The following is a 66,423-nucleotide window of genomic DNA, read 5'->3' on the forward strand; positions in this document are numbered from 1 at the left end:
ATGATTTTCTAGACAGATACCAGATACCAAAGTTAAATCAGGACAGAAAAAGCATCTGAACAGTCTCATAACCCCAAAGGGAATAGAAGCAGTCATTAAAAGTCTCCCAACCAAAAAATCTCCAGGACCAGATGATTTTAGTGAAGAATTCCATCAGACCTTCCAAAAAGACCTAATACCAACATTTCTCAAACTATTTCATAAAATAGAAACAGAAGGAACACTATCCAATACATTCTATGAAGCCCAGTTACACTTATACCTAAACCACACAAATACCCAACAAAGAAAGAGAACTTCAGACCAATTTCCTCATGAGTATTGATGTAAAAATACTCAATAAAATTCTTGCAAACTGAATCGAAATGGTCATTCACCATGATCAAGTAGGGTTCATCTAAATGGTGCAGGAATGATTCAATATACGGAACCCCATCAATGTAATCCACTATATAAACAAACTCAAAGGGAAAAACCACATGATCATCTCATTAGATGCTGAAAATATCTTTGACAAAATGCAACAATCCTTCATGCTAAAAGTATTGGAGAGATCAGGAATTCAAGGTCCATACATAAATATAATAAAAGCAATATACAGCGAGCCAATAGCCCACATCAAACTAAATGGAGAGAAACTTCAATACTACTAAAATTGGGGACATGGCTGTCCATTCTATGGTATCTTCTATGCCTAAGATTCTCTCTTCTGTCTCTTGTATTCTGTTGGTGATGCTTGTGTCCATTACTCCTGATCTCTTTCCTATGTTTTCTATCTCCAGGGTTGTCTCCCTTTGTGATTTTCTTATTGTTTCAATTTCCAGCTTTAGATTCTGGATGGTTTTTGATCAATTCCTTCACCCATTTGGTTGTCTTTTCCTGTAATTCTTTAAGGGATTTTTGTGTCTCCTCTTTAAGGGCTTCTACTTGTTTACCTGTGTTCTCCTGTATTTCTTTAAGAGACTTATGTATGATCTTTTATTTTCTTGTCTCAAGTTTATTTGTAAAAACAGCATAGGACACTGGTCATCTGCAAATAGTGTGTAAATAGGTGTGTCACAGCAGTCCATCTGTCTTCACACTAGCAGGAGCCTTTTCTATAGGGTCTTCACAGGGGCCTGGGCACCTTTGGGAGCCTAGGCTGGAGCTGAAGCCTAGGCCTTAGCTTGAACTTTGGGCTTTGGTTGGCAGAGCCTCGACCCTTGGCCATGTGGCTTTGAATCTTCTTTCCAAGCTTGGGGTGATTGATGAAAGCCAGATGGCTGAGTTTGCAGCTGGGACCCTTTGGCATCTTGGCCTTGACGGCCTGAGGCTTCACAAGGGCCTTGATGGCCTCTGCTCATGCTTTTGCGTTGTTGGCCTGTGAATTCTTCAGGTCTTCCTTGTTGTGCTTCTTGGCAAAGCGTATGTTCCTCAGAAATTTGGGGTCATTCTCCTTAAGAGATTCGTATTTTTGTGACCAGGGTTACTTGATACCATTTCTGTGCCATTTGTGGGACTGGTTGTGTGTGGTGTTGTTCTTGTACTTGGCTATGTCTGTATGGTAATCCGCGGCTCCCACAGCACCTGGGACCAGAAGAGAAAGAGTGATTTATGATCTTCTTAAAGTCCTCTATCATCATCATGAGATGAAGTTTTTAAATCCACATCTTGCTTTTCTGGTGTGTTGGGATACCCAGTATTTGCTCTGGTAAGAGAACTGGATTCTGATGACACCAAGTTGTCTTGGTTTCTGTCACGTATGTTCTTGTACTTGCCTCTCACCATCTGGTTATCTGGTGTTAGCTGCAGGCATCTCTGGAGGCCACACCTATTTAAACCACCACAAGAGGCCTGGAATTCAGATATCCATTAGGTGACACATGGGAAATGAAAATGTGATATGTATCTACAGAAGCTGATACATTACTCAGTTGAAAATAAAAATAGAAGCGTGACCTCTGGATGTATAAGTAGGTAACTAGAATTTATGGTGAGTTCTGAATCCTGATTCCCAACAGTCAAACAGCATGTTTTCTCTTATATGTGGGTCTTAGCTTCAAAGTTTGTGTTTATTCAGGTAAGATTGCATGTAGAAGACTGCATGGTAGAAACAGACCAGTAGAAGGGAGATGTAGAAAGCAAGAATAGTGAATTATGGGTGATATGAAATTATAAAGTGGAGATATTGGGGGAAGAATGGTTCAAATATGTAGTAGTGGGGAGGAGAGGAGCTCTTGAAAGGTCAACACAAATGAGATGCCTATAGTGAACCTGTCTCTTGATTAGATTTGAAGCCTATCCATAGAGTAAAGTTCATACCATGGCTAAAAACTAAGGCTAGGGTAGTGTAGGTCCAAGGACAGAACTTATTGAAAGGTTGTTAGTGATCACACTGTTAGTTTGCCACCTAAATATTCATGTCCAGTTTCTACAACTCTCCATCTTGGTGAAAGAAGCCTCCTCTTACAGCAGGCAGTGGATAATACAGAGACTTACAACTGTTCAGGTTCTAAGAACAAGCAACCCTGTAAGATTTGGGCGATTACCAGTTCATAATGTTTGATGAGGGTCCCTGAGTCACTTTTACCTCTTTGACAGTGAACTGGCTGTTAATGGCAGTTATATGACTTTAATTTACAACATTTGTTAATACTTCCAAATTTTTCTTTAGTCATGTAAAATGAATTTGTGTGCCTTCAGAGATTTTTCTTGAGACAGCTGATCTTGAACTCAGATATCCATTTGCTTATGCCTGCAGGGTGCTGGGAGTAAAGGCCTGCACCATCAGGCCCAGAACCCATGCTAATTTGGGACTTGTGTATAAGCATGCCCATGATGTTGCGTGCACAGCTTATATATCTCTTTATAGTTTCTTACCTTGCTGTTTGTAAGGTTTGACTCTAGTATAAAGATTTTGAAGATGAATGAAAAGATGAGACTTTATTTGAGTTGTGTGTGTGTGTGTTTGTGTATGTGTGTATGTGTGCTTTCTGTATGATGAATTTCATGTCAGCAATTTCAGCACTAGGTAAAGCTTTGTCAAATTCAATGCATTCTGGGGGATGTAATTCCCAATGAAGAGCAAGACATGGACACTACATATAGTATAGCTTTATACGGTTTCTCAGAAAGATGAACTTGGTGATATACAGCACAATTAGAGGTCTTTGTCACATTTTTAATGTTATTACATTTTGTCATTATTATATTTTGAGACAGGATTTATGTAGTTCTGCCTGTCCTTGAATTATCAGGACACCCTTGAATTCACAGATATCTTCTTGCTTTTGTTAACTGAGTGCTGGGACTAAATGGTGTGCACAAACTTGCATGGAATTAAAATCTCATTATGAATCTTTTTGGATTATGAACAAGATGTTTTAATTGTGACTCTTCCTAAGGAGTAGAGAGATAGCTTAGTAGTTAAAAGCAAAGGCTTCTCTTTTAGAGGATTGGGGATCAATTCCCAGTAGACACATAGACACAACTGTCTATAACTCCAGCTTCAGGGGATTTCTTGCCAGCTTCTGGCCTCCATGGGCACTATGAATACATGTAGTGCAGTGATACAAGCACAAAAGAAACTATACCCTCACATACAAACTCACACAGAGGAAGAGGGAGGGGGAGGGGGAACTTTTCACACAACATTTGCAAAATTTTAACTAAAACTCTCATCCTTTCTAAGATTTAAAACTTCATTAAAAACATTCACAAGTTTCTCATCCTCATGTATAAAGTATAATGTTAGGATTTGTAAGCTGAGAAAATATTGGATAAATGCTATGTCACATTATCAATTGATTTACATTGGTATGTTTCTCTGCAGTATGAACTTTCTGATGTCTTCTAAGATTTGAAAGGTGGATAAAGGATTTGTCACAGTCTTTACATTTGTAAGGTTTGTCTCCAGTATGAATTTTCTGATGTGCTCTAAGGTAGGAGCACCTAGTAAAAGATTTGTCACAGTCTTTGCATTTGTAGGGTTTCTCTCCAGTATGAACTCTCTGATGTGCTCTAAGGTTTGAGTTCTGAGTAAAGGACTTGTCACATTCCATACATTTGTAAGGTTTTTCACCAGTATGAAGTTTCTGATGTCTTTTGAGATTTGAAATCTGGTTAAATGATATGTCACAGTCTTTGCATTTGTAAGGTTTCTCTCCAGTATGAATTTCCTGATGTATTCTAAGACTAGAAATCCGGAGAAAGGATATGTCACAGTCTTTGCATTTGTAAGGTTTTTCTCCAGTATGAATTTTCTGATGTGCTCTAAGATATGAGCACCGAGTAAAAGATCTGTCACATTCCTTACAACTGTAAGGTCTCTCTCCAGTATGAACTCTGTGATGTGTTCTAAGATGTGAGTCCTGAGTAAATGATTTGTTACATTCCCTACATTTGTAAGGTTTCTCTCCAGTATGAATTTTCTGATGTGTCCTAAGAGTCGAGCATGTAGAAAAAGATTTGCCACATTCCTTACATACGTAAGGTCTCTCTCCAGTATGAACTCTGAGATGACTTCTGAGATATGAATGCTGGCTAAAAGATTTGTTACATTCTCCACATTTGTAAGTTTTTTCTCCAGTATGAATTTTCTGATGTTCTCTAAGAGTTGAACACTCAGTAAAAGATTTGTCACAGTCCTTACATTTGTAAGGTCTCTCTCCAGTATGAACACTCTGATGTCTTCGAAGATGTGAGTTATGAGTAAAGGATTTGTCACATTCCCTACATTTGTAAGGTTTCTCTCCAGTATGAATTTTCTGGTGAGTCTTAAGAGTTGAATTTACAGTAAAGGATTTGTCACATACCTCACATTTGTAAGGCTTTTCACCAGTATGGATTCTGTAATGCCTTTTAAGATGTGATAATTCAATGAAGGACTTACCACATTCTTTGCATTCATAATATATCTCTGGAGAATGAGTTTTCTGATGCCACCTTAATGATGCATAGTGGGTAAAGGATCTGCCACACTCATTGCACTTGTAAGGCTTCTCTCCAGTATGGAGTCTGTAATGTTTTCTAAAGTGTGAAAGCTGATGAAACTCCCTGCCACATTCTGGACAACTACAATGTTCCTCAGAAGTATGGATTTTCTGATGTGTCCTAAAACTGGAAGAATGGGCAAAGGATTTGTCACATTGCTTACATTTGTAAGGCTTCTCTCCAGTATGCATTTTCTGATGGCTTTTAAGTACAGAGGTTTGACGAAATGATTTTCCACATTCTTTGCATTTGTAAGGTTTCTCCCCAGTATGAAGTCTTTGATGTATTTTAAGATTTGCACACTGGTTATAGGATTTATCACAAATGGTACACTTGTAAGGCTTCTTTCCAGTATGAATTCTCTGGTGTTTAATGAGCCTTGAGGAGGTACTGAAGCATTTACCACATTTTCCACACTTGTGTGGTTTCTCTTCAAGGTAGATTGACTGTTGCATGAGATTATATGTACAGTTGAAATAGTCATTATATTCTTCCTCTCTGTGCTTTTTATTTGCGGTGTAGAGTCTATCATCTTGAATAATGCTGGAACACACATTTAAAGATCTCTCACAGTCTTCAGATTTGCAAGGTTCTTCTCCAGTGTGTGTGCTTTTATGTTGATCTGGCTCTGATGAGTCAACAGAGGCATCCCTGTCCTTACAGCATCTGTAGTTATTAGAGGTTTCTGCAGTCTCACCTCTTTTATAAAGTGCACAATGTGGGGAATCATGAAGCATTTCACTAAGCTCTTTACGCTGACAAGAGTCCTTTTTAGTCTTCACATGTTGATGGACAGTATCACATATGCAGTAGTTCTCTGAAAAATGAATAAAAGTCAGATTAATAGGGCTTGTTTCATGATCAAACACTTTAAAAATGACCGCCTTCCTAAAGATTCTTCCTTAAAATAAGTCAACCAGCAGATGTTTTTCTTTTACTGTAATTTTATATATACCCACAAACACAGTGTGTCAGCCTTCAAGGGTCTGTGATTTATAATAGCTATTTGATCTTTATGAAAAAGTCTAATGGCTCAAGATGGATCAAATATTCGAGGAATCAATAATTAATTTTGGGATGGAGCTCACTGGTTATATTTAGAATACATGTCTCTATTTTTAAATTCTTTATGTCAGAAATTGATGAGGAAGAGTTTAATCCAATTCCAGGTTCACAGAATTTGTGAATACATTTAGTAGAGCAATGAAAAGCTGTTATTCAGCAGACCCAAGTCTGTGTAATATGAATGGCTTACTTAAAAGCATCAAACATTATTTTTTCCTTTGGCAGGGTTTCCTCTGTGAACTGTCCCTGGCTGTCCTGGACTGACTTTGTAGACCAGGCTGACCTCAAATTCATAGAGATCCACTTGCCTCTGCCTCCCAAGTACTGGGATTAAAGTCATGTACCACCACACCCAGCAAAGGGTCTTTTTTTTTGTCTCTGAAAGACAAACTAGATTTCTCCAAAGCAACAGAAGCAAAGTAATCATTTTGACAAATATCAGAGGATCTTAGATTATTTAAAGCAGGGCAAGCAGTGAAGAGCTATTGCATATTTCTTTCCTCCATTCTCTGAGCTCCACACACTGCTGTGTTTCCTAACTTCCTTATATGGTCATTCTCAAGCCTAATCTGCACTAACTTGTAAGATCATTTTTCCTGAAGGATGTCTGTGTATCCTCCGCTGGAATGAAAATGATTCACATCACATGAAGACATACAAGCAAGCAAGGCAATTACAAAATAATCCTACTTCATAGACTCACATTAGACATATAATTTGAAAAATTATTCCAATCGCATGGTCAGCAAAGTTAAATTATACTAGTATAACTGCATTTTATACTAGTATTACCTCACCATAATTCAGGTGTAGTAAGGCACAGCATCTTCTTTTTTCATTTTAATATTTTTATTGAAATAAAAATTTAAAGGTCAACAATAATATCATTTGTTAGAACAAAGCCTGGTAATGCATACCTAGAGCCCCCGTCCTTGGGAAGCTGAATTGGGAGATTTGAGTGTTTGTGGCCAGCCTGGGACACATAAAGAAGTCAAGACCAAGTTGGGATAGAGAGGTCTTATCTCAAAGAAAGAAAACAAAGTACCACGTGGGTTGAGCAGTCACCCAGGTATAGGTCATATAAAATAGTATTAAGTAGCCTAGAGTGGTTTGTCAGAGAACCCCAGGGATCCATGTCTTCTACCAGTTACAACAGGTAGGATGCATTCTGGGGTCAGGACAATGCTAGGCTAAATGATTGGTAATGATTTCAAGTGGAATTGAATATAGCAAAGTATTTTCAGTTCTTGCTTTCCCTTTCCCTTTAATCCTTCAATCTTGCCTGCTGCCTCACTAGCTCACCCTATTTGTAGCTCATCTCTCCTCTCCACATTCCAGTGCAATCTAATTTTTTCCAGAAAGGTAACCAGGCCTACCTTACAATAGTCCAAGTGTTCTATGAATAGCCCATGACCCATGCTAGAAATTTTAAGGAAGAATACAGGCATAGTACTAGTACTAACATAGTACTCTGAGCAGTACTTGAAGAGAACACAAAGTAGAAGAATCTAGGAATGGATTCCCCTTTGCTATTTCCTGTCAGGATCTTCAGCACATTAAGGGAGAATTTTTAATTCACTTAGTTGAATTTTTTTCTCACAATTAAAACCATGTAATTACAATGATAGACACTGAGCTGTAGACATGGGTTAAATATTATATGATACTATGTTTCTGAATTCATTCTGGAAACCAAATGAAGGGTGCATGATACCTCTAGAATGAAAAATGGAATGAATAAATCATATACCATCAAAAAGTTCCCTTCTACTATTAAACTTTCCCTTGTCTCATGTTGGTTCCAAACAGCTTAACAGAGTTTAGTACCATAAAATCAATATATAGAAAGAAGAGGTGGAAGTTTTACAAGCAAAATATTCTCACCAACGGACACCAGGTTGCTGTAATTCTCCAACATCACATCAATGTACAAAGCCCTCTGAGCAGAGTCCAGGCATTCCCACTCCTCTTGAGGGAAGTCAACAGCCACATCCCCAAATGTCAACAGACACTGAAACAAAAATTCACAGGGTGATCATGTGATGCTTGGCATAGTGCTTTTCTGGAAACAAGGAGAAGGTATGTAGATGAGTGAAGACCATTTCTCAAAGAAATGATTTCTCATTCTATAGAGTGATACTCACTCTATAATGAATGCTTTACCTCTGTAAAAACAGGATAATACAATAGTCCCACAATCATGTCCATAAAACAGAACACACAGTTGAGGCCTGGACATGATTATCTATCTGTTATGGACACTTTATGTCCCTCAGGATCACAGTGTACATGTGTCAGAATGATAATTCATGATGAGGACATGTGCTTTAAAATGCTATACCTGATGATTATGCTAGACTCCTGATACTGAATTAATCCTGTCTGTACTTGGGCCTTATACAGAAGCACAGGAACTAACTAACCCCAAGTAAACTGATGAGAAGACATGTGTGTGTGTGTGTGTGTGTGTGTGTGTGTGTGTGTGTGTGTGTATGAACAGTTTCTGTCCATCAAAGGGAACAGTCAGCAGGGTACACAGACACCCACAGAAGGGGAGAAAATCTATACTAGTGACACTCATATCTGTAATTTACGAAGAATTACAGAAATTAAATACCAAAACTGCCAATCAATAATGGGCAAAGGATGTGAATAGACACCTTGAGAAGACAGAAAGCCAAATGGTCGGTCAATACATACGGCAAAAAGTGTCCAGGATTCCTAAAATGCTATCAGAGAAATACAAACTAAAAGAACTTTAAAATACTGTCTCATGACCAGCAGAATGGCTGTAATCAACTCCACTCACAAGTTAGAGAGGATGTAGAGAGAAAGGAAGCCTTTTTCACTATTAGTGTGTGAGTGTGTGTGTGTGTGTGTAAAAGAAAGAGGGGTACACATTAATGCACTGAAACAGAAATCATTTTGAAGAGTATTCAAAAAATAAAGATAAAATTAATGGCTCTGAAATTTCATTCCTGGGAATATACCTAGAGAACTCTATACTCCACTCTAGATATAGTTACACCCAATGTTTAATGGTGCTTTCTTCGCCATTGCAAAGAACTATAACCAACCTGACTGTCTATCACCACATGAATGCATAATAAAAATGTTACTCATATAAAATGGAAATCTATTCAGGTGAAGAGAAAAATGTAATAATAATTTGTAGGAAAATAACTGAACTTAGAATGTGTACTATTGAGTGAGGTCATACACTTTCCAAAAGAAGAAACCATATCTTTCCTCATATGTAGAATCTACACAGTAATATTTGCTTATGGAAACCATGTACATGTGGGCACAAAAGAACTTGGAGAAAAGAGAACAATTAAGTTTAAAAATCAGGGTTTGAGACAGGACTGAACGCAGGTAATGACCACCAGTTATGAAAAAAAGATAACACTAATGCTTTTCTAGTTCTAATTCACATATCTTTTGTAATGTCACATGGTTTTCTTTGTTTTGTTTTGTTTTTTGGTGGTGGATAAGTACATCAAAATATATCAGATATTGAAACTATTAAATCAAATGAGTCTTCAGAGTTTTTGTTCCCAGTGACTAATTTAACCATGTAAAAGTTCATTTAGTTGTACAGACATTGGGTCTGGTTGGTTTCAGTGTTGATTTTGTTTGTGTGTTTCCAAGGTGTTTTATAATAAAAAAATTATCAAAAGCAGAAAATTAAAGGCTTGCAATACCTGAAAATACGACATTTCTAGAAAAGAAGTGAACATGATCACTGACCTGGGACATGCTTACGGGAGAATCAGCCATTTCTTTCTGTTTCTCTTCTTTGGGTTTGTCTTTCAGGAGCAATGAGTAGATGACCTGCTGCCCTTTCACATCAAAGGATCAAAAAGAAAAAGCAGAAATCAATACTGAAATGTATTAAAGAATAGTGTCAAACCACATAAAAAGATTCAAACAGCAGAATACTACAAGGTGTCTTGTCAATGATCCCCAAAGTAGAACAACATGGGACCATATCTGAAGCTTGGAGCGAAAGTTACTGTCAATCATATTGTTGCATGCAGAAAAAAAGTCTCTTTTAACTGATGGCGAGATATAAGTGCATATTAAGATAATCTAAATTAACACAATTCATTTCACTAAAGCAACCCAGTACATAATAAATTACCCGAAAATATGCACAAAAGAAATAGATAAATAGCCATGAAAACATGGGAATAATAAATTTTATGTGGAAAAGAGAAAAATACAGGAAAACTAGAAAGCAATCATCCATGAGCAAGACAGAAGAATATTGATTCTCATAGAGAAAGAAAAAGAAAAGTACCAATAATCCAGACAACAATAACATAAATAACAAAAGCATTGGGAATAAAACCCATGAACAAAAAATGTAGCCACTGTGAGTATCAATATGGAGAATCTTCAGTTAAATAAACAAATCCTAAGTTAAATAAATCTAGCATGAGACATAGTACTTCTACTCCTTTGCATATGCTCAAAGGAATCAATGTCTTACTCCACAGATGACATGCTCACCCCATGGTCATTGTTGCTCTACTCATAACAGCTTCAAAAAGGGAAACAACGTAAATGGCCTTCGATGGCCAAATGGATAGTGAAAATGTGGTGCATATACACTATGGAATATTATTGAGCTGTAAAGAAAATTAAAGTCCTGCAGGTAAATAGATGGACTTATAAAAAATCATAGTGAGTGGAGTAACCCAGACCCAGAAAGACAGGCATTGTATGTTCTCTCTCATAGGAAGTTCCTAGCTCCAAAACATCTGATGTGAGTTCACAATCTGAAGTACCTGCAGTAACCAGAAAAGTAAAAACAGATCATGATGGGAATATGGAGGGAAAATTAGAGGGGAGTAATAGGGAACAAATAATCAAAAAGGGAAAATAAAATAACGGTGGAACAGATTTAACTATGGAGAAGAGACAGATAGGACTTCTGTTTTAGTTAAGGGTTTTACTGCTGTGAACAGACACCATGACCAATGCAAGTCTTAAAAGGACAACATTTAATTAGGGCTGGCTTATACATTCAGAGGTTCAGTCCATTATAATCAAGCTGAGAGTACTGTCCCAGTGTCCAGGCAGGCATGGTACAGGAGGAGCTAAGAGTTCTACTCTTCATCTGAAGGCAGCTAGGAGAGGAATGGCTTCTAGGCAGCTAGGATGAAGGTTTTAAAGCCCAAGCCCCCAGGGGCACACCTACTCCAATAAGGTCAAACCTATTCTAACAAGGCCACACTTCCAAAAAGTGCCACTCCCTGTTTCAACTACATATAAACCATCACAACCCAGAAGGACAATAAAAAAAAAAAAGTAAAGATATCTAAAAAGTCATAAAGAATCATACTATTATCCACCCACCAATAATACACGTCTGTGGACACATATATATTTAGAGTATAAATGAAAATTTATCATCTGGACTGATAATGCTCCTCATAAGGGCCATAGATTTTCTAACAAAACCAATACCATGCACGAAAAACTTGCTTTGAAGTTGTTGGTCTCTGTCCAAGAGAGTGCCAATACATTATGGACTATTGCTGTTACTCATGGATGCTTCCAAGAGGCAAAAGGTGATTCCCTATTGTTGAAGATGACATGCACTTCAGACAGAGAACCTTAAGATAGACTGAATCTTAAGGCATCCTACCTGGGGACTGGCTTTCATGGTATAAGAAAGCAACATGCAAGCTTCCAAAGGAGGGAGCAACCAAGCCTCCTATCCAGCTACGGCACCTATGAAGCACAACAATGATCTGCACTGCACAATAACTCCAAGGGTTCAAGAATGGCCCACATACCTCGGTGGCAACCAACAGCTTCTAATTGGAATTAAGACCTCAACAAGAGAGAAATCACACCAGGTACTGGAATCCTAGCCACATTTCCCAAGGCTAATTATGTCATGTCATGGATCTTGGAGGAGAACATACAAAAATGCTTTACTAAATCAGCACAATCCCAAACAGCATTCTAAATATTTATCTTACTGCACACTACTAAATGTAATCCTCACTCTCATTAAGAAAAGTTCTTTTAGCAATACATGAAGAACATTACAAAAAATTACTATCAGTCAAAATGCAGAGCTGTGATGCTCGGTCCCAATTGACACATAAAGTAACACAACTCCTGCACCAGGCTCAGGCATCACTGAGCAAGAGGGGGGATATTGTAAGAGACAGAAGAATAGAGGTTTGCTGTGACATTTTGTCTCCTTGAAATGTCAGAGAAGCTACTTGTATAAAACCATACAAATTTAGCTACCAGAACATGAACAGAACAAGGATAAAACCAAGAGACATGCTACTGTGGAAGGGATAAAGCTCACTAGACGTCAGCCTTAGTCAAGCACTAATGAATTCTGAGAGCTGGAGAAATAGTCCCCAGAGGACAGTATACCATATGGTTTTCCAAGGGTTCATTCCTGAAAATACACAAATTGAGAGTAAGTAGTAATGTTATATTTAAGACTATTAAAAAAAAAGAACAATAAAAGAAAAACTTATTAAAAATAGCAAATGCCTATGTAAAGTCAAGCTTTTTGATTATACAAACCAAAAAAATAAAATCGATCAAAATAGCTATATATCATTTTCTATAATTGCTACTCACATAAATGAAACTTAATAGGGGTCTAGGGAAATGGTTTGATGGTTCCGAGCAAATGTTACTCTTTTAGAGACCTTTAAAAAAACTAAATATTAATAATTAGTAAAAACAAATATACAAAGAATGGAAGAAGGATGAGGATGAAGAGATTAAAAGGAGGAAGAAGGAAAAGGAAAGGAAGGAGGGAGAGAGGGCGAGAGGGAAAACAAAATTTAAAATCCCTCAGTGAACTATCTAAGCTTATGAAATGTCTGTACAATGAAAACTATGATTTGCTAAAGGAACTGAAGAATCTAACAAAAACATGGAAAGATGTTTCACTCAGACAAAATGGGACATAATACTGGAAAATTTGCAGGATCTCTGGAATTGGTTTATGTGGCAGTTCAATCTTTATTATGACACTTAAACTTCCCACGATACATTTCACAGAAACAGTGAAGAAAAGCCTAGAATTTGTACTAATGCACAAATTCCTTGGGTACAGAACAACCCAAGGAAAGTGTTGCAATGCTTGAGCACAATGCAAGAGCAGCAGATCCAAGAACCTGCCAATGAATGTCACCAAATAACACAAATACTGGCTGCAGACTAGATAGCTTCTTCTTGAAACGTAAATAGATAATATTACTTAAGCTAAACATGTAAATAGGTAGCAACATTCAAAAAATGACAGCAGATTAAAAGATATATTTTCTACAAAATATTTACTTGTATCCAAAGATACAAAATACTGAGAAAGAAGGAATTTCCTTTCAATGTCATGCATCTGGAAAGCAGTAAAGATCAATGATCATAATCACACGAGTGACAAAAAAAATCAAGACAAAAGTATTAAAATACAAAATAAAGACTTTTCCCAAATGGTATAATGGTCCATTTGCTAGAAAGTCCTTGATCAACATGGGAGCTTGTCACAAAACCCAGAGTGCAGACATTTATAGCAGAATACACAAAACATGTGAAAACTAGTGCCTTGCCTCATGTGCTTCTCAAACATGAGAAGTCAACCTAGAAGGAGGTTTGTCTTCTCTAAGACTCCAAGCTATTCCTATTACATCCCATGTGTTTATTTTACTGAAAGCAATCCTGAAAGTATCAAGGAACAGCGCAGAGCTAGAAAACGCTAAGAGGATCACATCTAGAGCTGATCTCACAGTTTATTACAATCACAGCAATGGAAACCACTTGGAATTGTCAAGGCAACAGACAATAGGAGTTGTCAAAGGGAAGACAGGATAGGTCTACAAATAGAGCTTCTGATTCTTATTAAAAGTCTGTTGGCATTATTTTTAGGAATGGAGAAATTTAACAATAAAAAAAGTAGAGAATGTGTTAGAATACCAAAAACTCAAAAATTCTGAAAATAATAAATAAATAAACCTAGATGTATTAATTTTCACCACTTTATAATACATGAAAATCACTGAAATGAAAACCATTTAATATTGGTATGTAGACCTGACCAGTGATGTGCATGGAATTAGGATAGCATCATTCATATGCATAGTCAAATAAATTTTATTTGCCTCCTAGTATCAATTCTTGGGTAGAAAGAATTGTAAGACAATCCTGAGGAGATTTTTTCTCAGCGGAAGTCTCCAGAACTATTCCTAGTGAAACAGAATGTGGCAAAACTGACTTCATGTCCCACTTCCACATTCACTTGAACCCCTTGCCATCCCTTCATCAATCGGGCAACATACCTTGATCCTTAGCTACTGTCTTTGGTCTTCTAGGGAGCTGTTCTGCTCCACGGGTGGGCAGGTCTGGGTGATCAGTGAGCTCTGCACATGAGAAAGAGATTCTTCAGCAAACACATGCATTTCTAGCACAGTACTGTGCTAGGAGCAGTCTCATGTTAGATTAAAAGCAACCATACTTCAGTCTCATGTTAGATCAAAGCAACCATACTTAAGCCTGCACCTGCAGTTCTGCTTGAATTAAAAAGATAGATCTAAATCTTGTCGTTGGGTCGCTTAGCGCTGGTGGTTAGGTCACTTAGCAACCCTCCCTGTACTGTTCCTCCTGCCCACCGATTTACCCAGCCAACATCCTGGTCATTGAGCCCAGCGCATTCATTTGCGGTTATCTAACCCCACCCCACATCCTGCTTCTACCAGTATAACTTCTGCCTGAGAAAAATTAAAAATTGTCAGCTTGATCAGACCTCCTGTCTTGCTGTCCGTTCTTTGCGTCTCTTGTCCCCCATTCTCTCCTAGGTGGTCCCCAGGCCCTGTCAACTGCCCTGCGGGACCGGGCAACTGCACTGTGCTCGGGATCCCCCAATTCTCATGCAGTGTCAGAATACTGAAAATATTTAAAGGCATTTGCAGTTAATGTAACGTGCACCTCACTTTTTTTTTTTTTTCAGGTCTATGTTTTGTTGTTGTTGTTTTTGTTTTTCCTTTTTTTTTTCTTTATTAACTTGAGTATTTCTTATTTACATTTCGATCATTATTCCCTTTCCCGGTTTCCGGGCCAACATCCCCCTAACCCCTCCCCTCCCCTTCTATAGGGGTGTTCCCCTCCCCATCCTCCCTTCATTACCACCCTCCCCCCAACAATCACCTTCACTGGGGGTTCAATCTTGGCAGGACCAAGGGCTTCCCCTTCCACTGGTGCTCTTACTAGACTATTCATTGCTACCTATGAGGTTGGAGCCCAGGGTCAGTCCATGTATAGTCTTTGGGTAGGTGCACCTCACTTCTAATCACAGCTCAGTCAAGTCTTAGGGGCACAAATGGAACTGAATAATTGGGATGAGAATATTATTCATTAGTGAGATTCTGAATTTATTATGGACTATAAAAAGGATGGAAGCGTTACACTCTCAGAGAACTCACACTTGCTGAGTAACTCGCCTCTTCCTGAGGTGGACAAGGGAAGCTGGAAGCAAACTCTTTTCACCCACACAAACCAGAGTCCTGTAATTGTGGGGCATCCTGTCTCTGTACAAAGCCTTCCCACATTGCCTGTCCTTCTGGGAGATGTCCACAGTCACACCAGTGGCTGTGAACTGACCACAAAATATAAAGCAGCAGTTTGAATCGTTGTCCTGGTACACACCTTCAATCCCAAATGTGGGGATTAAAGGCGTGTGCCAATACCATCTGGTTTATAATGCCCTAACTGTGAAAATACTGTGACCTATACCCTTAAATTGCATACTGTGCATTTCGAGGCTCTAGGAACTCATCACAAAAACATGTTTCTCTTTTCTTTCTGTCTGTCCTGTTGTTGTTGTTGTTGTTGTTGTTGTTGTCGTTGTTGTTGAGACAAAAGCTCATCATGTAGCGCTAGCTATCCTCACCTCACTGTGCATACCAGGCTGGTCTCCAACTCAGTGATCTGCCTGCCTCTGCCCTCCCTCCCCCATGCTGGGTTTAAAAGTGTGTGCCAGCAAGCCTGGCATATTTACATCAGAATGCTGTATTTACATTACATAGTGAATGTCTCAGATGAAAACTAAAGGTGGATAAAGATTTTATTTTTAAATGTTAATGTTTAAAATCATATCTAAGAAACTCGTAAAAAAATCTACTTTCGGCTCTCCTGGGGTGCCAAGTCACCAAGAATGTCTGTGGGAATAACAAGGGAGTTAGCGAGGATGAATGTAAATTCCAAGAGCTTTGTCCTTTTCACCTAAACAAAGCGAAATGGTTTGCAAACATCAAAAGATAAATTCGAATATTCTCCTAGAGTATTCTAAGAATATTTTAGCAATCAAATGAACAAAAAGCAAAAAAACAAACAAACAAAAACAAATCAGGATTATTTCAGTTCATATGAGCTAAAATTTGTTGACAAGGGAAGAAATCCACAGCAGGATTTCAGAGCCAGTCTCCTTATGAACAGAACTGAGCTTGGTCCCTTCCCACCGGGTTCCCTGCCCGCGCTTCTACGACCTGGGAGGATCCAAGGCTGTAAGGAGGCGGTTCCAGTCGCTGCGCTACTGACTACCCCAGGATGCCCCGCGCGGCACCCGTGGCTGCCCAGAGTTTTACCTTCCCGGAAGTTCACCGTCTGTTCTGATCCAGGGTCTGCACCACGCGATTCCCCCACGGTGCAGGCCTGCGAGTTCTGGACATGAACAGGTCGTTGACAGTTCTGGCTTTGGCTCTCAGTACAACTAGCCAGGCCTCACTCAGCCGCTTCCCAGCTTCCGTTCACGTCACTCCTCTAACTCCTCCCACTCTGAACACTTTTCTACACCCCACACCCCTCTTAACAAACGTCCAACATTTTCACATACACTGTTTCCGGGTGAGTGGCTCCGCCCTGCGGAGACCAGTCCGTCCCATTCTATGTCAAGCTGCCTTCCACACAGCTTAAGATGTCAGGCTGCACAGCCGCTCCACATGCTTGCTGCCAGCCTAGACCAGAAGTGGATCTGTTAGGACGCTGCACCCAGTATTTGACACACAGAGTGAGTTCTGAACCCTTCAGATCCAAGATAGCCTAACACCTCGATTTGACAACCAGCCTCTGGGCTACATACTTCATACCAAACAACAACAGGCTGTCCCATTCCAACATACAAACATGAGAAGCCAAAATCCTGAAATTTTGACTTGGGGAGAGACATTTAAAGAACTTGGGTTTTGAAATAAGTGTCTAAAGAAGTCAGAGATCAGGCTTTTTGCTAACAGCCAAGGGCAGAATTCATCCGCGGTGTACAGCTTTCACCACAAGATGGTGATCTTGTCCATTTACTAACTCAGAGAGGAGTCTATGACTCATACTTAAGGTGCTTTGAGAGAAAACAGAGAATTTCTTCCTTTATTCCTTTTTCTCTTTCTTTTTTAATGGAGTGATGAATGTAGAGACTCTTGGCTGTCCTCGATGTAAGGTCTTAAAAAGTCAGCTATACCATCCATCTCTAGCTCTGGGAACAAGGAAGAAGAAAAGGTGGTTAGGAAATAAGAAAGGAAAGAGGAAGGAAAGGCTAAGACATTTCATTCTCTAGACTCCTACAACTATTGTAATCAATAATCAACAGCAGCTGTCTTTATCTGCCCTGGCCTCACACAAGACCATAATCAGTCTAAGAAAGCGAGGGTGCACTTTACCTCTTAGATGTTGGCTAGATAGATAGATTCATAGATTCTAGAGAAATCACTGCTTTAGTTGTCATCCTGTGCTGAGCAATCAGGCTCCAACACATAACTCCAAACCCACAGCCTTATAAATGGCTCTGGTTTATCTCAGTGGATCACAAGCAGTATGAATAGATATGAACACAGTAGAGTGACAGTTGGAACTGTAGACCAGTATAGTGGAGAGATAGGAAGTGAGTGTAGTTGGCAGCATTTGATGTGTGCACACAAATGCACATACACATTCTGTGTATATACATGTTTATGTGAGTATGAAATAGCTAATAACAGAAAGATTGAGGTAATTCATTCATTCATTCATTCAAGACAGGATTTCTCCATGTAAACCTGTTTTCAAAGGCAATGGTTTAAATGACCACACCAGTCCATAATTCATTGCTTAGTAGCACCAGTATCTCATGGGAATCTATCTATCTATCTATCTATCTATCTATCTATCTATCTATCTATCTATCTATTGCTTTTGCAAGACAGGTTGTCCTTGAATTCGCTGAGATGAGCCTACTCTGGCTCTAATATGCTACGGTTAATTTAGTATGAGCTAATATCAAGAGTCAGGAGTTGCCACACATTTTATGAAGATTGGTGGCTCACTGTAACTATTGGCTATAGGAGGGAATGACAGGAGTTTGCTAGACTCACTGCACAGCAGGGGCATTTAGTGCCACACCTCCCAACACCACCAGCACAAGGCTAACATCAGTCCCCAGCTTAAAAAGCTATGGTTCAGAGGCAGTGCCTTGGAGGGGGTTGGAGATCAAGCCTGCCATTTGTAGACCAGAGGCTCTGCCACGTGACGTGACACGCTATCAGCTCCGGGGGGTGCAGTGGTGGTGGCAGCTGGCCTGTGATATGAAGCCCTGGAATCATGCTCAGCAAACCAGCATGCATTCTAACCCTTGTCGGGAACCCTGTCCACATGGCTGAAGGAAAACCCAATATTGGTAAGGAACCATTTCTCCCTGCCTTCCTAGCTGCCTTCATGACTTTTATCTGAAGGGGATAACATGCTTTTTACCCAAGAATCTGCAATCATTTACATTAAAGAGAGTTTGTCCCACATGTCATTTTCCCAAAATGTTGTGCTAAATATTAATTGGGGTTTTCTACCTCACCTTAGATCATTTGCTTCCCAAATAAAAGACACAAATCCTTTATATTTATAATAAGCCTTAAAGCAGTAGAGCTGGGCAGTTATCAGTCCTGTAAGGTAATTTGTCTACTTTCCTGTCGATAACTCCATGATATAACTTGCCATGTTTCTCCTTGGCTGCTCTTATCCAACTGGTCCAGCCCTCATGGCCACTGTGCCATTATTCATCTACCCCAGGGCATCTTCTCTCTTTACCTCTCTGCTCATGGTCTCTGCCTCAGACTCCAAGCCTGGGAACTGAAACCTGATTACCTCCCTTCTGCCCAGCTTGAAGCTGTTGCCATTTTTATTCAACCAACAGTTTTAAATTAAGGAGCAAAGTTACATAACATTATTTGGTGTATGTGAGTATCTCTTGGTCCCTCGAGGCAACGAGACCTTAGGGCAAGTATTTAGCATTACAGTATGTAGCAACAGACCAAACCTCAGCACCAATGAATATATTCAAAATATTCACAAGAAGTATTGCTTTTTTATGTCATGAAGTATTAAATGTTAAGTTGCTTTGCTGTTAGTTCTTTGAAGTTCTGATAGAGGTGTTCTTGAGGTTGTTTTTAGGCTTGCATTGTATATAGTTGCTTCAGTGGCATTGCTACCTGTAGTCTATGTTATATTATTTCTTTCATGTTCTTTACACTTGGTATGTTATATGCAACTGGAAACTCATCTATTTCAATTAGAGTTTCTAATTTAACCCCTGAACTATGCATCCCACAGTACCAAAGTACTAACCAAGATGTATGCACTGGTTTAATACTGGCAATTTTGTGTATAGGCATAAGCAAACTCTCTCTCTTGAATGGATTTGAGGCGTGCTTCTTAGAAATTCGTACCATGGTTAAAAAACAAACAGCAAAATAAAGGCTTTGGAAGTATAGGTCCAGGGACAGAAGCTATTGATCTTTTCTTAATGAACATGTTATTAATATGCCATCTAAATATTCATATTTATAATGACCAGCATGGTGAAGAAAGCCTCCTCCTGCAGTAGGAGGTGGGTAATGCAGAGACCCATAACTGTTGAAAAAGTACTAAAAACAAGCAACTGTGTAAGACGGGACAATGACCATTTCATCATGACTGATGAAGATTCTAGAGTCTCCTTTAATTCCGTGAGGGTGTAATGACTGGCAATGGCAGCTATAATTTTTAATTTTAGAGTTTGGAGCAAATACTTCCCCATCAGTACTTCAAAGGGAATCTCTGCTTGCCTACAGAGATTGCACTCTGTGTCTCCCATCTCTGAGACTGTGGTTTCTCTTTGTAATCCTGACTGAATTGGAATTCGTACTGTCTATAAGGCTGGCCTAAACTTGACATGGATACACCTGCCTCTCTGTCCAGATCATTGGGATCAGAGGAATGCATGACCACATACTTAGCCTTTGAGAATTTCTAAGCTGTATGTCAGCATTCCAACTATGTCACATGCACAGCTTAGCTCTTGACAGTTTGTCTCCTTCTTGGTATTTGCAAGGATTAACTCTAGTATGAAAAATTTGAAGGTAAATGAATCATGAGATTTTATTACAGGACTTTCCTTTCATGATGCATTTTCTTTTATCTTTGCATTTTCAGCGCTATTTTCTAAAGGACTTGTCAAATTCAAATACATTTAGGGGGATGTAATCTCCAATGAAGAACGCTTCAGGATTATGTGCGGTATATCTTTACATGGTTTCTCAGAAGTATGATCTATGTGATATACAGTACAATTTAATATCTTTGTCAAAATTGTAAAATCATTACATGTTGTCCTTATGACTTTTTTTGAGACAGGATTTATGCAGTGCTGGCAGTCCTGGAATGGGACTCACAGTGATCCTTTAGTATCTGACTTCTGAGTGCTGAGTGTGTACCATCTTACCCAGCATTAATATGAATGGTTGGATGTTGAATAAGCTAAATGTTTTTGTTATAGATTTTTCCCAGGGAAGGGAGACAAGGCTCAGTGGTTAAGAGCACTGGTTGCTCTTCCAGAGAACCAGAGTTCAATCCCCCACATACAAATAGCTATATACAACTAACTGTACTGCCAACTTCAGGGGATCTAATGCTTCTGGCTTCTACCTGCACCAGGCATACATGTAGTACACAGACATACTTGCAGGCCAGTAGTAAAAATAAATAAAAAGCTTCCCCACAGTTATATTTACAGAATTTTATTTTAATATAAACTCTAATACATTTTGTGAGATTTGAGTCTTCACTAAAAGCTTTTACAAGTGTGTTATCTTTATATTTCTATTACTTCTCCTGTTGTGATTTAAGCAGGGAATACCAGACAAGCGTTATGTTACATTATTTACAGTGGTATGTTTTTCTCCAGTATGAATTTTCTGATGTCTTCTAAGACTTGAAATCCACATAAAGGATATGTCACAGTCTTTGCATTTGTGAGGTTTCTCTCCAGTGTGAATTTTCTGATGGTCTCTAAGATAGGAGCACCTAATAAACGATTTCTTACATTCCTGGCATTGGTGAGGTTTCTCTCCAGTATGAATTTTCTGATGTCTTCTAAGATTTGAAACCCACCTAAAGGATATGTCACAGTCTTTGCATTTATAAGGTTTCTCTCCAGTATGAGTTTTCTGATGATCTCTTAGAGTTGAGTACTGAGTAAAGGATTTGCCACATTCTTTACATCTGTAAGGTCTCTCTGCAGTATGAACTCTCTGATATGTTCTCATATGTGGGGCCTGAGGAAAAGATATATCACAGTCTTTGCTGTTGTAAAGTTTCTCTCTAGTATGAATTTTCTGATGTGCTCTGAGAGTTGAGGCTCTAGTAAAAGATTTGTCACATTTCGTACATCTGTAAGGTCTTTCTCCAGTATGAACTCTCTGATGTGTTCTAAGATGCACATACTGGGTAAAGGATTTGTCACGTTTCATACATTTGTAAGGTTTCTCTGCAGTATGAATTTTCTGATGTACTCTAAGATTTGAGTACCAGATAAAAGATTTGCCACATTCCTTACATTGATAAGGTCTCTCTCCAGCATGAATTTTCTGATGTATTCTAAGACTAGAAATCCAGAGAAAGCACTTATCACACTCTTTGCACTTGTGTGATTTCTCTCCAGTATGAACTCTCTGATGTCTTCTTAGATGTGGGTGCCAAGTAAATGATTTGTCACATTCCAAACATTTGTAAGGTCTCTCTCCAGTATGTATTTTCTGATGTACTCTTAGTGTTGAGCTGTCACAAAAAGATTTATCACATTCCTTACATCTATTAGGTCTCTCTCCAGTATGAACACGCTGATGTGTTCTAAGATGTGAGACCTGGGTAAAGGATTTGTTACATTCCATACATGTATAAGGTTTCTCTACATTATGAACTTTCTGATGTGTTTGAAGAGTTAAGCACTTAGTAAAAGATTTCCCACACTCCTTACATTTGTAAGGTCTCTCTCGGTTATGAACACTCTGATGTCTTTGAAGATGTGAGCACTTGGTAAAAGATTTATCACATTCACTACATTTGTAAAGTTTCTCTCCAGTATGAATTTTCTGATGAGTTTTAAGAGTTGAATTTATAGTAAAAGATTTCTCACATACCTCACATTTGTAAGGCTTTTCACCAGTGTGGGTTCTGTGATGCCTTTTAAGACGTGATAATTCAAAAAAGGACTTGCCACATTCTTTGCATTCATAATGTGCCTCAGGAGAATGAATATTCTGATGCCATCTTAATGATGCACAGTAGGCAAAGGATCTGTCACACTCCTTACACTTGTAAGGCTTCTCTCCAGTGTGCCTTCTCTGATGACTTTTAAGTGCAGATATCTGCGCAAATGACTTTCCACATTCTTTACATTTGTAAGGTTTCTCTCCAGTATGAAGTCTTTGATGTGTTTTAAGATTTGTGCACTTGTTAAAGGATTTTTCACAAACATTGCACTTGTAAGGTTTCTCTCCAGTATGAATTCTCTTATGTATGCTGAAGCTTGAGGCAGTACTGAAGTATTTCCTGCAGTGTCCACACTGATATGGTTTCTCTGCCATGTTAACTGTCTGTTGCATGAGACTGTATGTAGAACTGAAACGGTCATCAAATTCATCCTGCTTGTGCTCTTTCTTTGCAGTGTAGAATGTTTGATCTTCCCTAATGTTGGAACACAAACTGAAAGATTTCTCACAGTTTTTAGATTTGCAAGGTTCTTCTCCAGTGTGCGTGCTTGTATGTTGATCTGGGTTTGATGAGTCAACAGAGGCACCCCTGTCCTTACAGCATCTGTAGTTACTAGAGGTTCCTATAGTGTCACTTCTTTTATAAAGTACACAGTTGGAGGGACCACGAAGCATTTCGCCAAGCTCATTACCCTGACAAGAGTCCTTTTCAGTCTTCACGGTTTGACGGACAGTTTCACATATGCAGTAGTTCTCTGAAAATGAGTACAATTCTGATTAATAGGGCTTGTTCCCAGGTGACACATGTAATAAATGACTGTGTAAATTCTCTTTTAAACTAAGTCAAACTGCAACTCTTTAGAACCAAGTTCCCAGTAGCCAGCATTTTTCATTCACTGTGACCGTATGGGTTCTCACAAAACAGCATGCCAGCTTTCAAGGTCACAAAACCAGCATGCCAACCTTCAAGGTCAGTGATTTCTAATAGATATCTGATCATTACTAAAAATGTCTAACTTGGCACAAGATGGAACAAATAATTGTGAGTAAGTAATTAGCTTTGATATGGAACTCATTCACTGATTATATTCAGAGTACATGTCTCTATTTTTTTTTTTTTATTTTCCTCAGAAATGGATGAAGACTTTAATGCAATCCCAGGCTCACCTTGACTGTACTTCCTAGTACATAGCAATGAAAATTACTTTTCAGGAGACTCATTTCTCTTTAAGATAATAAGGCTTACTGAAAAGCATCAAAGGGCTTGTTTCCTTTCTGAAAAGTAAATAAAAGGCAATAGATTCTTCAAAAATAATGGATGCAAAGCAAATATTTCGCCAGCTATCCAAAGCTCTAGATCATTTGAGACAGGGCTTCCACAGATACCCAGCTATCTGAAGCTCTAGATCATCTGAGGCAGGGCTTTCATGGGCAGCTACTGCTCATATCTTTTCCTCCACTGTCTGAACTCCATGCTGCTGTTCCTAACTTTCCTTATATGGTTATTCTCATGTATCCTCTGTATACAACCTCCTAAGATCATTTTCCTAAAGGATGTCTGTGTATCCTCCACTGGAATGAAACTGATTCATGTCATATGAAGACATACAAGCAAGCAAGGCAATTGCAGAATAATCCTACTTCATGGACTCGCATTAGAAATATAATCTATAAAATTATTCCAATCTGATGCCAGCACAGTCAAGTAAAAATGCACAATGTACTAGTATTAAGGCCCCATACAGGTCTAGAGGTCTAATAAGTCCCAACATCTTCTAAGAGTTACAACAGGCAGGATGCATCTTGAGGACAGGAGACTGTAGTAAGTACAGTGATCAGGAATCCTTTCAAGTAGAATTGATTACAGTAAAGGCAATTTCAACTCTTGCCTTTTCTTTCATTTAATCCTTCACTGTTGTCCTGCTCATTCACTTGCACTCCCTGACTTTGGTTACTACATTTTCTCCACCTCCCAGGGCAATCGCAATTGCTCCACACAGGTGACCAGGGCAATTCTACATAGAGTAATCCATGTTTTCTGTGAGGTAGCTCATGACCCATGTTAGAATTTTTGGAAACAATATAGGTATATAACACCATACTGTGCTCAGTACATTAGAAGAACAGAAAGTAGAGGAATCTAGGAATAAATTCCCCAGTACTATGTCCTGTCAGAATCTCCAGCATATGCTGGGAGAATTTTCAATTTGCATATCTTCAGTTCTCTTACAATTAAAACAATGTCAATTGCAATAATGGTTATGGAGGTTTAAGATATGGCTGGATATAGTATCCACTACTGAATTTTGGAATGCATCTTGGAACCAAAACCAAGGACGCATGATACTTCTAAAATAAAAAATGAGAAGAAAAAACTAAATACTATAAAATTTTCTTTTTTTCTTAACATATTTTTAGTGATTGTGAATTTTGCATCATGCACTTTAATTCCACTGATATCCCAGTCCTTCCATATCTGCTTTCTATCTTTGTAACTTACCCCTGAAACAAAAATTTTAAAATTAATTTTTAAAAATTTTTGTAAAAATAGTTTGAAAAAATCTGCTTATCTCTTATGGAGAACTATGTGCTCTTGTGTCAACAGCAGCCTTCTCTAATACCTGGAACAACTGTTACAGCACCAGGATTGCTGTGCATGTCTGAGTCCACTCCACCAGCACATATATCATATCATATACTCTTTTGCTCAAATAGCTTTACTTGCAAATCTTTATTGCAATGAATAATTGCTCTAGTTTCAGGCCTCTGGCTTCTGCTACGTCATCATACAGAATCCTGGCCAAGACTCTTCTGTATGTCTTGCTGTTGTCATGAGTCATGGAGATGCTGCCATTTAGTTCAGGAGACCTGGCCCTTTCACATGACCCTACTGATTATAGATGGGATAGATGTTAGGGTAGACTAACTCATAGTTCTGTAACTGGTCCTGGATGGTAGCTGAGTTCGTTTGCCCATCAACTCTCATGCACCCATGCCATCAGGGGTAGTGCTCCCATGCTGAGGTCACAGATTGCACAACCATGTAGTGGCTGGTAGAGGCAGGGACAGATCAGGGAGCCCCTCAGTCATCAATATGCCCTCAAGCAGCAACCTGCATGCAGACCACAGACATCTGCATGGCCAGTGTAGTAACGTGGGCCACAAACATCAACATAGACGCATTGTAGTAAGGCCATGGACCCAAACATGGCCCTTGGCAGTAGCAGTATGGCCCATACGTCACCATGACCTCAAGTGGTAGTGCAAGCCTCTCACATCAGGCTGTTCCTCACTGTGCTTAGGTCTTCAGTTCCAACTTTTCTTTATAGAGCACAAACCACTACACTTCTCTTTGTCTCCAGTCTCTCTGCCACAAACTTGATCATAGTAGCCATACCCTCTGGCTATCTTCTGGTAGCATGGGCAGGCAAACCTCTTGGAAAATTTCTTTTTCATTACCAAACTTTGCCTAGTTTTCTGTTCTTTCCATGACAGCTGATATTGAGAGTTTAAAATCTATAGGGTCAGTACTTACAAAGAATGAGTTAAGAATTCTACAAGCAAAATGTCCTCACCAACAGAGACCAGGTTGCTGTAATTCTCCAACATCACATCAATGTACAAAGCCCTCTGAGCAGAGTCCAGGTATTCCCACTCCTCCTGAGAGAAGTTCACAGCCACATCCCTGAATGTCAACAGACCCTGAAACAAAAATCACAGTTTGACCATGTGCTGCTGTGTAGAATAAGGAGACAGGATGTAGATGAATGAAGACAATTATCATCAAAAATCACTTAAAAAATTTTAAAATTCATTAAAAAGAATTTCTAATATAGTCACATTCTGTAATGAATTTTTGAACTCTGAAAACAGGATGACACAATAGTTTTACAAGCAGTATCAATGAAAAAAAGAAACACATTTAAGGTCTAGACAGGGTTATCTATCACAGGATCACAGTGTACATGTCTCAGAAAGAAATTCATGATGAGGACATGCGTTCTTAAATTTTCTGCCTGAAGATCATGATAAAATACTGAGTCAATCCTGTCTCTACTTGGGCCTCACATAACTCCATTCAAACAGGCTGAGGTACGATTTTTAAACTCTAGGTGCAATGCCACACCATGAAATAATAAAGGGGTAGGTATGGAAAGCAGAACTCATTATTAACTTCTAGGCAAATAAGGAAGAGTTTGGGATTTTTTTTCCATAGAAGCAAGGATTGTACAACACTACAAACTGAAAATTTTAATTATTACACATAAAAATCAAGTAGTCTGCTCAATTAATTTTATAAGGATATTTGGTCCACTAACAAGCAGATAGAAAACTTTGCATCAGATACACTTAATATAATCTTAAGTTTTTCTAAGAATATACAAGTGTCACCATAGAGAAATAATAATTTCAGAACAGTACAGCTGCAAGGTGGACATGAAGAGCTGACATTCAAACACAGTGTCTAGAGCAAGGCCACCATGAGGGATAGTCTCTCTGCATCAAATGTAACAGTTTATGCACATCTATCAGTCAATGCCCATGAGACATTTGTATGGATGCATTCCACATAATTCTACATAATGAGTCCAAGCCCACGTTTTCTGCACTGTGGAATAGTGTGGGGGACAAAAATGAGTAAAGGAAAGAAAGCAAAATTACTGATCTCTCTACTCTGGGAAGTTACCACTGAGCTTCCTAAAGAAGTGAATGATTCCCCTAAGACAAACAGATATGAAGTGCCAACAAACACATGGACATATCAATCATGAAATTAAAGACAAAAGAGAAATACAGGTAGATTACAATCTCAGTCTATACTCAAGAACATTAGGTTCATGGCAAAATTAAGCCATGTATGACTGCCATGAAGGTAATGACCACCAGGTACGAAAAAGGATATAAAGGTAAATGCTTTTCTTACTGTAATTTGAGCACAGGATTTTGGGGTATTGGTCTTGTATTAGTATGTAAACATATATTTGAAAGTGAAAACATAAAATCACATCTGAGACTCCAGAGCTTCTGTTCCAAATGAATCATTTATCAGCATAAAATGCATTGAGCTGTCTAGTCTCTAGATCTGGTTAATTGTAGTGTGTGATTTTGTTGGTCTAGCAAAAATTTTCAAAATAAAATTTAAAAAAGTCATCAGAAGCAGAAAATTAAAGACTTGTAATTTATCAAACTACAATGGTTTTAGAAAGAGTGGACATGACCACTGACCTGGGACATGTCATTCTGTTTCTCTTCTTTGATTTTCTCTTTGAAGAACAATGAATAGCCAGCTTGTGGATCTTTAATATTAAGGAGTCAAATGGGAAAGAGTAAAATTAATACTGAATGCTGTTCAAGAACAAGGTCAAACAACATAAAAAGGCTCAAGTAACAGAATACTACTTGGTGTCTGGTCAGTGATCCCCAAAGGTAGGAGAGCATGGGAAGACATTTAAACACTGGAGAGAAAATCCCCATCAACCACATTGTTACACTTAGAAAAATACTGTCTCAAAACTAATAGTGACACAAGTGTATTTGAAGACAGTCATGCATTAACCCAATTCATCTTACTAAAGCAACATAGCACATAATAAATGAGATGCAAAACATCCACAGGATCATGAGAGGAATTATCTGTGAGAACACAGGAAATAATACATTTCATGTGAAGAATAGATAAATAGGAAAACTGGGAAGTAATCATTCATGCTCAAGACAGCAAACCACTCTTTCTCACAATGAAGAAAGAATACTATGAATAATCTAACCAGCAACAACAACAACAAAACAAAATCATAAAAAATATAAACACTATGACCAAAAATAGTAGCCATTCTGGAAATCAATATAGAGTATCTTCAATTAAATAGACAAATCTTCAAGTTAAATAAATGTAGCACTTGACTCAGCTCTACCACTCCTTGGCATATACTCAAAGGGCTCAACATCGTACTACACAGATACATGCTCACTCATGTCCATTGCTGCTATATTCATAATAGGTACAAAGTAGAAACAACATAAATGCCCTTCAACTGACACACACACACACACACACACACACATATATGTGTATATATATATATATATATTATTAAGCTCTAAAGGATATTGAAGTCATGATATTTGCAGGTAAATGGATGGACTTAGAACAGATTATACTGAGTGGAGTCACACAGACCCAGAAAGACAGACGTTGCAATGTTCTCTCTCATAGGAAGTTCCTACCTCCAAATCTTCAGATGTGAGTTCACAACCTGGAGTAAATACAGTAACAGAAAAGTAAAAACAGACCATTGTGGGATGTGGCGGAGTAATGGGAGATAACAGGGAATAAGTCATCTAAAGGGGAACATGGAAAAAGTAGGAGAGGGATTTCATTATAGAGAAGGGACAAATAAAAATACATAAGAGGAGACAAAACATTAAAGGTGTATAAACTGTCATAAGGAATTATCCATCTGCCATAAAATGCCTACCATACATACATATAAGACTGTGAATGCATATATATTTGGAGTGTAAATAAAAACTTCCCATTGGGCTGATAATGCTCCCTACAAGAGCCATATATTTTCTAATAAAACCACCGATGAGAAGCCCATACACACGTGGCCCATACATATACAGCCACCCAATTAGACAAGATGGATGAAGCAAAGAAGTGCAGGCCGACAGGAACTGGATGTAGATCTCTCCTGAGAGACACAGCCAGAATACAGCAAATACAGAGGCGAATACCAGCAAGAAACCACTGAACTGAGAATAGGACCCCCGTTGAAGGAATCAGAGAAAGAACTGGAAGAGTTTGAGGAGGCTTGAGACCCCTTATGAACAACAATGCCAAGCAACTAGAGCTTCCAGGGACTAAGCCACTACCTAAAGACTATACATGGACTGACCCTGGACTCTGACGTCATAGGTAGCATTGAATAGCCTAGTAAGAGCACCAGTGGAAGGTGAAGCCCTGTGTCCTGCTAAGACTGAACCCCCAGTGAACTAGACTGTTGGGGGGAGGGCGGCAATGGGGGGAGGGTTGGGAGGGGAACACCCATAAGGAAGGGGGGAGGGGAATGTTTGCCCAGAAACCGGGAAAGGGAATAACATTCGAAATGTAAATAAGAAATACTCAAGTTAATAAAAAAAAAAGATAAATGTCTCTATCAACTGATAACCATCAAAAATGTAAGTTGATTATAATTTTAATACTTGCATAAAATTAAATGTTAATTTGAGCTAAAAAAAAAAAAAAAGATTCAGGAGTTTCTGCCTCTCGTGGTATGTTTAAACCTTTTAATTCCACATTCAGCAGATCTCTGCCTAGCTTGAGGGCTACCTGTACTACCGACCTAGCATTTCTGAATTAAACAGTCTTTGTCTGTCTTAGTTATCTGTTTCAAACTGTACCTTTCAAACAGGAGACTAAATAAAGCTTTCATCTTATAATTAACTGCATCAATGCTTAGCATGACTTTAAATATATTTCTTAACATATTAAAGAATTTGATCTTCTTCAAGTTTACTGACTGACAATGTATGTTAGATTTGAACCTTAAAAGTTACAAGTTTGACCACTTTGGAAATCAGTTTCATGGTTTCTCAGAAAACTGGGAATAGTTCTGCCTCAAGACCCAGCTTATATCACTCCTTGGCATACACTCAAAAGATGCTGCTCCAACAGCCCACAAGCACACTTGCTCAACTATGTTCATAGCAATCACTCATAATCGCCAGAAGATGGAAACAGCCTACATGTCCCTCAACTGAAGAATGGAGAATGAAAATGTGGTACATCTACACAATGGAATACTACTCAGCTACGAAAAACAATGACATCACGATTTTGCAGGCTAACGGATGGAACTTGAGAATATCACCCAAAATGACATGGCTGTTATGTACTCACTTATAAGTGGATATCAGCCATAACATATAGGTTACCTATGCACATTCCACAGATCCAAAGAAGCTAAACAAGAAGGAAGACACAAGCGAGGATGCTTGAAATCTCACTTAAAAGGGGAAACAAGATAGTCATAAGAGGCATGTGGAAGGAGGGAACCGGGTGAAGTGCCAGGATGGGGGATTACCCAGGGAGACCCTCACCTGCTCAGAGAAGTGGGATGGATTGGGAAAGAATAGTAGGAGGGGGTGACCAAGAGGAGGCAGTGAACAGGATGTAAAGTGAAAAAGGAAAAATGTAAAATTAAATTAAACAAACAAAAAAGTTAGTTTTGAATTGAAGATCTTCTAGTATCAAAGTTAAAAAAAAATGTTTTGCCCGTAAACAACATACTCCAGAAAGAGACTAGGAACTTTTCTGACCTTTGTCTGGTATACCATCATAGAACATAACTGTTTCCCACAAGCTGAAACCAGTCTCAGGGCAGGAAAAGGTTAATAAGTTGGTAAAAAAAAAAATTCAAGTATCATAGTGCAGAGAGCTTTTATCTGTTCAGCTCCTTGGGCTGAAAGGAAGGAAGGCTGCCAGAGCTTTGTCTTAGCTAAAAGACAAAAAGAACTGAAATGAAGCAGGGTGGATATCAAGAACCAGTGTTTTTTTAACCTTTTTGATACTGTGAATCTCTAAATTTTTAAAAATTAACATATTCCTTAATTTTTATTCCTGGTCTTATTACCATAATTTACAGAGCAATATATATTTGATGTAATGAGAGGAAAATCACGAAACTACAACAGTTAAAAAGACCTCAGGAAGGGAAAGGAGGTCCAGTGACCGGCCCGAATTGGGATCCAGCTGAAGGGGAGGCTCCAAGGCCTAACACTAATGATGGCTGCCCTCCAAGAAGCCCAACAAGCAGCTGAACTTGTCAGATGTATATACGTACACCCAATCAATGGACAGAAGTTGCGGACCCCTGTGGTTGAATTAGGGAAAGGCTGGAAGAAGCTAAGGAGGAGGGTGACCCCATAGGAAGACCAGTAGTTTCAACTAACCTGGACCCTCAGATCTCTCAGACACTGAGCCACCAATCAGGCAGCATACACTAGTGGTATGAAGCCCCTGACACATATACAGCAGAGAGCTGCCTGGTCTGGGCTCAGTGAGAGAATATGCATCTAACCCTTGAGAGAGAGACTTGAGGCCCCAGGAAGTGAGGAGACCTGCCGGCCAGGTGAGGGGGAGTGTGGAGACAGGATGAGGAACTGTGGGAGGGCGGACCAGGAGGGGGATAATGACTGGGCTGTAAAAAAGATTAAAGATAGATTTTCAAAAATGACCTCAGGAATGGATAACTAATCGTTATCTTATTGCTTTAACCAATAGCTGTATTTTTTGCAAACTGTGGCTATGACAGTCCTGAAAAGAAAGCAGTAACCTTTCTAACTATGGGCCATCATTCCTTCTGTGGCCAATTTTTACAATTTCTCTAATGCATTTGGGATGATTGTCTCAAAATAACATGCAGCTTTCCTGACAATTGTCATCTCCACCATTCGATCCAGCCCACCATCATAGGGACTGCCTGGGCTTTCTCCACGAAAACTGCCCTGATTTGTGGGTTCATAATTTGATTTCTGTTTTCCATTATAATTTTTAAAGTCATTATAGTTTCGATTAAAATTTCCTCTTATTGTAACTATCATATACCCAACAAAAGCATTCCAATAAAACATTTAATGATTTTAAACGGTTCATAATTTTACATATATTTAACTCTAGTTTTTAAAAGTTCCTTCTGCAATATCAAGATAAACTATCCTGTTAAAGAATAAAGGCATAGAGAATAACCATAATTTTTGTAAGACAAAGCCAGCTTTAACAATGTAGCCATAATTTTAGAAGACAACCAGATTTTAACAGTTTGTACAATGCAGTGTCTCTAAAATCAATACCAAGTGCATTATTTTCATGTTACAAAATTTGACAGCCAGAAAAGTTCTTGTTTATAAAAGCATGACAGTGCAGATTTAATACCTCCTTAAAGAAACATTTTTAAATTCTATCTTTTCAACTTTTTTTTTTTTTCGGAGCTGGGGACCGAACCCAGGACCTTGCGCTTGCTAGGCAAGCGCTCTACCGCTGAGCTAAATCCCCAACTCAAATTCTATCTTTTATAAGATTGTATTTTTAGGATAGAAGTTACATAAAAATATCATCCCAATTTAAAAATATCTTTAGAGACCTGTTTCCCTGGGTTGGCCCAAGCCATGTGTTGCTGCTCAGAATGACTCCAAACCTGAGTTACCAGTTTTAAGCCAACTTTCTGTTACTGATGTTACAGATTTTTAACCATACCCAATAACTTATAAGCCAATTAACTATAACCAAGACACAAAGAACATATTTATACATTTAAGACCAAACATGGAGTGGCCACACACATTTATATATTGAGAATAGACAGACAAAGTCTTTCTTATTTTTCTAGCTGTAATTTCAAGGGAGCAGCACCTAGCCACCTGCTGAACCCAATTCTTAAGGGCACAGAGATTTTTATGGAATAAATAGCCATCAGTGTCCTTCCAGGAGAAGCTAAGAAGTGCCCTTTTAAGAGGACTTGTACAGACAAGCAGCCACTGGCAGAACTTTCTCCAGCAATGCTACACTCCCAGCTGCAGGTGGCAGGTACAGGGCCCCAAAGGCAGTTTATCAGTTTTGTTAGGCCAATTCAGACTGCTTTCTTTCCTTCTAAAACAATCAAGGGGTGAACGGCCAGCAGATGAAGCTTTAACCATTATTTCTTTGAATATGAAACACAGAGCAATGATAGAGCAATGAAACGAAACCACATAAACTGGCAGACATAGACAGACTGGCATGCCAAGGACAAGCAATAGAATTGGTGGAATAGCAGAGGGAAGAAACCAGATGTCCCACAAAAGGGAACCAGAAATAGAACAGGTGTTCCCCCAGTGGGAACCAGAGAGGAAGCAGGACATCTCCCGACCTTCTCTTGACCCTAGGAGATTTTAGTCTATCCAGCCCTCCTCCTTTGGGTCTCCAAAAGTCTAGACCAAACCAGAAACAAACCCAAAACAAGAAAAAGAACCGTGCAGGTACAAGAAACTTACCTCCTAATAGAGGGAGTTGGCTTAGTAACATTCACTAGCAATAACTGACGGTTGATCGAGGGTAAGGGGCATTCCTGGCCAACGCACCAAATGTTGGGGTTTGGGAAATTGCCACACAAACCAATATCAGTTAAGCAATAATAGTTTATTGAATGTACCCCACAATACTGGATGTCCAGGACCGCAAAAAGAACACAGAAGCCTAATTGCTGTACTAGTCTGCTCTCAGGGTAGGCTTTTTATAGGAAAACCAGGTTCAAAAGTTTAAAGCACAAAGAGGGGAGCAGTTTGCTTACTAGGCAAAGTATTATCAGTTAACCTTTAAGATGATTGGTCCTGAGTGAGGTAAAGGGGACTGGGTGGATGGTTGATGTAGAGGGGAATTTCAGAAAATTGAGATAACAGAGTATGAGTATTACAATCATAACTTTTTAGCTTACTAGTAGCACTCTTCATTGTCAGCCACAAAAACCACAGTGATCTCATACATAGGTGCAGGAAGGGCTTCCTGGTGGTCAGTTCTGACTCAAGATTTGATGGGTCCTACAGAAAGCTTTTTGGAATTTACTAAGATTAGAAAACATCATACAGAACCAAACAGGTATGTGGTCAGCTTGTCCTTGCTCTAAGCCAAGTCACTTCGCTGTGTCAATGACTGGCAGGCATGTTAAGCAACAATATGAAATAGCTGTCAGTCATGGAACAAAGCAGCTACAGCTATTCTAGCTGGATCAGGTCATAACAGGAACAAAAACAATGGCAGTACTGGCTGACGTGACTCTCACTGAGGCTGCACTGGTGGTGTGATTTCTTATATCCATATTTGCCCTCAGCCTCCTGATATGATTTGAAAAGAATTGCTAATGAGTAGATATGCATTCTGAGGATTTAAAGCAGATATGACTGATTTTCATATGAAAGTTTTGATCTGTGATTCTTTTAAGACTCTTTTGAAGATAAATAATAAAATAATTAATCCTGGTTTGTTGCCTGACAGTAAGAGAAACTGGGATGAGAAAACCACCTTGCTCTCTCACACTTTATTAGTCTATAACAAGTTGCTTAGTTATGAATGTAAGTGGGTTCCTGGGAATAATTTGTTTTCCTTACCTGTACTATGTAACATTTCTTATAAAAGTATTAGAGGATATATTGTTTTTTCATAGTCATTCAATACAAGGAAAAATCGAATGTAATCACATTATAATTTTATACTGCTTGAAAGATTTTGCTGTGATATATAAGCTAAGAGAGAAAAGGTAAAGATGTTGGAATCTTATTCCATCTATGAAATCTGTATATAAAGTTTGCATATATGAAATCTGTATATAAAGAATGTGTTGGAACTTGGCTTCATCCACCAGATCTGTATGATTGTAACTATTAAAGCTTGGGTGGGTGATTGTTGAAGCTTGCTCCATCCACCAACTATGTGTATATATGTATTCTATGGATATATGTGTATGTGTGAAATGCTTGTGTGTGTGTGTGTGTGTGTGTGTGTGTGTGAGAGAGAGAGAGAGAGAGAGAGAGAGAGAGAGAGAGAGAGAGAGAGAGAGAGAAATGCTTGGAGCCTGCTTGTTGGAGCTTTGCTCCAGCCATTCAATGTCTGAATATGTACATCTGTCTGTCTGTCCATCTTTTGCTGAATCCACTCAGTCTGTGTGTGTCTGTTTGTCTGTCTGTCTGACTGACTGATTGTCTATGAATTTTCTCTCTTTTTGTTTCTTCCTCGATGGCCCCTAAGAGTTAAAAGAGTTCAGAGATTTTTTCCTCTGGCACATTGAATGAATCAATCAAGTTCTGTTCCCTGAAAGTCTCCTGAGTAATGTCTCTAATTGCTGGCTGCCATAGGCAGCAGCCCCATCAGTACCTGGACTGATGCCTCAACCCCCACTCCCATCAGCCCCTCTCCTATCAGCAGCTCTCAGCACTGACACCCACCCACTTCACTCCCCGCTGCCTGCTGTGGTTTACACCCCTTCCCCCATGACTGTGAAGCCTGGTCTTTGACATCCTACACATTTTCTATCAAAAACTCCATTTCGTATTGCTGGGGTCCAGGAGTCACCCCCAGAAAACATTCTAACACTGATCTGAGTGAAATGAGATGGACTATGGAATGCATACCCCAATACATACTGATCAACCAGGGCAACAGCTCAAAGCTGTGCACTGGACATTTCTCAGGGCCATTTTATAAAGAATAAATCTGCAAAAATCACATTGAACTCATACACAAATGCTGGATTGCTACCTGGTTGTCAGCCTTGACTCAAGCCATTTTAGACCTAACAGTTCATATTGAGCTTTAATTTGATGGGTCCTACATGAAACATTATAGTTGTGGAATTTCTTAAGATTAACAAACCTCATAGCATACAGAACACAACAGGCTATGTGGTCAGCATGACCCTGCTCTGAGTCAAGTTATTTTTGCATCACTGCCTGGCAGGCATATTACAGCAACAATATGAAATACCTGGCAGACATGGAACAAAATGGCCACAGCTATGCCGGGGGGGGGGGAGTCTCAACAATATCTAAAGATACAAGATACTGGGCAATAATATAATTTTCTTAGAGACAGTAGCTTTAGTTAGCTGTCCTGGAACTTGCTCTGTAGTCTAGGCTGGCCTTGAACTCACAGAGATCAGCGTGCTTCTTCCTCCAAAGTGCTGGTATTAAAGGTTTGCCCTAACACTGAAAGACCCTCAGATTGAGGAGACTCTCCTTCCAATCCTGAGGACACCCACCACCCCACGAACACGCGGGACTCATGTCTTGATATAAAAGCAAGAAGTTTATTCTGGATACCAGTGCACTGGGGCTGGACACAGTCCTCATGCAGGAGGGATGTGAAGAGCCCCGAACAGCAGAAATATATGGCTTATATAGTCATTTGCAAGGTCACACAGCTTCATTAGTTCAGCTATTCCAGTACAGAGGGTATCTGACTAGGCAGATGTTTCCCATCCTGGAGTTCCCAGGACAAGGCCATAACTATGTCAGTGCAGCTATTTCAGTACCAAGGACGTCTGACTTGACAGATGTCTCCTGTTCTGTAGCACAATCTATACCATCTGTTCCTGTAGCCTGGCTAGCTTCCTGGAGAGCGGGTGGGAATGTACTTTCTGTGCTTCCTTGTCTATTGTCTAATGACTAGCTAAGCAGAGACCAACAAAAAACTTTTTTTTACTCTTAAGAAATGGCTGCACTGATGTCAAGCAGGGATCTTTCAACACCATCAGGTCTAAATTTAAAAAAAAAATGGTATAACATAGAAAGACTGATGATCACAATTATACTAGTGACAGAAAATCAAAGACAAAAGTATTAAAATATAGAATAAAGACTATTAGAAAATAATAAAATGGTCCATTGGATATAAAGTCCTTGAGAAACATGGGTGCATGCCAGGAAAGCCAAAAGGCAGACATCCCCAGCAGATGTAGACAGAGGACTACATCAAACATGTGAAAACTTGCACATTGACCATGTTCTTTTCAGACACGAGAAGACAACCTAGAAGGAGTTTTGTCTTATCTAAGACTCCACCTACTTCCTATTAAAATCCTATTTGCATATTTTACAGAAAGTCATCCTGAAAGTACCAAGGAACAGCACAGAGCTGGAAATCATTAAGAGGATCACACCTAGAGGTGTATACAGTATATTACAATCACAGCAATGGAAACCACTTGGAATTGTCATGACAATAGATAATAGGAGATGTCCCTGGGAAGACAGGATAGACAGAGTTTAACTGTTGGCAAATATAGTTCCTGATTCTCATCAAAATTGTGTTGTCATTATTTTCAGGAATGGAAGAATTAACACTAAAATGTAAAGAGCATGCCAGAATACCAAAAGCTCGAAATTCTGAAAATAATATATACACCTAAAAGTATTAATTTTTATAATTATATATACACACATATAAATGTATGTATGTATATATATATATTTCAATATATATATATTAAAATCACTGAAATGAAAACCATTTAATATTGGTGTGTAGACCTGGTCAGTGATGTGCATGGAATAAGGACGGCATCACTCACATGCACAGTCAGGTAACATTTTATTGCCTTCGAGTATCAGTTCTTCTGTAGAAAGTCTTCTCATCTCTACAGTGGGATAACCCTGAGGAGATTTTTCTCAGCAGAAGTCTCCAGAATTATCTCTAGTGAAACGGAAGATGGCAAAACTGATTTCATGTCCCATTCCACATTCACTTGAACCCCTTGCCATCCCTTCACCAATCCTCCAACATACCTGGATCCTTAGCTACTGTCTCCTCCTTCTCCATCATCCAGGTCTCTTTGTTCTGTTCCACAGGTGAGTGGGTCTGGGTGATCAGTGAGCTCTGCACATGAGAAAGAGATTCTTCAGAACACACCTGGATTTCTAATATAGTATCGTGCTCAGTAGATAAAGAGAAATAAAATTGAAGATTTTTCAGTGATCTCCCCTAACTGTCACACAGTGTCACAATACTGAAAATATTTAGAAAGCATTTCCAGTTAGCCTCACCTGAACCTCACTTGCAATCCCACCTCAGTGAAGTCTCAGGGTCAGAAATGGAACTGAATGATTGGGATGTGAATACTATACATTAGTGATGTTCTGAATTTATCATGGACTAAAAATGATAGAAGCCTTTACTCCCAAAGGACCACACCAAAAAAGAGAAAATATTATATAAAATTTTTGTTCCTCTAAAGATTTGGACCTTACTTTGTGGGATCTGAGACTCATTCACACAAATCTCACAGACTTGCAGTCTAATTTGCCAAGAATCCCAGGGAGAAGCAAGGGAGACAGCAAGAAAACGATTCTCACCCACAGAAACCAGGTTCATCTAATTCTGCAACATGCAGTCTCTGTACAGAGACCTCTGAGCGGGGACCAGGCGTTGCCCTCCTCCTGGGAGAAGTCCACAGTCACACCACCAATTTTCAACAGACCACAGAATAAAAGACAACAGTTTGAACATTCCTGCTGCTGCACAACTTTAATGTGAGCACCGAGGAGGTAGAGATGGGTAGAAATCTATGAATTCCAGTCCAGCCTGGTCTATAAGATGAATTCTATGTGAGTTCATGTGTCCATGGGCAAAATGTTTTCCTTGAACCAAGAAAAAAAATGAGGATTGCAGGCCTTTTTCTGATGCATATGAGTTATCATAATTATTCACAAGATGCTTTCTATTATTTTACCTTTTACTCCCCTCTTTCTCCCCCACCTCCCCTCCCCTCTGTGTAGCCCTGGCTGTCCTTAAACTTGCGCTGTAAACCTGCCTGGCAAAGAACGCCACGATCTACCTGCCTCTGCTCCCGGAGTGCTGAGATTAAAGGTGTGTGACACCGCCTCAAGTTGGTTTATAATGCCCTTTCTAACTGTTTAAAAAACTGTCACCTGATTCCCTCTAACAGCATAATGTGATTTTCCAGGTTCTAATTTACAACATTAAGAACTCAGAACAAGAAGTCACTTTTTTCTTTTCTTTCCCCCCTCCTTCTTTGTACCCAGCCTCTTCCTTTTCTTGTAGTTGTTTTTATTTTTTTGTATTTGAGACAGTGTCTCACCATGTAGCTCTGGTTATCCTGGAACTCACTATGTAAATCAAGCTAGCCTCATTGACATCCAGCTGCCTTTGCCTCCTGAGTGCTGAGATAAAAGGAGGGTGCCACCAAGCCCGGTTGCACACTTTTTACAACATTGTATTCACATCACAGATTGCAAAAGTTTTGGATGGAAAATTAATGGTGGATAGAAAGTTTACTATTAGAAGTTAATGTTTACATCCATACCTGCAGAACTCACAACAAATTATACTTTCAGATTCAACTAAATTTACAGGGGTTCATTTCATGACTAATATCTAAAAACTCTGGGGGAATCCAAGTCCCTAGGTCCATATGCCACTTGCTTGAATAGGGAAATGGTAGATCACAGAAGTTGGTATGGATGATAGTAAATTTCAGTAGCTTTGTCCTTTCCACCATACCAAAGAGAACTAAGTTTGCAAATATCAGCAGATAAATTCAAATATTCTACTAGATTATTCTTATGAGACTATCTGGCGCCAGATCAATAAAAAGAAATAGCATTATTCCAGTTAATATTACTGAAAAATTATCGACGCGGGTAAGACATCCACAGCACAATTTTGAGAGCTGCCATTCTTATGGGTAGCGAAGACACTAATTGTGCTCTGCTCTGCTCCTACCGGTTCTCCAGCCCCACAGCTCCTCTGACCTGGGAGGTTCCAGGGCCTCTGGGCAGAGGTTCCTGCGGCTGAGGTGCTGACTGTTGACTCTCCCAGGACACCCCAGAGAGAGGTACCTGAGGCTTAGGGAAGTTTTTGGTCCTGCGAGACCCCGGTCTTGTCCTCTGCACTCAGATCTCTAACACCGATTCTCTCCACGGCTGGAAATGGGTTCTTGACACTTCTGGCTTTGACCCTTTATTCCCACTTCCTTTGGCTCACACACTAGCGTCCACTTCCCGATCGTCACTCTTCTAACCCCACCCACTCTACACCGTCTCTTTACAACCAGCCAACAGACCAAGTCCTCCTAGTCTCCGTTTCTAGGTGAGTGGCCCCGCCCCACCGAGGCCGGCTCCACCCCCTCAGTCTCTAGCTTCCTTCCTTGCAGCTCTAAGCTGTCAGGTTGCCCTGAACCCACTCTGCACAGCCTCCCCACTTGTTTAGGGACCAGACCAGACCAGAAGTGGTTGTACTAGGCCGCTGCACCCCGATATCAGACCCCCATATTAGAACCATTCAAGATGCAAGATAGGCAGCCTAAATCTCCATCGGAGTACCAGCCTGTAGGCCACGAACTGCATACAGAAGAACAGGTTAAAATTCAGAAGTCAGAATCCCATCCCCCAAACACAAACACGAGAAACCGAAATCAGATACTGCAATTTTGACTTTGGGAGAGACCTTTCAGGAAGGGGCTGTCTCAAGGACTCAGTGGTCAGTGTTGGGGTCCAGGAGTCGTCCCACAAACCGATTTCGGTCAGACAGGGATAGTTTATTGTACACAAGCCCTCAGAATTTGGGGGCTGAGCTACAACCCCAAACACTTGCCAGGGCCTGTTTATAAAGGAAACACACACACACACACACACACACACACACACACACACACACACACACACACACACACACACAGAATGAGCTCACATGCAGGTGCAGGAAATGCTGCCCTGTGATCTGCTCTGACTCAAGCTATTTTGGCTAGCTAGACAGAACAGCTCTAACTGACCTTTATTCTGATTGGTCCTGAGTGGAACTTATGGTTGTCGAATTTCTTAAGATTAACCAACTTCTGAATATACAGAACATAACAGGGTATGTGGTCAGCACGACCCTGGTCTGGTCTGAGTCAAGTTATTTTTCTGTGTCAATGACTGGCAGGCATATTACAGAAACTATATGAAAGAGCTGGCAGGCCCAGAACAAAATCCATGCCGCACTGTATTGCTTTTATCACTGGTGGCGGTCTTGTCATTTAAGTAACTCAGAAACAAGTTTATCTTCATGACTCACGATAAAAGTGCTTTAAGATAAAACCTAGAATTTTTTTTTAATACAGTGAGGAATGCAGAGAATCTTGGCTGTCCCTAGTAGCCATAAATTTTTTGCAGCCTACTTTAATACACATTCAACCTCTCCTCTTTCCACCACCCACCAGAGGTAGTGGAAGAAAACTTATTAGGATATGGGGGAAGTGGACTTGTTTTTAGCAATAGTTCTTTGGGGGTGAGCTCAGTCTTCTTGTCAGTAGTTCAGTCCTATAGGAATCACCAAATACAAATCAGCAGCTGCAGTACAGTCCTCTGGACTGTAATTTAATCCTGAAGGAACTGCAAGGTTCAACAACCAACTGAGGCCACTGGAGCAGCGAGAAACCACAGAAACCTCACCAGAAGTTTTTTGGTGAGTTCCTCTCAACAGCAGCATTACTCCAAGCAGAGCTCAACAATGCTATGTAAGGCAAACCAATACATGCATGTCCTTAGCGAAGAACAGTGAGGCGGAGCAAAGCAAACCAATGCTCTCACTCCCGCTGTCTGTGGGGTCATATTTGCCACGTGTCCTTTCACATGTTTGCTAGACATTCTTTCACCTGTGTGCCCCAGCAAGACATCATTTGACTTACCCAATTTTTTAAAGAAACTAAAAGTTTGCACGTCAGTCTCTGCTGCCGAAAATAAATAAGGTATGTGGATCCAACCCTAGAAATGTCAGTTAAACCATCCCATCTCTAGCTATGGAAACACTGAGAAGAGGTGGTTAGGAAATAAGAAGGGAAAGAGGGGGAAGGACTAAGACACACCATTCTCTAGACTCCATACAACTATCGTAATGAGTAACCAACAGCAACTGTCCTTGACTGCACTGGCCCCACACAAGACCACATTTATGGAAGGGAATGGCTCACTTTATCTCTCTGATATTGGCTATGAATAAACTTGTTTTATATAGTTTAAATTTCACGTTTTATATAGTTTAAATTTATATGAACCTGGAAACTCATCTATTTCGATTAGAGCTTTCAATTTAGCGTAAAAGAGGTCTTTAATATAAGTAGGAATAAAACCTACATGTTCACTCATGTCTATTAAGTAGCCTCCGTCATTGTCCCAACACAATAACAAACAGTTACATATAGTTTGCACCATTGTGCAAGTTTTTAACTCCAGCCCTAAGGAGACAGAACAAGGGGAGCTCTGAGTTCAGGGCCAACCTGGTCTACATAATGAGTCTAGGACAGCTGGTAATACAAAATTAGTCTTTGTCTTAAAAAGAAAACTCCTTCTTAAAAGTAACTTTCACAGGACCAAAAGCACCATGCAAGCTTCTAAAGGAGGAAACCACTGAAAAATCCTACTCTTCTCTCCTGTTTTCTGTTGGTGATGCTTGCATCTATAGCTCCTGATCTCTTTCCTAAGTTGTCCATCTCCAGGGTTGCCTCTTTTAGTGTTTTCTTTATTGTTTCTTTTTCCATTTTTAGTTCGTGGACCATTTTGTTCAATTCCTTCACCAGTTTGATTGCATTTTCCTGTATTTCTTTAAGGGATTTGTTTCTTCTTTAAGGGTTTCTGCCTGTTTGTCTCTGTTTTCCTGTATTTCTTCATGGGAGTTCCTTATGTCCTCCTTAAAGTCCTCTATCATCTTCATGAAATGGGATTTTAGGTCATTGTCTTGCTTTTCATGCATGTTAGGATAGCCAGAGCTTTCGGTGGTGGGAGATTCTGATTGCATTGGGTTCTGTCACTTATGGTCTTGTGCTTGCCTCTGGCCATCTGGTTCTCTCTGGTGTTAACTGGCCTGGGTGCCTCTGACTGCAACAGATCTCCTTGGAGGCAGGTAGGGCTCTATGATCTCCTGTGTCCTTGATCACTTTGAACCTCCTGGAAGCAAGCAGGCTGCAGCACTTGAGTGGGTATCAGCCAGCTGTTTGTTTATTTATTTATTTATTTATTTATTTATTTATTTATTTTTATCTATTCACTTTATATCCTGATCTCTGGCTTCTGTCACGGTTCCCCTCCCTATTCTCCCATTCCCTTGTCCTCTGAGATGTTAGAGACTCCCCTCCCCCATACCCCCAACCCTGGCACATCAAATCTCTGCAGAGCTAGGCTCATCCTTTCTCACTGAGGCCTGACAAGGCAGCTCAGCTAACAGAACATATTCCAAAGACAGGAAACAGCTTTAGGGATAGTCCCTGCGCAGTTGTTTGCGACCCACATGAAGACCAAGCTGCACATCTGCTACATATATTCAGGGCATCAAGGGTGGGGGGTGTCCAGTTCATGTGTCTTAATTAGAGTTTGATTACTGTGAACAGACACCATATCCAAGGCCACTCTTATAAGGAAAATATTTAATTGGATCTGGCTTACAGGTTCAAATGTTCAGTCCATTATCATCAAGACAGGAACATGGCAGCATCCAGGCAGGCATGGCGCAGGAGGAGATGAGAGTTCTACATCTTTATCTGAAGGCTGCTAGCTGAATACTGGCTTCCAGGCAGTTAGGATGAGGGTCTTAAGCCCACACCCACGGTGACACACCCACTCACAAGTCCATACCTATCAATAGTGCCACTGCCTGGGCCAAACATATTCAAACCACTACATTCCACTCCCTGCCCTCCCCGCTTCATATGCTTGTACAAACACATGAGTCTCTGAGAGCCATATCCAAACACCGCATAATGCAAAATACATTTAGTTCAACTTCCAAGGTCCCCATACTCTATAGCAGCCTCAACAAAGTTAAAAATCCAAAGTTAAAAGTCCAAAGTTCAAAATCTTTTCTGAGATTCGTCCAGTCACTTAACTGCAATCCCCAAAGCAAGGCAGGAAACCAGCTAGGCAAACTCCAAACTCTTCATCTCCTTGTCTGATTTCAAGGTGATTTTCAGATCTCCAAGTCCTTTTTCATCTTTGTTGATTGCAACAAAACCCGAAACAAAATGGCTATAGTTATTTGTAAGAAGTAATGTTATGGAAGAAGTTTAGGGAAATAGACTTCATCATGTATAATTGAAATACATATATTATTAAATATAAACTACTGCGTCTATATCATGTTACCTGGATATATGTTTCCAAGGCTGACCATTTGGAAAGAGATAACTAGTTGGTGTGCACGTCCCTGAGGGAGACTCCTGCTCCCAGCATTGTGCAGTTGCCTGTGGGGCACTCTGTAGGGGCTGAGATTGTGTGGGCTTTTCCCATCCACTTTGACATGTCCGTTGTCATTGTGTTTGTTAAGCTCTTTTTGGAAAGTCGAATTTCTGAAATTTTATGAATAAGCTCCTGGCATTGCTAGGAGAAACTATCTCACAGCAAATTCCCTGATCCTCTGACTCGTGATTATTGATATCCTCAAAATATTCCTTGAGCCTTAGGTGCAAGAGTGTTTTATAGATGAATCCATTGGGCGAGGGCTCTACAACTCTACATTTTGATTAGTTGTGGATTTTTGGTAGTGATCTCTGTTGAAAGAGAAGTTTCCTTGATGAAGGAAGAAGCTTTGTTGGTACAAGGAAAGATGCTGAGATTTTTATTGGGGATTATGCTGATTTAGTAAAATGGTGGTTGTTAGTTCTCCTCTAAGATTTCTGACTTCACCAGCACTGAGTAGGTAGCTATGTTTCAGTATCAGTCATGGTTTCCTTTTGTTAAGAGAGTCCTAAACCCAACTAGAGAGCTGTCCATTACCACCAAGGTGAGCCTGCCACTACTGAACCCTTAGAGTCATCCTGCCAAGATGATTCTTGATGTGATTCACAGCATCATAATTGAGTAGGACGGTCATTAGATTCCTCCTTTGGAAGCTTGCATTCTGATTCTGGTTTCATACAAGCTATTCCTCAGGGAGGAGTCTGCTTTATTTTGAGACAGGATCTCTCTGTGTATTGCCAGATGTCCTAGATTCTCTATGTAGACTAGACTGGCCTTGAACACAGAGTTCCTTTGTTTCTGCACCTTAAGTGCTTAGTTTGAAGGCTTACATGACCTTACCCAACTACACATAACTTTTTCTTATGTCTTTTTTTTTTTTTTGGTTCATTGGTTTGTTTGTTTGTAGATACAGGGTTTCATTGTGTAACTTTGGCTGATCTAGAGCTCATTCTGTAGGCCAGGTTAGCCTTGAACTCACAGAGACCTACAGCCTTTATCTCCTGAGTGCTTGGATTAAAGGTATGCAACACCACTGCCCAGGTAATGAGTTCCTGACAGTTACTGAAGGTAAAGTCACAACTTACTTGGTAGAAATGTGTTGACAAATGGATCTTCTGTCTACTGACATTAAAGACTTCTATTGCACCAAATAGGATACTCTAATTAAAATGGCTGGGTTTTGGGGGTTGGGGATTAGGCAAAGGTCCTGTTCATCCCCAGCTCAAAAAAAAATAAAAAAAAAAGGCTGAGTTTCCAGGTGCATATAACATATCAAATGAACATGATATAAATACTACAAACAAGACTAAGAGGAAGAATAGGACTGAAGCAATTATAAAATGCCATCCTTAAAACAACCTCATGACCGGAATGACAGGATTCTACCAGAACTTCAAAGAACTAACAGCAAATCAACTTAACATTTAATACTTCCTGATACAAAAAAAAAATCAAGACTTCATGATTTTATTACCTGATACTAAACCAGGTAATGAACCTGACATAGTGGAGCATGCCTTTAATCCTAGCATTCCAGAGGCAGGGAAGGCTGACCTCAGTGAGTTCAAGGCCATTTTAGCTCCCAAAACTGTAAAAAAAAAATCCCACCACAAACTGTACAGCCAAAAGGAAATTGCACACTGATGTTATTTTTTCAAATAATTGATCTGGTCACATTAGCACAGCTCTTTAAACAGAGGTATACACACACACACACATATACACACACACACATATCACATCACATCACATCACATCACATCATTGTGTGTTGCTGTACCCATTTCAAATACTGCCCACTTTCACCTACTACCTCTCCCCTGTCGTGGTCTACAATTTCCACTGTGTTCATCTCTATTCATATTGCCTGGGACCCACTGAGATTAACCAGAGCCAACTGTGAAACTGTGGGTTTGGAGCTATGTTCTGGAGCCTGATTTGCTCAGCAGAGGAAAACAACTAACGGAAGCAATTCTTCTAGAATGTATCTATAGCCAGCATCTGAAAGCTAAAGAGAGCTATTTCCCTTTCTAGACTGACTGTGTTGTCTTGAGTGAGGACATTTCAGGCAAGTACAATTGCTCTTTATTACTGCTTACAATATTTGTATTGAGTCTAGAGAATGGTGTGTCTTAGCCTTTCACCTCCTCTTTCCCTTCTGATTTCCTAATCACCTCTTCTTCATCCTTATGTCCAGAGCTAGAGATGGGATGGAGTAACTGACTATTAGGACTAGAACTATGTACTTTATTTATTTTCTACATCTAGGATAGCCATGAGTCTCTGAATCTAACAAAAATCAGTTTCATTAGGAAAGTACCTTGAGCATGAATCACAGAAGACTAACTCCTTCTGAGTTAGTAAAAAGGCAAGACCTCCCCACCCCCTTTCTAGTGATGAAAGCAGTACACCTCGGGATGTATTGTGCTCTAGGATGTTAGGGAAGGTCTGACCACTGACTTCTTCAGACACTTAACTTGTTTTTTTCAAACTCCAAGTTCTGTCTGTCTGGAAGTCAAAAGTTTCAGAATTTGGTTTTGGCTTCTCATGTTTGTGTGTTGGGGATGGCACTGTGGCTTCTCAATTTAGCCTGTTATTATTTGGCTTCAAGTATGTGGCCCATAGATTGGTTTTAGGATGTCTATCTTGCATCAGAAGGATTCAAGAGTCCAGGGTTAGGTCAGATACTGGGTGCAGAGTCTTACCAGATCCGGTTCTAGTCTTGGCTGGCAGTGATCACAGGAAGGTTGCTCAGAGTGGATTCAGGGCAGCCTGACAACTGGAACTGTGTGGAAGGCAGCTTGAGATGGAATAGAAGAGAGGGGTCTCTGCAGGACAGGGAAACAATGTGGGAGAATGTTAGACATTAAATGGGGGTTGAAAAAAGTTCTTCCAAGTGGGAGGAGTTAGAGGAGTGATGTGAAGGGAAGCTATGAGCTGGGTGAGTGAGGCCTTTGTATTTGGACTAAGCCAAAAGCAATCTAAAGATTCAATGCAATTATCATCAAAATTCCAACTCAATTCTTCATAGAGTTAGAAAGAACAACTTGCAAATTCATTAGGAATAACAAAAAAACCCAGGATAGCAAAAACTATCTTCAACAATAAAAGAATTTCTGGAGTATCACCAGCTCAGACCTCAAGTTATATTACAGAGAAATAATGATAAAAGCTGTATGGTGTTGGTACAGAAATCATTGGTACAGAGGCAGGTAGGTCAATGGAATAGAATTGAAGACCCAGAAATGAACCTACACACCTATGGTCACTTAATCTTTGACAAAGGAGCTAAAACCATCCAGGGGAAGAAAGATAGCATTTTCAACAAATGGTGCTGGTTTAAATGGAGGTCAGTGTGTAGGAAAATGCAGATCGATCCATTCTTATCACCCTGTACAAAGCTCAAGTCAAAGTGGATCAAGGACCTCCAGATCAAACCAGATACACTCAAACTATTAGAATAAAAAGAGGGAAGAGCCTCTAACACATGAGCACTGGGGAAATTTTCCTGAACAAAACACCATTGGCTTATGCTCTAAAATCAAGAATTGACATATGAGACTTCATAAAATTACAAAGCTTCTGTAAGGCAAAGGACATTGTCATTAGGACAAAACAGCACCCAACAGATTGGGAAAAGAGCTTTACCAATCCTACATCTGATAGAGGGCTAATATTCAAAATATACAAAGAACTCACTAAGTTAAACTTCAGAGAGCCAAATAACTTTATTAAAAAATGGGATCAGAGCTAAGCAAAGAATTCTCAGCTAAGGAATATCGAATGGCTAGAAATACCTAAAGAAATGTTCAACATCCTTAGTCATCAGGGAAATGCAAATCAAAACAACCCTGATATTCCACCTCACACCAGTCACACTGGCTAAGACCAAGAACTCAGGTGACAACAGATGCTGGCAAGATTGTGGAGAAAGAACACTCCTCCGTTGGTGGGATTGCAAACTGGTACAACCACACTGGAAATCAGTCTGGAGATTCCTCAGAAAATTGGACATAGTAATAACTGAGGACTCAGCTATACCACTCCTAGGCATATACCCAAAAGATGCTCCAACATATAACAAGGACACATGCTCCACTATGTTCATAACAGTCTTATTTATAATAGCCAGAAACTGAAAAGAACCCTGATGTCCTCCAAGGACTAGATACAGAAAATATGGTACATTTACACAAAGGAGTACTACTCAGCTATTAAAAATAATGACTTCATAAAATTCATATGCAAATGGATGGAACTATAAAATATCATCCTGAGTGATGTAACCCAATCACAAAAAAAAAAAAACGCACATGGTATGCACTCACTGATAAGTAGATACTAGCCCAGAAGCTCTAATTACTCAAAATACAATCCACAGACCACTTGAAGCTCAAGAAGAAGCAATACCAAAATGCAGATGCTTCAGTCACTCTTAAAGAGGAAAACAAAAATTCATAAGAGGAGATACAGAGACAAAGTTTAGAGTAGAGACTAAAGGAATGGCCTTTCTGAGATTGCCCTACCTGGGGATCGAGCCCATATACATACAGTGACCAAACGCAGTCACTAATGGGAATGCCAAGAAGTGCATGTTGACAGAAGCCTGATATAGCTCTCTCCTGAGAGGCTCTGCCAGAGCATGACAAATAACAGAGGCAGACTCTTGAACCCAACCATTGAACTGAGAATGAGGTCCCCCATGGAGGAGTTAGAGAAAGGATTGAAGGAACTGAAGGGCTTTGCATACTCATAAGAACAAAACTAACTAACCAGAGCTCCCAGGGACTAAACCACCATCCAAAGAGTACACATGGACAGACCCATGGCTCCAGCTGCATAAGTAGCAGAGGATGACCTTGTTGGGCACCAATGGGAGGAGAAGCCCTTCATCCTCCCAAGACTGGACCCCAGTGTAAGGAAATGTCAGGGTGGGGAGGCAAGAAGGGGTGGGTGGATGGATGGGGGAACACCCTCATAAAAGAAGGGGGAGGAGGGATGGGATAGAGGGTTTTTGGACAGGAAACTGGGAAAGGTGATAACATTTGAAATGTAAATAAATACAAAATAACCAATAAAAAATAAATGTAGTGATCTTTAAAACCTTATAGCATAAAAAAAAACAGCCAAAACCAGAAGTGTCAAGTACATGTTCCAGTCCATAGCTTTCTGGTCTGCCCCATGGGGAATCACATGGTGCAGATCTGGGGGCAGAGGACTCGTAGACATGGGAAGCTAAATCTACAGGCAAAAGAGGGTGCTGCACAGGGCATCCTGGAAGAATCAGCAACCAGCAACACTTAGCTGTCTGGGTGAGAAAGGGGCGGGAGAGGATCAGGGTTTGATCAGTTTCTCTTCTGTTCATAAGGAAGCTGGCTCTGGAATTCTGCTGTGGATGTCTTCCCTTCTCCATAACTTTTAGCTCATAAAAATTGGGTTAATCCTGATTTTTTGATGTTTTAATTGCCAATATTCTTATTAGAATACTGTAGTACCATATTTGAATTTATATTGATATTTGCAAACCACCTCTCTTTTTTGAGGTGAAAAGGAAAGAGCTCTTGAAATTTACATTCATCCCCTCTAACTCCCATGTTATACCAGGGGACTCACAGTGACTGGGCATTCCCGGAGATCTTTTAAACACTAGTCATGAAAGGACTGCAAATGTAAATGAACATGAAAGTATATTTTTTGCAAGTTACATAGGTATGGTTACAAACATGAACATCTATAAGTAAACGTTTATTTATCATTATTAGTTTATCTAATCCCCCCTCCACCTCTCTGCCCCACACATCCTTTCCTTCCAGTCCATACCTCATGATACTAGAAGGAAGATAAATTTTTACTTGACTGTGCATGTGAATGATGTTGTCCTTATTCCATGCACATGACTGATAAGGTCTACATACCAATATTAAATGGTGTTCACCTCTATGATTTAATATATTATAAAATATATTATTAAAATTAATACCTCTAGATGTAATATTTAATGACTTTTGGAGCTTTTGGTATTCTAGCATCTTCTCTACATTTTAGTGTTCATTTCTCTGTTCTTGAAACTAGTGCTAAGGGACTTTTGATAAGAATCAGGAACTATGTTTGCAGATAGTTAAATTCTGTCTGTCCAGTCTTCCCAGGGATATCTCCTACTGTCTGTTGTCATGACAATTCCAAGTGGTTTCCGCTGTAAAATATGCAAATAAGATTTTAATAGGAATTACTTGGCATCTCCTACTTGGTTGTCTTCTCATGTTTAAGAAGCACATACATGGTCAATGTGTCAGCTTTCACATGTTTTATGTATTCTGTTATAGGTGTTTGCATTCTGGGTTTTGTGACCTGCACCCATGTTGGTCAAGGACTTTCTATCTAATGAACTATTATACCATTGCTAAAACTCTTATTTTGCATTTCAATACTTTTGTCTTAATTTTCTGTCACTAGTTTAATTACGATCGTCTGTCTTGACTGCAGTTTATATTCTTGGAATTTAAAAAAAATTTCATTCTTTCTCAGTATTTTGTATCTTTAGATATGAAATAAATTGTTGGTAGAAAATATGTTTTAATCTCAGCTGTCATTTTGTGAGGTTTTTTAATTGTTTTTTTTCTTTTCTTCTCTCTTTTTTTGAATGCTATTTACATCATTGGCTTAGAGATTATTATCCATTTACATTTCATTAAATTTCTGAAACAAATGCATGTTATTATTTAGGAACTTCAAACTGGGACCTGTATATAGCAAATTTGCATTGTCTTATGACCTAAAATGTAGGGCTTTTTAATATGTACATATTGAACATTTCATCTGCTCTTGAGCATGTTTTGTTCAATTAATTTGCATAATTATTGGTTTTTATTATTGTTTGCTTACTCTATAATTTTGATAGGTTTTATGTTTTTATCCACTGTACTGTAGAAATCTAAACCATTTATGTATGGGATAGTCTCTTCAAACATTAATTAACAGTATTTCCCTGGATGTTTAATTGTACACAGTACTATTTGTCAGTTCCTGCTTTTGTGTCAAGTGCTGCCCCCTTGTGTTACTCTGCAGGATTCATTGTTTCAAGTCACACACAAAGGTCTGTGTGTGATTCCTTGTATGGTAGGAGAGACTTGGACTGATATTCATGTTTTTATATGCGGATAGATACCTTACCAATATCATTGTTTGAAGAGGCTGTCTCATCTGCAATACTTGTTTTTGGTATTTTGGTGACATTCACATGGTCATTGCTATTGGACAGGTTATGGATCTGCTGCACTCTTGCATTGGTCATCTGGACTCACACAGGAATTGCTCAAGCATTGTAACATTTTCCATTTAGATATTTATGTTTTGTGTATATGCGTATTTTGCTTGCATCATATTCATTCGAGAAGTGGAGTTATGGGCAGTTGGGAACCACATGTGGATTTTACTTATGGAACATGGGTTTCTGCAAGAAGACAGGAGTGCCAACCATTGAGCCATCTCTCTCTCTCCCCCATATTAAGTGTTATGTATGTGAGTAGCAATAATAGAAAATGGTCTAAAACCTTGTAATAATTTTTTACACAGAATTTATACATTTTCAGTTTACACATGCATTTATTATTTTTAATACTTTTCTTTTAATTTTTGTTGTATGTTTTTGTGGATTATTTTTAAAGTATTTTTTTAATATATGTAAGTACACCAGAAGAGAGTATCAGATCCCATTACAGACAGTTGTGAGCCACCATAGTTGCTGGGAATTGAACTCAGAACCTCTGCAAGAGCAGTCAGTGCTTTTAAATGCTAAGCCATCTCTTCAGCCCTTGTGTGGATTTTTAAACATAGAAATACAACCTGCTCAATCTGTATGTTTTTAGGATGAGCACTTGGTATTGGATAATCATACAGCTTTGTGTCTCTGGGGAAGACAACTTCTCCAATGAATTCTCTACTGAACTGCTTAGTCTTTGACTAGGGTCGAGGCCAAGTGAGCTTTCTCCATTCCATGTTAGCATGTTTCTTGGTATTGTCCTTGTTCAGTTCATGTTTAGACAATCATGTTTGTAGCATGTAACTTTTCTGACATTTCTTGAAGACATAATCTCAGAGCAAACATCTTGTTCCTCTGGACCTTAAAATACCTCCCGCCCCTCATCTTGCCCTAAGCCCTCTTTATCAGTGATCCCTGAGCTTTAGATGCAAGACTTGTGTTGCTTATGTATCAATTGAGACTGAGCACCACAGCTTTGCGTTTTGACTGATTGTGGTCTTCTATATAATCTCCATGTGTTCCAAAAAGATCTTTCCTTGATGAGGGATCAGGAGTACATTTGTATGTGGGAATTAGGATAAACATATAGGATGCTATTTTGGATTATGGTGGTTTAATAAATTTGTCGGATGATGTCATAGGTGAGGCAGGTACAAGATAGAAGGAAGCCTGTCATTGGATGAGAAGGACGGATGGGTGGGAGAAAAGTTCGAAGGAAAAGGAGGAGACTGGAATGGAAAGGAGAAGAAACAGGAGGGAGAGGAAGAGAAGCCGTGGCTGGACAATATGGCAGGTAACGTTAAGATTCCGCTCTGTGTATTTACAGGTTGCTATTAATGTTCTTAAGGGATGGCTGGTACTGGGCTTCATATGTTTAGGTAGGCAATTATAGCTTATCAATTGGGTCAAAGGTTATTGTGTTGTGTGTTCTTTCATGTGTAGATTTAAATGTAATGGACTGTGAAGTAGCTGGTCTGGGCCACCACGGAGTTGGGATGTGTGTTTCTGACATGGAAACCTGCCTTGGGAACTAGATAGGTAGAGAGATTGCTGATGCCTCAGAGAGAGGCCTTAGGCACTGTGATATGGGATGGAGCAAAGTGAGTGCTAGACTTTGCTGACTGAGAATTAAGCTATCAGCAGATATCTTGGCGCACCACAGTGCCGGACCTAGTAAGGATAAAAGAGAACCCTACCTTTTTTATTTTTTATATTTTTACAACAACAGATGGCAAGCCAATGTGCTAGGCAAGAATCCACTAGTAATCCTAAGAGTTGAAAGAAAGTTTTATTTTCTAAGTAAGAGGAGGCCAGCGCCATGTTAAGTCATGTAATCTCTCAAGTGTGGGGAATTTAAACAAAGAAACAGGGAAGTAGCCTGGGCTGGCAGGCTGTGATAAGTAAGGCAGATCAGAGAGTTAGAAATTAAAAGCTGATTTTTAAAAGAAAGTTGTTTAGAAAGTCTTTCAGGATACTCATATTCCTTTTAACATGGGCTCCATGGGAATTTTGGGTTGAAATCCTAGTTAGACAAGCTACTTCTTAATGATAGGTATTATTAAAAAGTGATTAAGTTTGTTTTTAGAAATAAGAGACTAAAGAGATTACCTGAATCACGTGGGGATTTTCACCTACGGTTCAGAACTTAGATAGGGAAAAATTAGTCACTAACTCCAAGTAGAGAGTTGTGATAAATGTCTGTAACACCAGGCAGAGTGAATGCAGACATTTATTATAGAAGTTATTAAGGTTAAATAACTTCTATACTGTGGCTCCGGGTAGAGAGCTTAAAAGATGGATATATTTTGGGCGAAAGTCCTGGTTTTAAGTTGCTTATTAATTGATATTGGAATTGATAGAAGATATTTACAAGTTATCAAGGTTAAAGAAAAATCTGTGGTTCAGGGTAGAGAGCTTGACAGATTGATATATTTTGGACGAAAGTCCTGGTTTGATAAGTTGCTTATTGGTATTAGAATTAGTTTGTTTTATGAATTACCCCACTAAAGGCCATATGGCTTGTTGATACAGGCAAGCTAGGGTTTGTGGTTACTTTTGATATTTACCACAATGGGAAGCTCAGATTCTCTTAACATGGGCTCCATGGGAATTTTGGGTTCATTTCCTGATATCACAGAGTACAAAAGCCTATCAGGCTCATTGTTTAGCCTACTTCCTTTTTTTAAGAATTGTTTAATCTTCATAATGGGTGAGACTTTGAGTTTTATGGTTATATTATTACTCTGGGAGAGAGTGCAAGATACAAGCTTTTCTGATTACAGACTAAGGAACACAGTATTTTGGGAGAACGATTTTGTCTTTGTGTTTTTAAAAAGTGTGATTAGGTTCTCAGACCTCACAGAGTCATACTGATCAGACTTGATAGAGGTAGACCGCCTGAAAAATTAGATTCAGGAGAATCAAACAAAAAGATACCTCAATTCTTGCCGCAGACCACCCAGGAGAGTGTATCAGCAGAGGGACGAAGGCTTGGATTTCAGGTAGAGAACAGATTTCAGCACAACAGACAGACATAAACTCGAAGTATGTGCTGCTGAAAGAAGCTTTACTTCTTGGCACAGATTTAAGCGGTTAGAACAGGTACATCATAATTGGCAGTCATCCAGCTCTTATTCATCACCCCACCAAATGTCCCTTGCAAAGAGGAAAGCTGAACGTACTGTCCAGGAAACAGTTCTCAGCCGCAGACAATAGTTTAGAAAACTGCAGTTATACTGCCAGACTTGTGGGCACCAGATATACATTCAACATTTACCTTTATTTTAATAAAGCTTAAACTCTATGTTTATGGCCCCTCAAGATAATATGGAAACTTTTGTAACCATTCTATAACTTCTTTCATTTCTTGCTCAATGTTAGTTTCTCTTGTCCTTCTAGTTAACTCTTGATAAGTTTACTCAACTCATTGGAACTTAACCATGGTCTTTCTAAAAGAGTCACTACTATTCTGAATCATGCTAAACAAAACTTTCCCAAAAGAGGGGAAAGACTTTTCTGGAACAGTCATGTTCTTAATAGCTGCAATTAATTTCTCTCCTACTTGCTAGGAACTAATGGGTGCAGCAGTTGAATTCATCGCAGCCATTGAGTTCATCAGGATCATGATGGTGTGAGACATTTCCATCTCTGAACTTTCAGTTTCTGAAACATCTAAAGGTACATGACCATCTTCCCACACTGCTATATTCTTAAAATCAGATATTGCTGACAGACTTAAAGTTGCTAAGATCACCAAGGCTAGAACACAGAAGGCACCTCCACCGCAAGCATAGACCCTAGTCATCATCTTTTTGGAGGGAGACTGCCAGGGACCTCCAGGAGGCCGAGTCATTCCAGGCACAGGCCTCTGTTCTGGATAGAAACGATGCACAAGAGCTTCATGTCACACAGACTCCACTGGAGTGGGTGTGGCAGATTCTAAACTTCTGTCTTGAGAGTTGTATTTTGCAGTGTGCCTACTTGGATCCCTGGTCTCAAGGACTTTCAGCTGGGTCCAGTCAGGACACATCCCGCTACAGCATTTGCTTCATTCTTCCTACCCCCTACCCCCAAGGATATCTCAACACTCATGTACAGCTTGAAGAAGTTATGGAGGAGTCGTCGCCCCAATTCTCTGAACTTTTAGACGGCTGAAAGTGGTTATTCTAAAGTTGTTTTTATGAGGAATTTTAAATTGGTTGTAATTTAACAGGGAGGAATCAGCTAGATTGAGTTATACAGTCATAACACCATTTGGTAACTAAGTCAAAATCATACCTTTGCTTTGGTATAGAATTTATTTGACAAAAAATGTTTAAAAAGTAAAAAGTGTAGAGCCACTCCTTCTATTGATGTCATTACAAATTTCTGAGTTGATTACACCTGTGAGTTAAGGGCCAAATAAATTCATGGCTCTGAGTTTGTGAGAATACTTTCAAGATAACATCAAAAATGTCAGAAATCCACAAAATTTGAGATTTAAAGTTATTTATCTTTTGTTGAGACATGTCTGCTCCTAACAGTTCCCCTTTGGCAGATTTAATGAAGAATTTGAACATCTATACCTCCAGGTGAGGCAATACTTTGTGGGTAGGCAGCCACTGGACAAAACTACCTGTTTCATCTGCAGACTAATACTGTCCAGAAAAGAACAAATGATGCAGAATAGTTGACTGATAAACTCTGCCAAGACAGGGTGAACAACACTTCAAAAATCTGCATTTCTAGAGTCTGTCAGTTGATTTGGGGCCAGAAGGCTGAAGATTTGTGCTCACATGTTGCTAACAGAGGACTGTGCTAGTGGAGATTTGTCTCTGCAACCTCTCAGTTCTGGAAGCTGTGTTAGGCTTCCTATGTATATAGATATTTGGTCATTCTCTGATTTCTGACATGGTTGAAGACTGGTAGTCTCATAGACAACCCAAGCTGTTTAGTATTGAGAAAGATAATAAATTTGAAAGGGTGGTTTTTCAGATGGCATACGATCTCAAACCAAGATATAAGTCAGGCATAGAATTATAGTCTTTTAGGATACATCAAGGTGCTTTAGTTAATGGACAAATTGTTGGACTGGGTGTTGAGTATGTTTTAAAAATTGTACAATGGCAATAATTGTACTCAATTTATATATAAGTAAAAAGGCTTTTTAACTGGACAAAAGGGGGAAATGTTGTGGTTTGCCCTGGAGTTGTCTGTATTTTGATGCTAATTCCTCTGTCCCGAGGACACCTGCCTAGTCAGTACAATGGACTCAGGTGACTTCACCAGAACCTTCTCCCCAATGAATTTGTAAAATACAGGTGAGGGGCAGGTACAGGATAGAAGGAGGCCTGTCATTGGAGGAGAAGGAAGGATGGGCGGGAGAGAAGTTTGAAGGAAGAGGAGGAGACTGGAATGGAAAGGAGGGAGAGGGAGAGAAGCCTTGGCTGGACAATATGGCAGATGACGTTAAGGTTCCACGCTGTACCTTTACAGGTTGTTACAAATGTTTTTAAGGGATGGATGTGTATTGGGTTTTGTATGTTTAGGAGGGCAATTATATTTTATCAAATGGACCAAAGGTTACTGTGTTGTGTGTTCTTTCATGTGTAGATTTAAGTGTAAGAGAGTGTGTACAGCTGGTCTGGGCTGCCACAGGGTTGGGATGTGTGTTTCTGGCATGGAAACCTGCCTTGGGAACTAGATAGGTAGAGAGATTGCTGCCAGGCTAAGAGAGAGGCCTTTGTCAGTGCGCTATGGGATGGAGCAAAGTGGGTGAGATGCTTTGCTGACTGAGAATTAAGATATCCAGCAGATAGCTTGGGGCACCGCAGTGCCAGACCTCGTGGGGGATAAAAGACAACCATACCTTTTTTATTTTTTATATTTTTACAACAACATAAATTACTGGTTGTAGGTTCTCCTCCAAAATCTATGACTTGATAAGGCCAGGGAAAACTGTCTATGTTTCCAGTACCAGGTAAGATTTCCCTCCTGTTGAAAGTCTTATGTCCAATTAGAAGCTATTGGTTACCGCCAGGGAGTGTGTCCCACTCTTGCAGCCTTGGATTAGTGTGCAATGCAGATCATTGTTGTGGTTCATAAGTGTCATAGCTGGGTAGGACTGTTTCTTGGCTCTCTCCTTTGTAAACTTTCATGTTGCCTTCTGGTACCATGAAGGTTAGTCCCCAGGTAGGATGCTTTAAGTTCAGATCCATCTCGAGTCTTATGGTTTTGTGCATGGTACAAAACAAAGTGCATGGCATCTTCCACTAAAGGGACTCACCTTCTACCTGTAGGAGGAAACCCTGAGCAACAACAATAGGCTATAATATTTTAGGAGTCTCTTGGACAGCTGTGACCAATTATTTGACATCAGAAGTCTCATTCCTGGTGTTGGTAGTTTTGTTAGAAAATCTATAGCTCTTGTGTAGAACAGTATCAGCCCAGACAGGAAGTTTTTATTTATATTCTAAATGTATGTCTGCACAGACTTTTGTGTCTTGTAGGCATAGTGGGATAATAATATGATTTCTTATTACATTTTTAGATATCCTTACTTTATTTACTTTTTGAATGTATTTATATTTGCGCCTGCTCTTTGATTACCCTTTTGAATCATCTGTTCCCTATTATCACCTGTCTATACTCCCCCACATCCCACTGTGTTTTTACTTTTCTGGTTACTGCAGTTACTCTAGGTTGTGAACTCACATCCGAAGATATGGAGATAGGAATTTCCTATGAGACATCATGCAATGCCTATCTTTCTGGGCCTGAGTTAGCACACTCAGTGTGTTCTCTTCTAGGTCCACCTATTTAGCTGAAAAGCTTATTCATGCTTTGAATTTTCATAACAGCTGAATAGTATTCCACAGTGTATATATACCGCATTCTCACTATCCATTTGAGGTTGTTTCAATTTGTAGCTATTGTGAATTTAGCAGCAATGAACATGAGTGATCGCGTATCTGTGGAGTAGGCTATGCCAAGAAATGGAACAGCTGCATTATGTACTAGATTTATTTAAGTTGAGGATTTGTTTATTTAATTGAAGAGTGTTTGTAATGATTTCCAGAGTGAATATTGTTTGATCATATAGTTTTTATTTCCTGTGATTTTTGTTTTTATGTTTTTGCTAGGTGGATCATTGATAGTATTCTTCTTTTCAGAGAGAATCAGTGGTTTGCTTCCTTTGCTAGGAGTGGCTATTTTCACTGTTCTCATGGATAGTTCTCCTGATTCTTCTGTATATGATTTACCTCTAACTTACTATGTAAAATCAATAATTTGTGACTATCTTCCAATACATTTATGTCTCTATCAGTTTTGAGAAAGTATTTTTCTGAGTGCAACAATGTGGTTGATGATAATTTTCTCTCCAAGTTTTAAATGTCATTCCATGGTCTCCTGGCTTTGGGATCACTGACCAGGTAATATTCTATTGCTTGGGTCTTTTCATGTGGTATGATATTGCTCCTTAACTTCTTTCTTTATTAATTTTTGTCTTTTGTTTTTTTTACTCCTTGATGGTAAAGGACAACAAGCCCACTATTTATTCCTGAAAGAGAAAATTAAGGAAGAAAAAAAAAGCAAAAATGGTTTGTTCTTCATTTAACATGTCCCAGGCCAGTAGTCCCAGGCCAAAAGAACAGTCTTTTTCTAAAAAAAATATTCTATTTTAAGACATTTGCAATGTCTTAAATTTTAATTTTGTCTTTAATTTTGTGTTTCTGATAATTTTTTTATAATTTTATCCTAAAACTTGGAAACAAGGAAACAAAATCACATACTGAAATTAACCAACCCACAGATTATACAACTCAATGCACGTTTATGCACTTACAGTAAAGAAGCTCAGGGGCCTCACATGTGACTTTATATTTTCACTATTGACTATATCTTTATGAACTGATCTACCACAAACAAACAAACAAACAAACAAACAAACAAAACCAAAAAATACCTGTGACAGAATTAGAAGTAGAAAACCAATTAGCTCTATATCCGGTTTCATAACTCGTGGCCATTACATGCATCCAGGCCTATCTCAACTCCTGGTATTTAACCTTTCTTGTTCCCTCTTCTCCATGTTCTCCAGTGCTCACATATGCATTGTTTCCGTATAGATATGTTATTGGCTAGATTCTGCATTCAACCTCACTTAATATTATACATTCTAAGTTTAACCATCTTCCTGCAAAGTTTGATTACATTTTTCTTTTTAGCTAAATAGTATTCTGTTTTATATGTATGCCATTTTTTGTTATCTATTCATCTCTTGGTAGACAGTTAGATTCCAGTTCTTTCCTATAGTGTATGAAGAAAGCAGCTGTATACATGCGGTTCAAGTGTCTCTAAGGTAGATTATGGCCTTCTCTGGATATATCCCTAGGACTAAAATAGCTGGCTCATATGATAGTTAGATATCTAAATATTCAAATAATCTCCAAATTGATTTTCACAATGGCTGAATTAATTTTCAAACATAACTAACAGAGAGAGAGAGAGAGAGAGAGAGAGAGAGAGAGAGAGAGAGAGAGAATATAAGGGTAAAGGTATGTTATTCCTCTCTAACATTTATCATCAGGTTGCTTGATGGTAAGCCATTCTGCCTGGGTCGAGGCACTATATCAAAGTTGTTTTACTTTACATTCTATGATAGCATGCCAGGGATTTTGAGCTCCTTTTGCAGTATTTATTTGCCATTTGTTTTTTGTTTTTTTCTCTTCTCAAAGTGTTCAGAGTGTCTGTTCAGTACATTTGCCCATTTGTTGATTGTCAGTTTTGTTTTCTTGGAATTTAATTTCGGTAACTCTTGAGAAATTCTAGATATGAGCTCCTATCCAGAGTGTCACTGGTACAGATTCTCTCCCATTCTTGGGGTGTCTCTGTCTCTTGCTGATTGTTCTCTTTGATGACAGAAACTTTATATTCATGTTGTCACACCTGTTGATACTTGGGGTTAATTCCTGTGCTGTTGGCATTCTTTGTATTCAACTAGTTCTTGCCAGTCCCAGTATCCTGATGGATATTCCCTATGTTTTCTAAGCTTCTGTATATCTGGCTTTAAACAAGGTATTTGGTCAGTTTTGAATGGCTTTTTATCCAAAGTGAGAAATAAGAAATTTATCCTTATTTAATTTCATTCTCCTATTGGTTCTAGTTTGCTAGCACCATATGTTGAGAAGACCATATTTTTGAGATGTATCTTTTTGTCTTTGTTAATATTAAGTAAACAGAGCTTTATCATTTTCTTTCTGGGTCCTTTGTCCTATTCTGTTATTCTCCTGTTTATTATTGTGCCCACACCAGGCTGTCTTTATGACTACAGCTATACACTATAGTTCCATAATTCCATATCTACTATGGCTCTTTTCTCAAATCCTTCCCATCCCCCATCCCCTTTTTAGGGCAAATATTCCACATGGACTTATGAACTGTAATTTTGAAAATATTTTCATTATGACACATGAGCAAAAAAATACTTTGGTACCTACTTGCTATATAGCCTTACTATATTCTTACATATTATTGCATGAAGGCTCATGTGCTACATTTGCTATTTGTGGGATATGTCACATTTCCTTTGGTCATGGTTATAAAAATACATATTGAAACACATGGAGTAGTTGCCACAACTTCTTATAAATGTATGGAATTGGAAGAGACATATCTTGGTTCTTAAATCCTAAATAATGTAGGTTGATGTCATTATGCAAATGAAGGCAGGTACAGGAGAACGAGGTCTGTCATTGGATGGGCAGGAGAAAAGTTTTAGAGAGGCAGAGGAAGCCTGAGTGAGGAGGAGGGAGGCAGCTGAGAGAACATGGCAGCAGATGTTAAGATTCCTCTCTGCACATTTACAGGTTGTTATAACTATTCTTAAGGGATGAATGTGTACAGGATTTTGTGTTGTCTAGATGGGCAAATTATATCTTATCAATTGGATCAGAGGATATTGTGTGATGTGTTCTTTCATGCGGCGACTTAACTGAGTTCAAGAGAATATATGGTGGTAGGAAGTATATTCCGCCATGGAATTGGGATGTGTATGCTGGTGTGGTGGGAACCAGCCAAGAGAGCTGTGAGTGAGGGTGGGGAGGCCTGACAGGGTGCTGAGTTGGAATGGCTCATGGACAGTGGGTCAGAAAGTAGATGGGAGTAGCATGGAGCAGCTGAGATAAATTAGTGCTAGTTCCAATGGCCCACCGGAGCCAGAACTAACGAGAGAGCACGACCACTAGGGTACTCTCGGGAACTGGTTCCACCCATTTTATATTTTTACCACAACCAAATAATACTTGCTTCCTAATACTAAAGATTTGAGCATACTGTGGATTGCTGAACATGGCAAGCATATGTGGCTTGATCTTGTCATTAAGTTGTTATTCTTTAGTGTAGATTCAGATTGTAATCTCCTGTATTTCTCTCTGGTTTTCATCATGACAGTGATGATGTATCCCTGTCTTTGTTGATACCTCATAACTTTTGTCTCAGAAGCATTGCTGCTCAAATCACTCACTTGCTTAGTATGCTCAGTGCTAACTTCTCAAAATAGATCAGGATCCCACTGTTCAACCCCTTCTGCAGCACTATGTGGAGTATATCTGTAAAAATGTCTTGAGGGCATTGACTGATTGGTGTGCATAAACCATCATATTTGATGCACAGGGAACATTCCTCGTGGTTGCTTTGCTCTAGTCAGTGTGAGAGTGAGCCTATACTTCCCTACCCTGAGGCTGCAGTGTGTTAATGTAGAGATTTTAGAAGTGACCCACAGGTTTACATTTCTATCCCTGATTCATGGAACTAGTCAGAGTATGGCATCACTTTATGTTGTTGGAGAAATCACTAAAGAATTGTAAACACTACTAACTAAAATCTGTTAGAACAACATAAGTCCTAAAGAAGAACACACTGAGGACTGCAAAATTCAGATGCTGTAGCTCAAAGTTTTCTCCTGAGCCATACTTCTGAGCTATATTATATTCACAAAGCACTGAAAATGATTATAATTTTCACATAATTTAATATATTCATATACTTACAGGTTTGAGGACCCAGAAGGGGATAGGAACTCCACAGGAGGGCCAACAGAGTCAACTAACCAGGATGCTTGAGGGCACCCAGAGACTAAACCACCAACCAAAAAGCATACTTGGCGTAGTGGTTTGGTGTAGTGGTTTGAATATGTTTGGCCCAGGGAATGGCACTACTTGAGTGTTCAGCTACTTAGCTTCCCTCCTTGGGCATTCCTCCCTGCAAAGGGTATTTAATTCCAGGTTCACCCTCAGTAAGATGTGTGCATTCTCATTCACCACTAAGTAAATATGAATGAGTGAGGACCTTCTGTTCAAGGATCACCGATAGGGATGGGGTTGGGGGTAGGGTTGGAGTGAGGAAACCCTCAGGACCTGGGTACACAGGAGACTGAGAACCACCGCAATCATCCCAGACTCCACTGTTTCCCAATTAGGAAAACATGGAACGAAGACTCCCATTACTGACTATCTTCTGCTTCCCAGGGCTTGCATGCTGGTGGTGCTTCAGGCAGCTCAGCAAACCAATGAAGCCCAACTTGGTGAACCAATGTGATTTCTTTTTTAGGGCTGTTTGTCTGAGTGTATGCCTGTGACCTATATGTGTTCCATTTGCAGAGGTTAGAGGAGGGCACGGGATGACCTGGAGTTGAGGTTACAGACTGAGTGCCCATGTGAGGGTGCTGAGAATTCAAAGTGAGTCTTTGAAAGATCAGACAGTGCTCTTTACCACTGAGTCATCTCTACATGCAAGATTTACTGGGGTGATTTATACAAGTGTGGTGAGAGGCTACTTAGTGAAGCACAAATAAATCAATGACATTTGCCTCATCCTGTGAGGGTAAGGGCTAATCATGTTGCAAACCTTGGGATCACTAAACAGCTCGCAGGTGAGAAGTCTGTCTTTCAAGCCACTCACTGCCTCCTTCAGAAGCTTTTTTGTCTAGTCCACACAGTTCAACTAGTGACTACTTTATAGCAAGTCTGAGCATCTTCTGTGTAGCTCATTTTGTCTGACAGTATTAGCAGTCCTTACCAATTATATATGCTTGAGGCAAGAAGGCTCTAGTGAATCTTGCCAGTTTCTGGGACTTCCTGAAGCTGTTAAGTCGTCTATTTCTGAGTTTCAGGGGATACTCTAGAGGACTGAATGTTACAGGAGCCTGTTTCTTTACCTCTGCCTTAAAACCCTGTGTTTTTATAATAGCCAGAAGCTGGAAAGAACCCAGATGCCCTGCAACAGAGGAAAATGGATACAGAAAATGTGGTACATCTACACAATGGAGTACTACTCCGCTATCAAAAATAATGACTTCATGAAATTCAAAAGACAAATGGATGGAACTAGAAAATATCATCTTGAGTGAGGTAACCCAATCATAAAAAAAAAAGAAAGAAAAAGAAAACACACACACACACACACACACACACACACACACACACACACACACGGTATGCACTCACTGATAAGTGGATATTAGCCCCAACGCTTGAATTACCCAAGATACAAACCACAGACCACATGAAGCTCAAGAAGAAGGATGACCAAAGTGTGGATGCTTCACTCTTTAAAAGGGGTAACAAAAATATTCATAGGAGGGGAGATGGAGACTAAGTTTGAAGCAGAAACTGAAGGAATGGCCATTCAGTGCCTGCCCCATCTGGGTATACAGCCCATACATATACAGCCACCAAAACTAGATAATATTGATGAAGCTAAGAAGTGCATATTGACAGGAGTCTGATACAGCTGTCTCCTGAGAAGCTCACCCAGAGCATGTCAAAGAGGCGAGTGCGAGCAGCAAACCACTGAACTGAAAACAAGGTACCCGTTGGAGAAATTAGAGAAAGGATTGAAGGAGCTGAAGGGGCTTGCAACCCCTAAGAAAAACAATACCAAGCAACCAGAGTTCCCAGGGACTAAACCACTATCCAAAGCATACACGAGGACAGACCCATGGCTCCAGCTGCATAAGTAGCATAGGATGGCCTTTGTTGGGCACCAATGGGAGGAGAAGCCCTTGATCCTGCCAACACTGGACCCCCTAGTGCAGAGGAATGTCAGGGGGCGGGGCGGGAAGGGGGGTGTTTGGGGAGGGGCAACACCCTTCTAGAAGAAGGGGAGGGGGTTAGGATAGGGGCTATTGACTGGGAAACCAGGAAATGGAATAACATTTGAAATGTAAATAAAAAAAATATCCAATAAAAACAAAAGAAAGGAAAAAATATATCGAAGGCAAAAAAGAAAAAAAAACAAACAAACAAGCAAAAAACCACATCAGGGAATTTCAGCAATTAAAATCATTGAACAAGTCTTAGAAAAAACTGAGAGCTTAGAGTTGTCTTCCCAGCACAATGTATTAGTCTCCTGGACCAATACAACATCTTTGCCATTTAAAAATATGACTATAAGGAGGGGGAATGGGATAGGGGACTTATGGACGGGAAACCAGGAAAAGGAATAACATTTGAAATGTAAATAAAAAAATTTCGATATTAAAAAAAAGAAAAAAATGACCTGTTTTAAGGAGCTTCCTTAAAGCTTTAAGTTGAAAGGTTTAATCTCAAACAAAACTCAAACAACCTATCCCAGATATGACCTCCATGGACTCTCCATGTTTATTCACAAGGAGCACTTGCCCATCACATTCATTGCACCTTTATTTACAGTTCCTAGGTAATGGAATCAACTCAGATGCCCATCAACTGACACATGGATAAACAAAAATGTGACACGTATCTGAAAAGGTATATTACTCACATGTAAACGAAATGAAAACTAGAAAATCTGGATGTAAACATAGGTAACTAAAAATTATGGTGAGTGCTGCCTCTAGGACCCAACAGTCAAACACCACGTTTCCCCTCATATGTGGATCTTAGCTTCACCCATTTGTGTGCTCTACAGTGAGTATACGTAGAAGCCAAGATGCTAGAAATGTACCTATAGCGGAGAGATTAAAAGAGAAGGGGACAGGGTGGATATTAGAATATAGGTGATATGAAAATAGAGAGTGGGAATGCTAGGTGCATGATTCAAACACGTAGTAGAGTGATGGAGAAGAAAGGGAGATCCTAAAACTCAAATGAGATGTCTATGACTGTGCTACATGGAAACCTATCATTTTGTATCCCAGGGGGAAAAAAAATAAGGGATAGTAGAACACATTTGCTATAAAAGGATGGGGCATTGGATAATGTGAAATATGTGTTTTACTCGAGATGGGGGCAGAAAGAAGGAAGATGGGGTGGGTTAACAAATATTTATAGAAGCCATATGAAACACCATTATCTTAGAAGCTAATAAGAAATACGGTCTTAAAGATGTTGAGTAGTGGTGTCACACATGGATTAAAGATAGGTAAAGATGCCACGATCATTAAATAGAACTCTCTGTAGCAGATATTGATATCTGCTTAGGACTTACTGCGCATGGAGGGTCCAGAGACACCGCAAGCAAAACAGGTCATTGCCAATGCTCTTGCATGCCCATTCCAAGCACATGGTGTTGGTGAAGACACCAAAGACTTTGGTTGGAATATGTTTATGAGAGCAATCTTAAACTTAACCAGGAAACTCTCCCAACTGCTTAGCTTTTGCAGCACTGCAAGGTCTTGTGCAGGCTGCTGGCATAGAAACAATGTTATAGTCTTACCCCTGAACACTGTTTCCTACAGTACCAAGACATGTGCACTGGTGTAATACTGGCACTATTGTGTATGATCAGCAAATGTGTTCTACTCTCCCTTATTATGTTTTTACTTGGGATGCAAAATGGTAGGTTTCCATATAGCTCAGTCATGGACATCTCATTTGAGTTGAG

At 39.4% G+C, this 66,423-nt stretch overlaps 2 protein-coding genes across 2 annotated transcripts; both read right to left on the reverse strand.

The window, feature by feature from the left end:
• Window positions 1–3,081: 3,081 nt before the first annotated feature.
• Window positions 3,082–16,780, reverse strand: LOC116912401 (zinc finger protein 54-like). Its single transcript, XM_032916459.1, has 5 exons — window positions 16,662–16,780; window positions 14,361–14,441; window positions 9,787–9,878; window positions 7,921–8,047; window positions 3,082–5,788 (listed from the first exon to the last, which is right to left on the reverse strand). Exons 3-5 carry the CDS (start codon window positions 9,814–9,816, stop codon window positions 3,771–3,773), a joined length of 2,175 nt encoding a protein of 724 aa, XP_032772350.1. The 5' UTR covers window positions 9,817–9,878; window positions 14,361–14,441; window positions 16,662–16,780; the 3' UTR covers window positions 3,082–3,770.
• Window positions 16,781–21,083: 4,303 nt separating this feature from the next.
• Window positions 21,084–51,612, reverse strand: LOC116912058 (zinc finger protein 54-like). Its single transcript, XM_032915923.1, has 5 exons — window positions 51,487–51,612; window positions 37,881–37,971; window positions 27,789–27,868; window positions 26,138–26,264; window positions 21,084–23,317 (listed from the first exon to the last, which is right to left on the reverse strand). Exons 1-5 carry the CDS (start codon window positions 51,610–51,612, stop codon window positions 21,219–21,221), a joined length of 2,523 nt encoding a protein of 840 aa, XP_032771814.1. The 3' UTR covers window positions 21,084–21,218.
• Between the last annotated feature and the right edge of the window lie 14,811 nt (window positions 51,613–66,423).

Source organism: Rattus rattus, chromosome 11 (assembly GCF_011064425.1).
Source record: "Rattus rattus isolate New Zealand chromosome 11, Rrattus_CSIRO_v1, whole genome shotgun sequence".
Classification (NCBI taxonomy): domain Eukaryota; kingdom Metazoa; phylum Chordata; class Mammalia; order Rodentia; family Muridae; genus Rattus; species Rattus rattus.

What these genes read in the sequence shown, in the direction of transcription:
- LOC116912401 (XM_032916459.1), bottom strand. Translation starts at nt 9,816, where the DNA reads ATGGCTGATTCTCCCGTAAGCATGTCCCAG. An exon ending in CTCCCGTAAGCATGTCCCAG is followed by an intron (nt 8,048 to 9,786) that starts GTCAGTGATCAT and finishes TTTTTGTTTCAG; the next exon opens with TGTCTGTTGACATTTGGGGA. An exon ending in CAGCAACCTGGTGTCCGTTG is followed by an intron (nt 5,789 to 7,920) that starts GTGAGAATATTT and finishes TTCATTTTTCAG; the next exon opens with AGAACTACTGCATATGTGAT.
- LOC116912058 (XM_032915923.1), bottom strand. Translation starts at nt 51,612, where the DNA reads ATGACCAATGCAAGAGTGCAGCAGATCCATAACCTGTCCAATAGCAAT. An exon ending in GACAGTAGCTAAGGATCCAG is followed by an intron (nt 27,869 to 37,880) that starts GTATGTTGGAGG and finishes TTTGACTCCTTA; the next exon opens with ATATTAAAGATCCACAAGCT. An exon ending in AACAGAATGACATGTCCCAG is followed by an intron (nt 26,265 to 27,788) that starts GTCAGTGGTCAT and finishes TTTTTGTTTCAG; the next exon opens with GGTCTGTTGACATTCAGGGA.